Source organism: Fonsecaea monophora, assembly GCF_001642475.1.
Source record: "Fonsecaea monophora strain CBS 269.37 chromosome Unknown Scaff102, whole genome shotgun sequence".
NCBI lineage: Eukaryota > Fungi > Ascomycota > Eurotiomycetes > Chaetothyriales > Herpotrichiellaceae > Fonsecaea > Fonsecaea monophora.
This window is the reverse complement of record NW_019174033.1, coordinates 1-65,561: the sequence shown is the minus strand read 5'-3', so window position 1 is coordinate 65,561 and position 65,561 is coordinate 1. Positions and strand designations below refer to the sequence as shown.

The following is a 65,561-nucleotide window of genomic DNA, read 5'->3' as shown; positions in this document are numbered from 1 at the left end:
TGGATCTCCACCCTGCAATTCTCCCCCGCGAAGGGCATTGTGTCATAGTCCTCGAAATCCTGGTGGTGGACGACGGAATCGAAGAATAAGCGTGGTGGTGTTAGCAACGACGAGCCCGACGAATCCGACGAGGATGATGATTCTGAGGACGACCATTGCGTATTACAGCTCTTGAAAATCTCCCCAAACCCAATAAAATCATAGGCCGCGGACTCGGCACTCTGCCTCTGCACGAAGCGCAAGAGGTCCATCGCCGTCCACCCCGCCTCGAACGGGACTCGCACCGGTGTGAACTGGTAGCATGGACCCATGACCTTGTCCACATCGGGCATGTCCATGTTGCGGCCAGAGGTGATGGAGCCGAATGTCACGTCGTGTTGCCGCAGACGGCGGGCCAGGACCACCGCCCATGCCCCGGTCAGTAGGCTCGCTGTTGTGATCTCTGTGGGACGGCGGAAAGTTTCGACCGGTTTGGTCAGGAATATCGAACTTGTCGTCGCGTGCTGTGCTGACGTTCCCTCCAATATCGATAATTTGGAGTTGTCCAGAAGATTGCGCCAGTAACTCAGGGCTGGTTTCTTGATGCGTTCATCGCTAAGCCGGGCCATGTAGGCGGAGAACGGCCGGAAACCATCCATGGTTCCTCTTGCATATAGGGTTTCCAGGTCTCGAAGCAGCCTGGGCAAGGAGATACCATCGTATTGAGCATGGGATAGTCTTACAACGAGGCAGCTTTTGCCATCTGTACCCTGAACATGGAAAATATTGAGAAAAGGCGATCCTAGGGGGAAATCCGATTCTATGTCTGTCTTGCAGAGTGCGACGACGTATTTTTCAAGATCTCCTTCGGATTGGTGCATGCTCAGGGGAGAGTCCAGCTTCTCCAGGACAATTTGAAAGAGCGACGACTCGTGCTCGATAAAGACTGTGCGGAGAATGTCGTGAATCGTGACCAGTTCGTTGCAGGCACGGATGAGGTTGTCGAGATTGATGCCCTGTTCAAAGTACAACATGGTGTATTGTATGGATGTTCGCGGGGCCTGGATTGTTGCCCTGACATCAATCGCTTGAGACTCGGTCACTGGCATTGCATCTTGAATGGACCACCGTGGATTAGCTAGCTTTGGTCGCACAACGTCGGACAAGAACTGGCCTAAGTCGTCCACTCCGTCTAATATCGAGAAGGGTTTGTAATCCTGCGCCTTCTCCATGGACACTTGGTTCACTTTCAACGCTCTGGCGGCGTCGCGGAGCTTCATGTTTTGGAAGATGTCGGCCACCGTCAAAGTATGTCCCTGGACCCGAAGACTCGATGCCAATTTCATGGCCAGCACAGAGTCCCCTCCGAGCCGGAAGAAGTTGTCGTCCAAGTCAATCTTGTCTGGGCTCATTCTAAGTATCTTCGCCCAGGCAGACCGCACGATGTTCTCTGGGGTGGTCAAGCTTGCTTGGGTGGTGGTTTTCTTCCATACCTCCTTCAAGTTTTCCTGTAGGGTTGTGAGGACAGACCTAGGAATTCTGGATGCTATCTGGTTTAATTGGGTATGATCGACTCGTCCCGTCTCGGTCGGTATTTTGTCGACCACAATGTACGCAGAGGGAAGCATGTATGGTGGCAGGGAGTCGTGGATGAATTTGTCAAGCTTTTTTAGGGCAATAGCAACGCTGGGGTGAATCGTATCATGGATCGTTAGGTGTGATCTGGATGGCCCGGGTGCATCGTAGGGTATGTCATGTTTCGCTGCCATGAGCGGAACATGCTCCTCCTGAGAGGGGTGTTGCTCGACGAAAACAACCAATTCGATCTCGGCCGAGTGCTGATCCCCGTCCAGTGGCGATTGGTATACAGCTGCCGCGGTGCGGGTTGTTGATGGAAGATGCTTGGCGACATGAGCTTCGAGGTCTGCAATGTCTACCACGTGGCCTTGGATGGTCGAGCGATTCTCCTTTCGACCGATGAAAACGAGGCTGCCGTCGTCTTGTAACTGGACCAAGTCACCGGTCGATTGCACTGTTCCGGATCGGCCAGCGCAAGTGGAGCTTCCAGCCAGAAGCCAGGTGGGAGACGAAGTTGTATCAGCTGTAAAGAAAGATCCTTCCAGCCAAAGCTCGCCAATACTTCCAATGGGCGACAAGAGGGAGGGATTTTTTGGGTTACATACCCAAGGTACCACCGCAGGAGGATATATTGATCCTTGGTTGATACTTGCATCTGCTCGAAGCCTTCCTGATGAATTATCCAAAGACAAGGGAGGAATTTTGTTCCAACGCCAGATCTGATCGAGTTCGGTTTCCGGTAGACAGGAAATTTCGTTTAGCTTTCGAAAGGGATCCTTCATCAGCTGCAAGCAAGCCGTCTCTAGCTGGGCGAGTACTCGCTTCATTTGTGCGACGTCAACTAGGCTGGTGTCGAAGCTCGCACAGATCCTCAAACTACCTTTTTGTGTTCCAAAGGCCAACATAAGTGGATAAGGGTTAAAATGCAGTGCTTCATGGACGACATCCGTCTGCCCAAAACCAAGTTCGGCGCCCACGTACTCTGGTTCTGGTTGGATGACCAGACCCGTACCGGCTTCGCATGCGTGTTGAGCATCCCTGCTAACCTTTCTGATGTTTTGCATTCCGACATGTTGGTACTTTGTACGCACAAGTACGGCTTCTTGCACAGTTTGTAGGTAAGATTGCACAGAGCTCGTCCGGTTGATATGTATGCGCATTGGTACAGTCGCGATCAATGGGCCTTCGATGTTTTCGACCCTCGCCAAAGAAATATCTCGACCTGTGAGCGTCTCGCCGAAAACGATGTCGTCGCTGCCTGTATACTGTGACATCACGAGCGACCATGCACCGCGGATCAGTGTAGCTATTGTGAAAGTCGATCCAAGGGTTGTCTCCAGAGCAAATTGATGTTCAAGCATGCCGTCGGGGGTCGGCAAATAATCTCTAGAAGGCAGACGCGGGAATTGAGGTCCAACAGCTCCTTCCAATTCTCGCCGCCAGAATTCTTGAGCCTCGACTTCGTTCACGTCTCGCACATATCTGACAAAGTCCTTCATTTCAGCTTGTGGCTCGATTTGCTCATCCCGCAGGGCTTTGCTGACTTTCTGGAGTATCAGAGGCTCAGACCACCCATCGTAGACGACGTGATGGATAGTCCAGACCATATATCGTTTGTCATCCTTTGAGTTGTCGACGATGGCATATCGAGCTAGATTTTGACCAAGTTCCATCTTCTCACTCTGGTCATCATCAAGATATTGCGCTAAATCAGTCGAATATCTCCAGAAGATGCTTTCCCTTAACACAACTTGCTGCAAACCGGGATCTTGGAGTTGCACTAAGCGAGTACGCAGCATAGGGCTCGCCGCGACAACCTCCTCCCAAGCCCTTTTCCAGGCATCAAGGCTGATTTGCGACGGTATACAAGTGACTCTCTGCGCGATATACGCTCGTGTTGATTTGAGGGAGAAGGTAAAAAGCGATTCTTGTGATGGTGTGCAGGGGTAGATGTCTTCGACGGAGGCTGGATCAGTACCACACCATTGTGAAGCTTCGAGGCGGGCACTCTCGGCATCTTGGGAGATCATTGAAAAGGCTGGGGTTTCTGTCCGCGCTTGAGAGCTGCAAATTTGGACAGTGTCGGCCATCTCTAAGAGAGAAGGGCAGCGAAAAATGTTCGCCACTGTGATATCGAGACCTTGAGCTCTACAAACAGAGACAAGCTTCATTGCCATCAACGAGTCGCCACCCAGTGCAAAGAAATTGTCGTCAGGCCGAATGGTTTCGGGGTCAAGTTGCAATGTCTGACTCCAGGCCAGCCGCACAAGTTGTTCAAGATCGCTCAGCTGTCGAGGAGCGCTTTTAGTCGTACCTTGGTCTAGCTGTCGAAGGTCGACTGTGGCACCGAACTGCCTCAGTCTTTTGCGATCGGTCTTGCCTGATATCATCACAGGAATGTAGTTGACCGGTATATATGAGGTTGGCACCATATATCGTGGCAGGACCTTGGCCAACTCCTCATTGGCCGCTGACAGTATTTCCTGTAGATCCTTGTGGAGAGGTACCCGCTGTAGATCGGTAGGCTCTTGTCCTTTCAAAGACTGAAATGCAATGAACGCCATCAACGTAGGTTGACCTCCAGAGCCTGAAGGCACAATCACCTCAGCAACGACGTTGGTGCCCGGAGGGAGTCTAGCTTTGAGCTGGTACTCGATTTCTCCTAGCTCGACGCGTTGTCCGCGCAATTTGACCTGAGTATCCTTCCGCCCAATGAAGATAATACCACCAGAGCCGTCGGGATCATATTTTCCAAGATCTCCAGTCTTGTATAGGCGACCTCGGCGACCTTCATAGCCATTATGGCCTGCGACGAGCCACGACGGGTCACTGATAAAAGCCGCTGCGGTTTTGTCGGGATCATTCAAGTAGCCTTGTCCCACAATAGGACCTTCGACAAGTAGTTCGCCCACAGCACCCACCGGCATGAGCAATTCGTGATCAGTGGGATCGACAATCCACATGGCTGCGCCATTGCCTCTCCCGAGGGATACATAGTCTCTGCCGGTGGCAGCGCTGCTGTTGACCATACATCCGATCGTGCATTCGGATGGACCGTAGCCTATGACGATCCTAGTGACTTGGCCCCAGCGCGTCACCTCTTTTGCAGTAGCTGCCTCCCCTCCGAGGCCCAGGGCACTGAGCGATGCCACAACATCCGGGTCCAATATTCTGGCCACCGAAGGGGTCAGGCCGGCATAGGTGACTTGCATTCTTCGCATTGCTCCATTCAAGTCGTTCATTCGATCTTCGTCAGAGGGAATGCAGAGACATCCGCCCCTCGAAAGAGTGCAAAGCATGCTGTCGATGCTGACATCAAAAGCATACGACGCAAAATCGAGAACCCTAGAGTGCTCCGTATAACCGACTGCCTCTGCCCGAGGAATGGCACTGCTTGTGTAGGTTTCATGAGAAATCAAGACTCCCTTCGGGACGCCGGTGCTGCCAGAGGTGAAAATAATGTACATTAGAGTAGATGGGGGAACGACTGTCAGTTTTGGCGTGACTTGCGAACATGAGGCGTGTTTGAACGATTCCTCTTCCACAACCATGAGGTTTCCATCGGGCAAGATTGCAGCCGAATAGTCATGTTGCTTCCGAGATGTCAGCATCGTCTTTGCTCCGACCTGTTTCGCCATGGTTTGCAGACGAGCAAGCGGAAGGGTTGGATCCATCAGCACAAATGTCGCCCCTGCTTTCATCACCGCCAGCACGGCAATGATGGTCCATCTTGACTTCTCAAAGCACACTGGCAGGACGTCGTGCAACTCGACACCCATCTCTTTCAACGAGTGGGCAATGGATGTAGAATATTGGTCAACTTCGGCATACGTCAGGTTGCCATCCCAGGATAAGATCGCTAGCTTGTCTTTGAAATTTTGGGCTTGCTCGGAAATTACTTCGTGCATGCAAAAGTTGTAGGATGGTGGTAGTGGGTGATTCCACTTCCATATTTCATCCAGATCAGCTGCCGTCGGCCGAATACCACTTTCAATGGGGTCGCTCGGATTTGAAATGCACATTTTGACAGCATCGACCAGTGCTATTACGTGTCGTGTCATCGTGTATGGCAGCATGTTTGCTGTCTGCCATACTGGACGAATTTTGAGACGACCCTCGTCAAATTTTACTTGGAGGTGCAGTATACACTTCGCTCGACAGGTCAGCAATAGGACGCTCGAGTTCATCATATACTCACTTGGTCATTCGCTTCCTCAGGCGTCTGGGCCAAGGAACTGGTGCTCAACAGAAGCGAAACAGGGCCCGTGCCTTCAGGTAGCTGAGTTTCGATACATGCCGTGATGTGGCGAGCAATTTTAGAACCAACTTGCCCGATACTGTCTTGCAAACCTGTCACGAATTCATCCATCAACAAGCGTCTTTTGGCCGGACCGTGAAGAGCACCATTTCCTCGACCTTCGTAAGCCCAATCAAACCAGATGTGGCCTTCATCTTGTGTTCGTAGGAGAACGAGGAGCCATGCGAGAAGCAGGATTTCCTCTCCCAGGCCCGTCGGAGTGACTTTTGTTTCAGATTCAAGGCCGGCTATCTTGAAAGACCAGAAGCCCTCAGCGTCAGCCTCCCTGGCAGACAATATATTGGCAGAGTCGCCGTTTGCCGGCCTTCGATCATCGCTCTCGTCGACTTGTATAGAGCCCATTCTGCGAACAGTTCAGCTTTCGCGATTGCTGGCTGAGCTCAAGATCGAGAAAGTGAGCTGGACTTGAAGCTGTGCTCCATTCGATTGAGATTCAGACGAGTCACTGAACCATCCCAGCGCAAAGGTTTGATTGGCATTTTGGTGAGGAGCTAGAGGCGATGCTCCACGCAGGGACCTGGCGTAGCCGACCAGGTGGCATTTCTCATGTCTATGGACTTGGCCTGATGCCCACATCGGGTTGAAGGCAAGCAGGCATTTGGAGAGGAGTACATGCTCCATGCGAGAGACAGAGACCGTCCGGTTATTTCCATGACAGACCTGGTAAAAAAAAAGAGTTTCGTATTGAAATACAGCTTGTCTCAAGACGCCGGTATTGTAGCACGGTATTCATTACGGTTCGCTCTGCACGATGTATGAGAGGCGAAGGATCGGTTGTGAGCAATATGGACAAAATGACGAAATGTGGGCGTTAGCTCAATACCAAGCCTCTAGCGTGGGTGTCGGCCAATACAAATGATAATCTAATCTGATAAAGATTTTTCACAGTCCTCCCCTGTGATTTGGCCACGTCGATACCTTCGGGAAAACATGGGCATGGCATTTGCACCATCAAACGCGAGACGACATCCGAGCGTGAGTGGACACGCCCATTGCAACATCTCTACCTAGGTAAGAGTACTCACTACCCTACTCGTACAGGATGACCCCCGCCGGGCACCCCATACGACCATCCCCGTAAACCCCTCCCACTTTAACTTACTCTGCTTCTGCTTTTCACAACGAGCTTTAACTGAACGATCCACTGAACGGAGTTCATAGTTCCTAAGCCTGCAGGGTTTCCATGGAAAGAAAAGAACATGCATTGTCTGTGACAAGACACCGGCGATGCCGGAGCCTGAAGAGAAGTGACGGTGCATTGAGACGCCGCAGTCTGTGGACAAGGATCTAGCTGGACGCTCTGCAGTGTCATTGTGCCAGAAATCCTCAACATGGAAGGACTGCATCCAATGGGATTGACCAGATCACCATACCGGATGGACAAATGTGACGCTGTAGATATCTGGCGGCCTTCTCTTCCTCATTGCCATTGACTCTGAGGCTACATGTCTCTCCAGCAACTGGCCGAAAGACCACCATGTTATGATGGTCCCCGGGGACAAGGAGTCGCAATTGGACTTTGCATCCTGCGTTTGACGACCTCGACTTCGTGGAGAGATTGGTTGTCGATTTCGCCACGCGAGGGGTCCGTTTTGACAAAGGGTACCAATAGGTGTTGAAGAGCCCTTCTTTCATCCCACTACACATCCTGAATCCCTTGGCGTTTTACTGTATTTTGACTTTACAAAACTACTCGTTTTACATCCCGTTACGCTTGCCCTCTGTATGTTACCAAATTGGTGTTCTGTATTCCCTGTTGCTCAGACCCACCTCGATGGCCACCTCGCCGACCATTAACCCACAAGGAGCAATCCTCTCTGTGCGGCATCGGAGTGGAGGGATTCACTTTCAGACGCTGAAACAATTCCTACGGCAATGCAAATTTCCAGCGTCGTGCACAATGAGAACGACGAGCTGAGTAGTTCTCAAGGGATACCTCGGCCAGGGAAGCAGTCTTTGCAGGTTCAGCACACGGACACGACACTCACGAGGCTGCAAGCAGCCTCGCCAGCTTTGTGTTAACATGAATCTCTTCCAGAAGCTCGTGGGCTACCCTCGCCTGCTTTTGGCTGGTAGCCCTTCCAAAATCGATGCGGGCATGTTATTGTTGGCCATACTATCTGCGATAGCGTCTGGCATCCCATTCCCACTGATCGGTATCCTTTTTGGTCAGCTCATTGACGACTTTAACTCGGCAACTTGCGACTCGCCCGATACTTCAAGTGCTCGGTCACAGCACCAACACAGCATCAACGACAAAATCCTGCTGATTTTGTACTTGGCCATCGCCCAGTTCGTCACCATCTACATGCACCTCTCGTGCTGGACTTTGAACGGGGCTCGGCTCGCACAAAGACTACGAGAGAGTTACTTACATAACCTGCTCCGACAAGAGCCATCGTATTTCGACAATCTGCCTCCCGGAGAAGTCGCCTCTCGACTTAATGGCGACATCCAAGCAATCCGGTCAGGGACATCTGAGAAGGTGGGAATCTGTCTCTCAAGTCTATCCTTTTTCATCACGGCATATATAGTCGCCTTTATCAAGGACTATAAGCTCGCGGCGATGCTAGTCTCGTTGATACCAGCCTACTTCTTGATGTCATTTGTGGGAAGTCATTACGTCGAAAAGTACTCTGGAATGATGTCGGACTACGCTGCTACCGCTGCTTCGATTGCTTCGGAAGCACTTTCCAATGTCGTTGTTGTCCACGCATTCGGCGCAAACACCCGGCTGGAGGATAAATTCGCCAAGGCGCTCAAGGCTTCAGAGCACGAAGGTCTAAAGAAGGCGTTGGCGGTTGGTGTACAATCCGGGGTCCTGTATTTCATCGCCTATTCTGCGAACGGTCTAGCATTCTGGCAGGCAAGTCAACGGATTGCCGATGCAGTCCGTCATGATGCTACGGCCGCCTCCGTGGGCGTTACGTTTACAGTAGTCTTCATCTTGATTGAAGGTCAGTTCGAATCGAACTTCATCTCAGAACTTTACTAATATGTTGACAGCTACGTTGGTCTTGAGTCAGGTTGCGCCTTTTCTGCACCTCTTCGGGGCGGCTGTAGCATCATTTCAAAAACTGCGTGAGGATATGGATCGCGAGCCGTTGATTAATGGAACAGCTGCTTCGGGGTTTCCCTTCTCACAGGCGGAAGGCGGCTTCGAGTTCCAGGGTGTCTCATTCAATTATCCATCCAGACCTGAAGTCACAGTCCTGGACCAGATCAATCTTCGAATTCCTCCCAGGAAACACACTGCCATAGTTGGGTTTTCTGGAAGTGGAAAATCCACCATTGCGGGACTACTTACAAGATTGTATGATCCTACTCAGGGTCAAGTCTTGTTCGACGGTCATAATCTCCGGGATCTGAATCTCCACGACCTCAGAAGCTTCCTCAGCCTCGTGCAGCAAGACCCCTCGCTCCTTGACCGTTCCATATTGGAGAACATTGCCCATGGCTTGATCAATTCGAGCCATCCCAGTCACACACATCTGAAGGCAACACTCCTTGGCCCAGACCTTGCAAATCTCGCCCGCCAAGTCAGGGAGGGCCAGGACTTGAACGCTGCAGCAGAGAAACTGGGTTCAAATGTCGTCGAGATTATTTCCTTAGTCCGAAAGGCCGCAGAACTCGCCGACGCGGATTCTTTCATCGTTGCGTTGCAACACGGATACGGCACCGTGGTGGGATCGAGTGGGCGGCTGATTAGTGGTGGCCAGAAGCAACGGGTTGCTCTTGCCAGGGCTCTTGTTAAAGATCCCGCGGTTCTTATCTTGGATGAGGCCACGGCCTCCCTGGACTCAAGAAGCGAGCAGCGCATCCAGCGGGCCATATCTGGCATTGCCAGTGGCAGGACTATGATCACGATTGCTCACCGACTTTCGACTATCACTGGTGCCGACAATATAATAGTCATGCAGAAGGGGCGCATCCTTGAAGAAGGGTCTCATTCAACACTGATGGCAAAGAACGGCGCGTACGCCGACCTAGTGAGATTGCAGACTCTCGGATCCACATCTGAGAAGAACGTGACAGCAGATAGCACCCGCCAATCAGACCATGGCTCCTCAAAAAAGGGTGCTACCGGAGAAAGTACATTGTCGATTGACGGGATCGGCACCGTTGAGAAGACTGAAATTTCGGCAAGCCAAGATGAAGTAAATGAATCGGTGGAAGAGCAGGAAGAGCCCGAGACCCCATCAAAATCGCTGTGGTCTTTGTTGCGAGGGTTTGCACCAGTCTTGAGACCACATCTGCTAATCATCATTATCTCGCTTTTCGCCTCGAGCGTTGTTGGCGGATCATTCTCTGCGGAGGCCGTGATCTTTGGAAACACTGTCGGCAGCTTGAGTCCTTGCCAAAGCGAGTCCTACATTCGTTCTCGGGGCAGCTTCCTCGGTCTGATGTTTTTCATTCTCGCAATCATCGAGTTCTTTGCGAATGTGACCAGTTGGACGGGGTTCGGCTGGGTTGCTGAGAAAACGGTCAGGAGCGTGAGAGTCTTATCCTTCCGATCATTATTTGGGCAAGATCTTCAGTGGCATCAGTCTGAAGGGCGGACCCCCGCCTTACTGCTCTCTTACATTACCAGAGACGGTAATGCGCTCAGTGGCTTGAGCGGCTCCGTCATCGGCACGTTGTTCTCAATCACTGTCAACCTCATTGTCGCAATTGTTTTGACTCATATTATTGCTTGGAGAATAGCACTGGTCTGCCTCTCTCTGGTGCCGCTCCTTCTTGGAGCTGGTCTTATGGAGCTCCGAGTACTCGCGAGATTTGAAGAACGGCACGAAAACGCATATACCAAATCGGTAGACATTGGCGTGGAGGCAATCACATCCATCAAGACGATCGCGTCCCTTTCACTTGAAGAAGAGACGCTGGGGACTTACCGACGATCACTAAAAGGTCCCCGCAAGGAGACGCTCAAAGTGAGCCTACACGCAAGTCTCTGGCAGGCAATGACCTATCTGCTCGGTAACCTGGTGAATGCGTTAGCTTATTGGTGGGGCTCCAAACAGATTATTGCGGGCAATTACACCCAGACACAGTTCATGATTGTGGTATTCTCCCTCCTAGTCAGCGCACTGCTCTGGAGCCAGATGTTTGCGCTCGCCCCAGAGCTCACGAGCGCGCGAGCTGCGGTGGCAAGGCTCTTGGGTCTCATTGAGATAGGGCCGGATAGGATGCAAGGGCGTGTGAAGGGAAAACCATCTCTGAATCTATGTTTCGAGGATAAAGACCTGGAGAAAACGGCCGAAGCAAAACCGACTCTTCCGCCCAGCAACCAGGGCTCGAGCGTCCAGCTCTGCGACGTCCACTTCGCATACCCAAGTCGACCGGAGGTTGAAGTCTTGAAGGGACTGAACGTCGACATTCGACCGGGAACACTCTGTGCCCTAGTCGGTCCCAGTGGCGCTGGTAAATCGACCATCATCTCGCTCGTCGAAAGACTGTATACCCCTCGATCCGGATCCGTCATCGTCGACGGGCTTGACGTGACAAAGACTCGCGACGTCTCCTTCCGCGACACTATCGCTCTGGTGCCACAAGAAAGTGTCCTCTTCGAGGGAACCATTGAATTCAACATCGGCCTTGGTGCTCGTCCGGACCATGAAGCCAGCATGGACGAGATTCAAGAGGCCTGCAAGCTAGCCAACATCCACGACACCATCCAATCTCTGCCCAACGGCTACCAAACGCTATGTGGACCGAACGGCAATCAATTCTCGGGAGGGCAGAAGCAAAGGCTGTCGATCGCGCGAGCACTGGTGCGCAAGCCCAAGTTGCTGATCCTGGACGAACCCACCAGTGCTTTAGACGCCGAGTCGGAGAAGCTTCTACAAGATGGGCTTGAGAAGGCCTCGAGGGGTATCACGGTGATTGCTATTGCGCACCGACTGCACACGATAAGGAAGGCGGATGTGATCTTCTTGATTGAAGGAGGCCAATGCGTTGATCGTGGAACGCATGAGGAATTGCTTCAGAGGTCGGAGAGTTATAGGTTGAACGTTATGCATCAGACGCTGGCTGAGTAGCAAGAAGATGAAGCCTAGGAGGGAAGACTGGTAAAAATGACTAGAAATTTTCATTTACAATACGTTTGTCAATTTCTTTTTGGAAAATATCTCGACTATGTTCCTCACAGTGGGGGGCGGAAGAGTCCAGGATATGTCACATTGCCAGAATCACAGGGACTAGAAAACAAAAGAATGCTTTTTGCATAAACGATCAGTGACTATTCTCAATTTTTGACCCTCCTCTCCCACAAAAGGCTATAGCTTAGCATTCCAAGCTGCTCGGTCTGCCGATTCCAACGGCTTCTCCCGCCCGTCCCAGAAGAGCGGACACAACTGGAACCATTTCTCCCGGCTCGCAATCGAATGCACCGAGCGCTTGTGGCCCAGGTCGACGTACTTGCCAATGACCAGACCTTGGGAGTTCTCGTAGGATAGGATCGTCGCGCCCGTGGCCTTGGGCTCGCCCACGGCGTTGGCGGTGCGCGGGTCGTCCAGAAAAACGTAGTGGATACAGCTGGAGTACCAGGCGTTGACGCGGTGGGAGCCACGGAACGATGCGTCGCCTACGAGTGAGTGCCGGCCACGGTCGTAGTCGCCGGCGTCGTAATGGGCGCCATAGTGATCTTCCTGTTTGGTTGAGAAGGAACATATTAGAAACTGGACGATAAAATGAAGGAGTGGAAGGAGTCTCGACACCCTACGAAGAGATGAGGGGACCTACCTTTGCCCAGTACAGCTCGAAGTAAGCGAAGCGTGCGTTGTTGAAGCGCCCGAACAGGCAAAGAACGTGCGGATCAACCCACAGTTTGCGCAGGTATTCGCGATGCTGCTCCAAAGTCCCTGTCTCGTTCCACCCTGCCGCAACACGAGGGTCGTTCTGCCATGTGTTGAAGAGTTTCAGGTGCTCCGGATCTTGCCAGTCGACCACTTCCAGGGAAAAGTGCTCGTCCAGCTCCGGAATGTAGCGACTGTAGGCGATTGATCCTGGATGTGGCTTTGGGCGACGGATCGGATGACGCGTGTAGATGGGCTCCTCGGGGAACTTCATGGTGAAGTGGTAATTCTCAGGCATGATGGGGTACTGGGCCAGAGGCTCGCGTGAAGGACCATCCGTGCCGTCTCCTACGACCCAGATTGGACGAGGCCCCAAAGGAGAAGCTGCCCCTTGCCAGAACGAGCTTCGAAGGATCAGCAGCTCGTCAGTCCGTGCGTTCAAATCGTCATTGGGGCGCCATGGCTTGGGATGTTCGATGCCTAAGCCCGTGGAAAGCAGTTCGTGGCGAATGACATCCTTTCCTGCACCAGACAGGCTGAGTCTGAAGTACTCGTAGGTGGGATGGGCGAGATATATCGCATGAACAACATTCCAGATCTGACCAAGGGTGGGTGGGCTACCTCCCACCCACTCGAATGTTGTGTGAGGACTCCGAACTGCTCGTGCCCAAGCGCTGTTGTTGGAAATGGGCGGAACCTCCTCCTTGGGTTTGAACAACAGTTCCTGCCACGAGAGCGAGTCGCTATGTAACGGCTTGGGCAATGGCCGTCCCTCCGGGGGCTGACCCTTGTGTGTTAAGATGAATCTCGCCGGCTTTGTTTCCGCAACAGCGCGCACTTGATATGTGGTCAGAAACGGGTGTGGCAGCTTGACCAGAGGCCACTTGTATGAAGGGGTTGGATTATGAGCCATTCTGAAAGAATTTGAAAGTCCGAGTTCCAAATGAGATAAATGTCACAGCGACATAAAAATCATCCCCCAACAATCGTTCTCTAGTGTTAGAATCTAGAGAGAGGAGCTTGCTGGGAGAAGAAGGGATTGAAATGGCAGAGTAGGACGAAGACTCCGAGGAAGGGGAATGAACGGCATACAGCCCCCACCATCCCCAACCTGGTCCTCCATTCGTAGGCTTTTGTCGAATATGGAGCGCAGTTTGCGACTTGCTGAACGCTCTCCTTAGGCCGAGGATCGGATACCTTGGCAGACAGCGTTTCAGTGGCTACATCAACGTCCCAGAATTCGGCGGCACGTGAAGTTCTTATATACACGAGGCGAAAAGACACAACCTTCTTCCGAGAGAAGGAATCTGGTGAAGCTAAATCGACGATACTTCCTTTGAATTGCGCTTGCAGAGAAACCTGTCAACCCAGACGCAAACCCCGGAACACAAATGTCTCTCAGATCAAGGCCATTGAATTTCCAGCATTTTCAAGTCTCTTTCCCGCATGACAAAATCGTTCAGGTCACTTTGAACAGACCAGAGAAACTGAACAGCATCAACAAAGCCACGAGCCGCGAAATACAAGGGATATGGGAGCTCTTCGACCAAGATGAAAGTTTATGGGTCGGAATCATCACAGGCGTTGGCAGAGCTTTCTGTACTGGAGCAGATTTACAAGGTATGTTCGGATGCCCGGTAAGGCTCTACAACAACAAACTTTACCTGAGACTGCAACTGACAAGAATATGTCCTTGGTCAGAATGGAACGAGATGAACAAAGCTGGTGTGGTCAACGACATGTCTGCTCCTGGTCTCGCTGGGCTGCCCCGTCGAGTTGGTAAAAAGCCGATCATCGCGGCAGTGAACGGTCTGTGCATGGGAGGCGGCTTTGAGATGGTGGCCAACTGCGACCTCGTCATAGCTTGCTCCTCGGCCATTTTTTCCCTGCCAGAAGTGAAGCGTGGGATCGTCCCTGTGGCAGGCTGTCTACCACGACTGGCACGTACACTGGGGCTGCAGCGTACAACCGATCTCGTTCTGACTGGCAGAAACGTGGAGGCCAAGGAGCTTCATTACTGGGGCCTGGTTAGTCGGCTGGTGGAATCTGCCTCTGAAGTTGTCCCCGTGGCAATTCAAGTCGCCAAGGACATGTGTAGGAACAGTCCGGATGCGTTGATTGTCGGCCGGCTAGGTATTCGGCAGAGCTGGGAAACTGGTAGCGTGGAGGAAGCGGTCTCGATTCTTGCTGATCAATGGTACCCTCGCCTAATGGCTGGACCCAATTTCTCGGAGGGGATTCAGGCGTTTGTGGAAAAACGATCACCGGACTGGGTAGATTCGAAGTTGTGAGAGGGTACAGGTGATGCACGTTCCAAGACAGAAGACTCTGGTCACAGCAAGAGTGTTACCGCCGTGCAGAGTTTCGACCTGGTAGGTGGGGACATGGTCAATCATGTACATAGCAGGAATTTACTTATATCTCCACCCTTACTACCGCTCCAGGCAAATTCCCTAAGAGAAGATCATCACCGAGCTAGGTATGTCGGTAAGGGGAATATTTCACGGAATATCACTTAAGCGGACACGTATTGTAATGTCAGTTCTCTGAAATGACTGAGATACCGCGCTTGTATCAAGAACTCTTTCCCAAATTGGCGTAGCGTATTGAGCGGAGCTTGTCAAGACTGCGATCACCATTAACCCAAGCCATGTTTCCCCTTCTTGTTCCAATGTCGCAGTTTTCACAATATGGGTCGATTGGCGCAAACCTCCACTGCGCCATTAGAGGACACTCAATGGTGTCCTATGACCTTGAATGTGTATTCAAGACCGGCGGCTTCGGTTGTGCCCAACAAGTGGACACGGTGAAAGAAATGACGCATTGAAAAAGTCACAGGGGTTGCAAGACAACAGACCTACCTATCCAAACGTCAGCTGTTACTGGTGTGGCACGGCACAAACCCCCTTATCAATCTTATACATCTTATCTGATCTGATTGTTGATCGAAATTGTCGCAGTGGATAACTTTGCCACCTTCGCAGAAGCTGCCAGGGGGTGTTTACTCGCTTCAATCCACATGTCTCGAACGAGTGAATTTGATTGATCTTTTTATCGTATGGAAACATGTGGAACCGAAATCCTTCTCGGCGGTCCTTCTCGGCGGAATCTGCTCTGCTACCTGCAGGTTTTTCCCGGCCACCCAGTTGGAAGCTTAGTGTCAAATACGTGATGAAGCAAATTCTTCGGTGCAGGTGCATCTTTTCTTGCCCGGCCCGCGAACCGAGACCGGAGATCGCGTAACATTAGTCTCCAGAAGCTGCAAACTGCCTGCCTGATAGACCACGTGAGTGGGGATGATTCTATACACAATGTCAACATAACATTGACAACTGCAGATTGGGCTCTAGGGCACGAAGAGGCCGAATATAGGGACTATTGAGCATTCGTTAGCTTCCTGTTGCGATGTCTCTAGACAGCATCACAGAGACCACGGTTATCCCGCCTCCAACGGTTCCGTCCATCCTTCATGGCAATTCGGAGGTGCCTTTGTTAGATTTTACTCTCGGCGAACTGCTAGATTTCCAGTGCAAGAGGTATGGGAGTAAAGAATGCTTGGTGGTACCGTGGACGGGCTCCAGATGGACCTACAGCCGTCTCAGGGACGAAAGCATTCGACTTGCGAAAGCCCTTGTTGCTCGAGGGCTACGCGCAGGAGATCGAATCGGTATCATGGCCGGAAACTGTGAGCAATATGTCTCGGTCTTCTTCGCCTGTATGAGGCTGGGATGTATATTGGTCATTTTGAACAACACCTACACCGCATCTGAAGCATTGTATGCTCTGAAATTCACCGGTACGTTTTCTTTTTTCTTTTCACAACCTGCTATTGGAGCCACTCCTGACTCGAAGTCATAGAATGCCGAATATTGTTTGCAACCCCCCGGATCGGTCATCACGACAATGGGCAACTTCTCCACCAGCTGAGAGAGAATCCAGGCACGGTCGAGGAGATTATCATTCTACGAGGCCCGCCCGGCCATTTTACCCCCTATGCAACACTCCTAGAGACAGGGGCAATCGAATCCGATGAAATTCTCGAGGCAGCCTCAAAGACATTCAGCTGCCATGACGTTTGCAATCTCCAGTTCACCAGTGGAACGACAGGCAATCCAAAAGCTGCGATGCTGACACATCAGTAAGTAGCCGACTGGCTTCTAGCTCCTCCCGTCAAGAATATCCTACGTGGGCTATAAAGCTAACTGGTACTTCCAGCTCCTTGGTCAACAACAGCCGTTTCATTGGCGACCGCATGGCCTTGACGGATCAAGACGTGCTCTGCTGTCCGCCACCGCTTTTCCATTGCTTTGGCCTTGTCCTCGGCCTACTGGCCATCATAACCCATGGCGGAAAAGTGGTTTATCCCGCAGAGACCTTCGACGCCGTAGCGTGCCTGAGAGCCATCTCGGAGGAACGATGTACTGCCCTTCACGGTGTCCCGGCAATGTTCGATTCAATTTTCAGCCTGCCCCGACCTGAGGACTTCGATTGCTCAGCCTTACGAACCGGTATCATAGCAGGGGCTCCTGTGCCTCGCCACCTGATGGAACTTATGGTCAATGAACTCGGGATGACCGAGTTCACTAGTAGTTACGGTATGGCACGCATGTAACTCAGCCAGAAGGGCCCGTTGACAAGCTAACGCCCGGTACTATCAGGCTTAACAGAAGCTTCGCCGACTTGTTTCAACGCATTCCACAATGACCCCACGAGTCTGAAGCTCACCACCGTTGGCCAAGTCATGCCGCACGCCCATGCAAAGATCGTTGACCGACAGGGAAGAATCGTACCGGTTGGTGAGCGCGGAGAGCTCTGCATCGCCGGCTATCAACTACAGCGAGGCTATTGGAGGAATGCGGAGAAGACGAATGAGGTCATGATCCGTGACGCAGACGGTGTGCTATGGCTGCATACCGGCGACGAAGCTGTCTTTCACAGGGACAAGACGTGCACGATTACGGGTCGGTTTAAGGATATCATCATCAGGGGTAAGCAAGCCTTCTCTGAGCATGCACTCATCATCCACTCAAGAAAGCCGTGCATCTCCTCGAAAGCTCTCACTGACGAATCATCTCCTACCAGGTGGAGAAAACATCTATCCCTTAGAGATTGAGAGTCGCCTGGTCGAGCACGAGGCCATTGACCGCGCTATCGTCGTCGGTGTCAAGCATTCCAGGTACGGCGAAGTGCCGGCTGCTTTTCTCCAACGCACCAGCTCGACTCATTCAACGGCCCAACGGGAACAGAGCGTCAAAGGAGGATATACCAGTCCGATTACTCATCGTCCCAGCGACGAAAACATCCGTGAATGGGTGAGACTGAAGCTTGGCAGGCACAAGGCTCCAGCACATATTTTCTGGCTTGGAGAAGATGGTATTCCGGCCACAATACCACTGACAGGGAGTGGAAAAGTGAGAAAATTCGAGCTCGCGCAGCTGGCAGGGCAGTTGGTGACTAAAGGGAGACCGAAACTGTAGTTACCAGACATTTGCGACGAGAAAGGTTCCGCCGAAGATAGAATGTGTACTCTATGTACAGACCAAAAGAGTTGACTTTTTTAATCTCTCCCTCCCTCTCTCTCGAAATATATATATATATATCTCCCGGTTCCAAAGCCTGATCTATGCGCGCGATTCCATGTGGCCAATGTTACAGCCTTGCCGACCTCTCCTCCTCCTCCCCCTCCGTGGTCTGCTCGGTCCTCCGACGCAGGACCGACTCTGCCAGACGTCTACTTCTCTCTGCAAGAACCTGGAGCAGGCTGTCGTCATTCTGCAATTCCAGACATTAGTAGTGATGATGCAGACAGATGGGAGTCCGTCACTTACCTGGTCTCCATCATCGGCAAGAGATCCTTGAAGCCAGATCCCGCACCCTGGCGCGAGGACGCCCTTTCTAAAGTTGATGTGGTAATCGCGATCAACTGTGACACTGGGACCATCGAGCAGCGCTTTTAAAGGTTGGAGGGTTCTATGGTGGGCGTTTTGTTCGAAGCCGGTCGCGGAAATGACGGCGTCGAATGTTGTTGACTCGTTGGGATTCTCGAGACTTTGCACGAAAAGTCGCACGCGTCCGTCAACAGTTTTCTCCGCATTTATGACCTCATGCTGGAGTCTGATTTGGAATCTCCACTTGTTGCAGTCCGGCTCTTTAACACTGAAATCGTACTGGGTATCATATATCTGTCTCAAGAGGCGAGGTTCAATTGGCGGACTAGAGGTCATGGGCGAGGCTCCATTGACTTCTCTTCTCCTGATCTCGGGTGGCATATTTTGTTGTTTTGCTGAATGCGGGTGCATGATACTTTGCAATAGGCTAGATTTCGCTAGAGCATTAGAAAGCGAAACCGGTGGTGGACACCCAAGAAGCCAACTTACAATGGCGTCTCGTCATCTCCTCGAAGGACGGCGTCTTTGGTGAACCAAATGACTTCATGTTCTCCACGGATCCCATGAAGCTGATCAAATGCCTCTGCTGCGCTTTGGCCATTTCCTAGGACTGCGATACGTGCTCTCGGTTTGTCGCGTAGAAGTGTTGAGATGGCTTCCGGATACTCTGAAGAGTGCAGGACGAGATTTCGAAGGGCAGGAGTGCGGAGTACTTCTGGGACATAGGGATGCTGCGATGCAGCATAGACGACCTGCCTGGCAGTGACGGCTTTTTGTTCTCCTGTCACAGCATCCACAAAGACCACCTCCCACGCAGTGACGCTCCCCCTGCCGTCTTTCAATGGTTGCACACTGGTGACCATCTTGCCGTACTGGACTTGGGCTTGAAGGCGGGTAGCACACCATCTTAAGTAGTCGCTGAACATCTGCCTACTCGGGCGCAGCTGAGCGCTGTTCGCATATAAGACGAGTCTATTAGTTGCATGGAGGTAGTTGAGAAAGGTGAATCGAGAACGCGGATTCTCTGAGGTGATCAGGTCGTGGAGAAATGAGATCCTCAGTCTGGAGGCAGGTGTGCACCGGAGTGGCTTCCAGAATGCTTCCAATTGAGATTCCAGGAACAAGGTATCCTTGCTGAGTGCATGTCTTTCGTCCAATGCGACAGCGTTTGCGATGCCAGTGAGGTCAAAACCGACACACACCAAGTCGAGTGGTGGTGAAGCGGTGCCCTTGTTGCCATCCATGAGCGCGTCTGGATGCTGTATCATAGTTGTTGTAGTGGTGGAAGCATTGATGAGGCCTCGATCGATGACATAGGAGGATCGAGGCACTCAGAACGATTTCTTGGTCGGCCAACGACTGGGAGCGCCTGGACCATCCTCCTCTTCGTGTAGAATTGATGCAACCAAATTGTGCCTCTAACAAAAGACTCCGTTCGCCGACAATGGCGTTCCTACTCGCGATGATGGGACCATGACATGGCCCCATGGGAGAATCCGGAAAGCCGTCTCAACCTGAGATCGGTGTCATTTGAAAGATGATACAATACCAAAATTACACCCTGGTTTTACCTGTACTAACGGTCAGGCTCCACTATCCTTCACAGAGTGGAGTTCTGCGAGCGGATCAGATAACTTAATTTCCACTTGCTCAAGCAGGAGAATTTTCATCAGATAACGAATCCCAAGATCCACGTTTCCACTTTTGCAGCTTCTTTACACCTCCTAAAGTTTCATCGGTGCGTGATTCTGCATGCCACATACCAACCAGATACGGCCCTCATCGCGCCGTTCCCGCCGAGCTTACTTTCAGTGGAGCTTCTCCATGGGTTCAGCTCCAGACCCAGAGACCCATGTCAGGTCTTCGTGATCATGAAAAATTTTCATCTGATAAGATCATCGTCGTTTCATTCTGCCTCGCGTGGATCATTGGCATCGTTTTGGTGGGCACTGGATCGTCTTGTTCACTAGGAGAATGGAGTTGGAGCTTGTGCCGAGCACGACGAAAGATTTTTCTCCGACCTCGGACTTTGCATTTCACCCCAATCGGCAATGGACGTGGCGACAAGACAACGACTTGACAACGCCGGTCGATACTCCTCAGCCTCATTCGACAACATGTATATTCCCGTAGACCCCGCTGCGATGCAGACAAAAGATTCACGATCATCTGCTCTGAAGCCGTATCGCCGCAAAGTAATGACGACAGGACACAAGAGAGCGTACACGGTGTCCCTGCAGTGAAAATATGCTTCGCATTCTCGATGGAGGACTTGGCGCAATCCACCCCATCCTTGGCTTGTCTGGGAGCTCCATTTTATGGTTGCCAGCTTCCCTTCGCTTACTTCCAGAGTATCGAAGCGATATTCCACTTCCGGATAATCAAATCTTCTGTATCAGGACGTGATTAGATTTGACAGCGAAAATCCGATCATCAGTCACATAACTACAGAGCCAAGCCCCTGCCAACTCCCACGTTCCACTCTCTCAGCGTTTTTGCAATATTGGCTTCCGAATGACAAGCCCGGTGCTTCGCCTTGGATCACTGTTTCCCCTGTGTCCTGGGCGCCGAGCCGCTTGCCAGGCCGCAAGTCACGGATGAGGGTAGAAGCCCACGCCAAATGCTTGCAGTCTGGACCCTGGGCATATGTTGCCAGAGCTATGACAATTGAGCTTTTCCAGTCACGGTCTGCGCCGTGGCTCAGGCGCCTACGCGTGGTTTGACCATACGGTATCAGCCGATGCAAATGCTCACTTGAAGCCCGTGAAAATCTCAAGACAGAAAAAGCTTTTCACTCTTGGCTATCCAGGGTCATGATCATTCGAGCGTACAAGCCAAGTCAAATGAGCAAATTGACCTCAACGAAGATCTTGCTGTTGATTGGCATGTCGGAATGAATCCGACATCGGGACTCAACTTGGGCTCTGGCCATACTCGTTGTTCTCGATGTCCTGCTTGGATAAAGGGGGCTAGGCTTGATGGCATGGCATGTTGTGGGCTTATACCTAAGCCATCTGAGTGAATCCATCCATCCACGTTGAAAATCCTCGTCCACTTCAAATTCCTATTCGCATCAACACCTGGTCGTTAGAGACGCTTTCACCATGTCTGCTGCTGGAAGATTCAAGCTCAACTCGCTAAGACAGTTTCTGCGCTCAGATGGGAACAATATCGCGGAACAGAGCCAGGAAAACACAGTGTTGGAGAGTGTCGATGACAAGAATGCCGCAACTCACGCACACGAACCCGTTAACAGTGGTAATGGAAGCGATGGAATCCAACCAGAGTTCCCAGCCCAAGATGCTCAGGAAGGCGTGAGAAGAGTTGAGGCAATCACGCTGGCATGGAGTAAGAAGTCCCTCATCATCTCCTACATGTGGTACGTCCTCGTCATCGAGATGTCCGGCGACGCCCTACATCCCATCTTGCTAACTCATCGGCTGAATAGCTTCTATCTGCTGTACTTTGTCAACGCTTTTCAATTTTCCATCACGGCCAACCTTACACCATACGTGACCAGTGGATTCGAATACCACTCGCTCATCCCAGTCATCTACATCGTCTCCAGCGTGATGACGGGAGCTGCCTATCTGCCGATTGCGAAAATGTTGGATATTTGGGGTCGGCCAGAAGCATTCCTATTCATGGTCAGCCTAGGTACACTGGGCCTCATCCTGCAAGCCGCCTGTACAAACATTCAAACATTCTGCGCAGCCCAGGTATGTTAGCCGTCGAGCGGACGCCAAATTTTGGTCATGTCAGATCACTAAGATGGCTATGTAGGTCTTTACTAGCATTGGGTTCACCGGGATGATCTACTCGGTGGATGTCATGACAGCTGACACCAGCAAGTTGAAGAACCGGGGCCTTGCTTTCGCATTTACCTCTTCCCCATACATGGTCACCGCTTTTGCAGGCCCTAGTGCCTCAGAGGGCTTCTACGAAGACATCAACTGGCGTTGGGCATTTGGGACCTTTGCGATCGTCACCCCCTTCGTGGCTGCGCCGTTGTACCTCGTCATGCAGTATAACTTGCGCAAAGCGAAGAAGCAGGGATTGTTGGACAGGCCCAAGAGCGGTCGAACACTCTTTCAGAGTATCTGGTTCTACATTATTGAGTTTGACGGTAAGTAATTGTGCCAAACAACCCCCCCCCCCCCCCAACCCCCTCTCTCTGCGAGAACGGAACTCAACTTATTGACGAATTATACTACAGCTTTTGGTGTCATTCTCCTCGCGACGGGGCTGGTTCTCTTCCTCTTACCCTTTTCCCTCGCCCAATCGACAGCGGATGACTGGGGATCCGGCTCCATCATCGCAATGTTAGTCGTGGGCTTCGTGCTGCTGCTCGTATTCGCTGCCTTCGAGCGATACCTCGCACCAAAGCCTTTCATTCCTTACCAACTCCTCGTCTCGCGGACCATTCTCGGCGCTCTTCTCCTCGACGCTGTGTACCAGATCGCGTATTACTGCTGGGGCAGCTACTTCAGCTCTTTCCTGCAGGTCGTCAACAACCTGACGATCGCGCAGGCGGGCTACGTGAGCAGTACCTTCGACATCATCTCCGGGCTGTGGTTGCTGTTCGTGGGCTTTCTCATGCGCGTTACTGGTCGCTTCAAGTGGCTTCTGTTGTGTGCCGTCCCGCTGTACATTCTTGGCGTAGGTCTGATGATTCACTTCCGCCGGCCGCACACCAATATCGGGTACATCATCATGTGTCAGATCCTGATCGCCTTCGCGGGCAGCACCATGATCCTGTGCCAACAAGTCGCCGTCATGGCGGCCGCGGAGCACGGCCAGATCGCCGCCGTGCTGGCAATGCTCGGTCTTTTCGGGTACATGGGCGGAGCCGTGGGGAACAGCATCTGCGGCGCCATCTGGACGCATTCTCTGCCCGGCGCACTCCAAAGACTCCTGCCCGAGAACCTCAAGCCCGAGTGGGAGACCATCTACGGCGACTTGACCGTGCAGCTGAGCTATCCGATGGACAGCCCGGCGCGCGAGGCCATCATGGAGGCATATGGAATTGCGCAACGCAGGATGTTGATCGCCGGAACCAGTGTCATGGGCCTGGCACTTTTCTTCGTCCTGATGATCCGTAACATCAACATCTCCAAGAACGCGCAGGTCAAGGGTGTCTTATTCTAGAACGGGAAGCACACAGCGTGATGTGGTGGAGCTGTCTGGACTTGAGTGTGCGCCACCTCCGCCGCCTGCGAGGTATTATTGGTTGCGCTCGGCATTCCGTGGGACAGGCGTCTCACAAAGGGTGGATTCGTCGGCTGATGTCGTAGCCCTCTACTCACTCGTAGGCTCTATAGACAATTAAGCGCCTCTTTACGATGGTAGGGATCGATGGTAATGGCAACAATTGGCCCGGTCAATCTAGAGGTCTATTTTCTTATGACGCCGTCCGGAGCTCCCACAACCCATTCATGAGGAATTGTTGCCAAGTCTACATTTTTTAAGCTGGCCAGTCCGAATTCTCCCACGTTAGGACGTGAAGAACAGCACATATCGTGAAGCAACCCTCCTTACTCCTGCGATCTCTGTCCATGGGCGAACAAGCTGTATTGAGCGGATGACAAAGATCGGGCACGATTTAGGCGACCGAGACGAACCGCTTTGACACATGTCAGTCTCCTAAATTGTGCCAATCTTGCTCATCCATTCAAGATCCAGACTCCTATATCAACAATGGGTTTTCTTTCTATCAGTGACTCCTTGCCTTTACATGTGTCTTCTCAAGCAGTCTCCACCTTCAAAAAAATACGTAAGTGATAGGATTAAGAAACTCAATCGCTCAAAGCCGGCCTTTCGGCTCTTCCACTTCCTGCTTCAGGTACGAGTCGTGGGCGAATCTTTCGAAGAATTTCAGGCTTTCGGGGTTCATCACGGCCCCTGATGGCGTGATGACTTGGCCAGAGACGATTTGCTTGACTGCAAGCTCAATCTTCTTGCCATTGATGGTGTAAGGGATCTCCGGAACCTCGAAAATGAACTTTGGCACGTGGCGAGGACTCAACGAAGTCGAGATGGCCGAGCAGACGGAGACGATCAGGGCTTTTGTCAAATGTTTTGAGTCTTTCATCTTAACGAACAGAATCACAGCCTCGTCGTTATCTTGGGGACGACGCTGACCGACACATATGGTTTCTTCGAACTCTGTGAATTTCTCAATCGCCTGGTAGATTTCCGCCGAGCCAAATCGTACACCGGAGGGATTGAGGACACCATCGCTGGATTGTATTTCCTCGGTCAGCATATGTACCAACGATCCACTTGAGCCTGGGAAAGTTGACGAAGGAAACGGTTTCCCTCCCTCTGAAAGACTGACCTTCTGCCCAACATGGTGAAACCGCCTGTTATGGGCGACGACGAAACAAAGTCGCCTTGGGTCCAGATATTGTTTCCGAATCGCTCGAAATATGCCTTCTGATACTTAGTCTTCCCATCTCTGCCCCAGAACTCGACAGGCTCGGACGGAAATGGCTGACGGCAAACCAACTCGCCAGGCACTCCAGTATTCATAAGAGAGATGGGGTGATCTTTGGCGCTATCGAGTATGTCTATCGCCATCCCCAGGGCGGGGGCTTGAATCTCTCCCGAGTAGGCAGGACTGGTGGGATCTCCAGAGACGACTGGAGAAGAGCAAAATTAGACCTTAGAAGCATCGATTAGGATGTCATGGTGGCCCTTACGAGAACATGCCAAATCTGTGCCACCACTACCAGACACAAGATGCACTGTGTCAGGAAACCCGGCATCGTAGAACCATTCGCATACCCTTGCTGGAAGGACGGAGCCCGTCGAAGATACAGTTCGCAAGCTGCTAAGATCATTGGTTTGCTCTAAGGTGAGAGTGTCAATGTATGAAGGCCACCTTTGGGAAGCAACAGACGTACTAGGGCAAATGTTTCTCTCCTGTAGATCGGTCAAGAATCTGGCAGATGTGCCAAACAAGGATATTCTGGGGGCGATATCAGCGACTGTGGTCTGTACCGATCTCTAGGTCTTCTGCTTCATACGTACTTCAGCTTCTCCACCAGGCGAAGGGTGACTAACGGGTCCGGATACAGCGGAGAGCCATCATATACGACCACACTGCCTCCGTAGCACAGGCCGCACAGAACCATTGCCCACATGATCCATCCAGTCTGTTCTGCTGTTAGTGTTATCACTTCCGGCACGACAGAAATGTCCCTCACCGTGGTATATTGGTACACTGTATCGCCTGGGCGCACATCCAAATGAAGAAGGTAGTCTTTTTTGACTTGCATCAGGAGTCCCTTATATCACGCGTCAGTCTCCAGAGCTCTCGCGTGATGCTTTCTGATTGACTTACACACGCACTGTGAACTATACATTTGGGGGCGCCGGTCTGTGATGCTCTCAGTCAAAAGTCCATGACGTACTCGATGAAAAAGCATAAGATGTGAACTCACCGTTCCAGAAGAATATACAATAAATCCAGGGTGACTGAAAGGCAGTTGTTCAAAAGTCAGTGGACGGCCCTTTGCTGTGCTCAAGAAGCGATCCCAGGTTGTGCTGTCGGGTTGTTCCTTGGAATAGGGCTCATCGCGAATGATCAGCACCGCGCGTTTGAAATCAGCCACCTTTCGAAGCCGGCCTAGGCATTGTTCGTATTTCTCGGTCAGGGAGCGCAGCTTTCCGTTGTAATGCACAGAACTTTCGAAGAAGACAATCTTGGGCTCGATCTGCTCGAGCCGCTGCATGATGCCCTCTGTACCCATGTCTGGTGATGAAGTTGACCACAGTGCCCCAATGCTCAAGGTGGCTAGACAAGCCACAATGGTCTCGAAGCAGTTGGAAATGACGGCCGCCACACGGTCTCCCTTTTTCACACCAGCCTGCCTCAGAGCGTCCGCTATCACCGTGACCTGTTCACGTAGCTCTTGCCGCGTGATAGCTCGTACGGTCTTTGCTCCTTCAGGCACGGCGTATATAGCAATGGGATTCAAGGACTCCACATTCAACAAATGCTGCGCGAAGTTCATGCGGACTTGGGGAAAGAAATGCGACGGCGGAAACATAGCTGCGCCCTAGAATAAGGTCAGTTTATCGACACCGAGGCTTGTGGAGCATGCTTACCTGCGGCAGCACCGAGCCTTTGATGGGCAGCGCATGTTTCGCGAGGCCTTCGAATTCAAAGAGATCGGCCCAAAAGTCGGATGCTGTACGAGGGTCTATCGACCATGCATGGAGTTCTGCATAGTCCTTCAGCGCAAGTCGTCGCTTCGAGTTAACCTGGCGACGGAACTTGTCCATGTTTGTTTGCGTCGGATCAGCATTCTGCCATAGCTTGCGTGGTGCAGCAACGATGGCCATTTCGTGCTCGAGGAAATGTTATTCAAGCTCAAAGCAGTCGTCGTAGTGCTAACGCCTTCCTGAAATTACCCCTGGTAGCCCTGATAGCAGATTTATGAGCGACGAGTCGACAGAAGTCGCTCTGCAGCTACATAGTTCTGGTTGGTGGAGGTGAAATGTGTCTTGGGATCCAGTTTCCTTCTCCGGGGATATTCGGCTCGTGGATCGCACTTCATGTTGCTCCTTAAGGCGGCGGCGGGTAAGTAAGGGAGCCATCTAGTAGCTGCGGTGTCAGAGGCCGGCTTGATTTAGTCGTATGTTGTTGAGTATGGAAAGCTTTCCGGAGCATTAGAGCGAGCATTTCTGCTAGCGTCAATTTACCGTGCGAGACTACATAAGGAGCCTGTAGCCGTGTTGCTCTAGGAAGCTCTCTCTTCTTCCGAAAACTTCCAAGACAACAATGCATGTATGCACAACTCGGGGTGGGGACGTACTCGGGGCAAAAGGGCTTCTCTCCGAGCCAATCGGAGTGGGTAAGACAGTCTTCCGCTCCACGTTGGCGCCACTCCTCCGAAGCCCGAAGTCTGGGGAAGAGATTCTTGCAGAGAGGCGCATCCGGAGAAGGAAGACACCAAGGAGACTTTATCCCCAGGCCACATGAAACCATTCTAGGCCTTTTGTCATTCCCAGGATCTGATTCAAATCCTTCTGTCGCAATTCTGATGTCAATTCCATTCGATCTCAGATTCTCAGAATGACAGTGTTACGCACATTGACCTTTGTCGAGCATGAGCACATCGGGTTTGTCGCCGTGGCGTTGGGGTTTGTACGTTCAGGGTTCCCTGCACTGATGGCATTCGATGCGATATCTAACCTGGAGCTAGTTGGCTCATGTCTTCTACAAGAGATTTGAACCTACTGCCATTGGTTTCCTGCTCCAGTCCGCAGTGTTGGGCGTGCTCTTCTTCGTCTGGAGTAATTTCTCCACCAACTTTGCGGTCTTCCACATCAGGGTCTGGGCTCCGGTGAAAGCGGTTCTTTTGTATTTCTGCACGCTTGGGTAGGAACTGGGAGCCAGAGTACGCCGGGACTGTAGCATGCTAACCTGACTTAGTGTCTCGATTGCATTCTATCGGCTCTATCTCAGTCCTCTCAGCAAATTTCCGGGTGAAAAGCTGCGGGCCCTCACGAAATGGAGACACTACATCGATGCTAACCGTGGGACCACTCTTCACGTTATGATGAAGCAACATCGAGAGCTGGGCGATTTCGTCCGCATAGGTCCCAATGAAATCTCCATCGCAGATCCGAGCTTCATCCCAATCATTCATGGCAACAAGTCAAGATTTCCCAAGGGTCCGTGGTACCAGGACTTGAACTCGGACGTGGTCCAATCGCTCATCGAGATTCGCGACTTTGACAAGCATAAATCTCAGCGCAAAATCTGGGATGAGGTTTTCACACCCAGAGCTCTGAGAGTGTACGAAGGCCGTATATTGAACATCCTGGAACAGCTGATAACGCAATTCAAAGGGGCCGCGAAATCAAGAGAGCGAGTTGATCTCGCCTTGTGGTCTGAGCGTCTTTTGGTCGACACCACTGGCAAGATTGCCTTTGTAAGTCCTTCTGCATCCCCGCGAAATCATCATGACCGAGTCCAGCAGGAAGGACTCTGTGATCCTGTTCTCTGACAAGGCCAGAATGTCGACTTCCACGCGGTTCAAAATGCAAAGGGCCATTTCTATGTCGAGTTCATCCATGCAACGTTGCAGCATGTTGCTTCCCTAGCTGAAGTATCTTGGGTGAAACCGCTTTTCGCATACTTGCCACTCAAAAAGAGTCAACTTGCTCAGATCGAGCAATTCAAAACCTTTAGCGAAGAAAAGTTGTCGGAACGGATGCAAACCCAGGGCTCTGCTGAGATTGATGTCCTCGGTTTCTTGATGTCGGCCGGGGAAAGAAATCCAGCCTACAAGTTGAGCACCCATGGCCTGGCTTCCGAAACTCGGTTGGTCATCGCCGCTGGAAGCGATACCACGAGTATTGCTATCACGTACAGTCCTCCCCAGATTTGTCCTCCCCCTGCGATAAATTATACTGGAAACTGAGATTCTTTTTCATAGTTCTGCTATGTATTGGTTGCTCCTCGACAAGAAAGCATATCTAAAACTGCGACAGGAGTGTCGCACGATTTTCTCCCCAGACGAACCATTCGAGGCTGCAAGGCTTGGAGACTGGAAGCGAGCTCCGTATTTGAACGCTTGCATCAACGAAGCCCTACGACTGTTACCCTCTGGTCCGAATGGCATGCAGAGGGTAGTTAATACACCAGGTGGAATAATGACTCCTAACGGAATCAATATCCCCGAGGGCACCAAAGTCAGTGTGCCGACCTGGACAGTACACCACGATCCGCGCAACTTCGAAAAGCCATGGGATTTCATCCCGGAGCGGTGGATTGAAGGCTCCGGGTTCGAGGGTGCTCATAACACGACAGCCTTCATGCCGTTTTCATTGGGCACATATTCTTGCATCGGGAAACCGCTGGCACTACTACAGATCCGGCTGTTCTTGTATAAGTATGTTGGATATTGTCCCCAAACCCCCCTTTCAGGTCATGACGCCGGACTTCAGAAACTTTGACTAACGCTGCATCGTGCAGACTTATACCAGCGTTTGACTTCGAGCTTGCGCCGGGCTTTGACAAGAGAGCCTTCATCGAAGACACAAGAGCGTTCTTCGGATTAACAAAATTGCCATTAGTGGTGTCCGTAGCCACTGCTTCCGACTGAAAGATTCTTATTGCATAGAGAAATCAAGCATTTTAATATCTAAACTCTTGCTCATTGGCTCCCTTCAGCCTTTCCTTTGAGTGGTTCGATTCTATCCTGTCTGATAGTCACCGCTGGCCATTTCATTTGAATCATTTCCATGTAATAGCCGCATCGTACCAAGTCGACTTCTGTTCCTGCAGACGATACCAATGAAGTCAAACCAGCAGAAGGTAGTTCCCCCTGGATTTCGGAGACCCAGTCCCGGGCATTTAGGTGTCTGGATATGTGAGGAATACTCCACCTTTTCGGCACAGTAGGATCTCCCGGTTGGTCAGATTCGGTCTTGGGTTCGACGTCTTTATGTTTGCTCCGTTTCGTTCACTTCTTCCCAATGTCTGAAGTTTCTTTACCCTAATGACCAGGGATTAGAATACAGCGTGCGTCAAAGCGCCTCGTCCATACTGCCTCTGGTCCTGAAGAGGTCACAGAGCCAATAAAACATTTACAACACGTCCGTGCGAACCCTTTCCAATCCCATGACCGCTACAACTCTGAAAAAAGCCACACCCGAACTATGAATTTCGCGGCATCGAGGACCCAGCTGAAACGGAGTACGGCGGTCGCAGGGTCACTGCTATTTTGGTGGACGAACAGAAAGAGGTTGGATACCGCTTTTGACGAGGTATGTACTTGCACTCGCCTCTCTCGCCCTTCTCTCTCTATACGTAGCCTGGGACAATTGGAAGGACTACTGAAATGATATCTAACAAAATTCGGTTGCAGCGACTCTCGGCTGATCTCCAATACGACGTAGTGGTCTTGGGATCCGGCGCGTCGGGGCTGACCACCGCAGTTACCGCGGCCCAGAATGGCTTGAAGGTCCTGGTGCTCGAGAAGACGAGGTTTTTCGGTGGAACGACGGCCTATTCTGGAGGCGCTCCGTGGATTCCAGTGAACAAGTACCAGCCTACTATAGGAGTTCGAGACACCAAAACTGCCGCCGAGACGTATCTGCGCAGTGTTCTTGGTCCTACGCATTTTGCGAGTGCGGAAAAGAACATCGAAGCATATCTGAATACGGCCCCAAAGATGGTGGAATGGATGGAAGCCAATACCGCCGTCAAATTTCAAGCAACTACGCTGCCTGACTACCGGCCAAATCTTGAAGGCGCGTCCAAAGGTCGTACAATCATACCAGTCGACTTCAATGGCAGACTGCTTGGCCAGGAGTTGCGCAATGTTCGTTATACGTTACAGGGCATGAAGGCGTTTGGGTCGATGCAGGTGAGCCCCTTGGAGACGGAAATTCTGCAAAATCCCTTTGGCTCGGTATCCAACTTGGTCCACACGGCAAAGAAAGGTGCCAACTGGGTTCTTGACCTGCTCGTTTACGGAAAAGGGTCCTTCATGGTCGGTGGTAACGCTCTAGTTGGTCGTTTGCTCCTCACTGCCATCGAATCAGGAGTGACGCTGGAAACTGAAGCTGAAGTGACGGGGCCACTGATGGAAGACGACCGCGTTGTGGGGGTGCTTCTCTCCGTTGCCAATGGAGAAAAGCAGATTCCCATCAAGGCTTCCAAAGGCGTTGTCCTTGCTACTGGAGGTTTCGGCAGGTCTGAAGAAGGTAAGGAGTTTGTGCCTCAAGACTGGAGTGCTGTGCCAAAGACAAACCTGGGAGACGGGATCCGATTGGGCCTCAAGGCCGGAGGATATCTCCCACCACCCAACGAAGACAATGCCATCTACGCACCGATCTCTGTGCTTCAGTATGACGACAACCGCACGCGCTGTCTCCCGCACTTTGCGGGCGATCGGACGAAGCCGGGATCACTCATCGTGGACGAGAATGGGAAGCGTTTCGAGAACGAGTCGCGAAATTACCAGGACTTTGTCAAGAAAATGCACTCCCTCCAGATCAACAAAGCTTACTACATCGCCGACGCGGACCACCTGCGCAACTACGGGATGGGCATGGCGCTGCCATGGCCCTACTGGAACCGCAACGTCCTGCGCAAGGGCTATCTGATGAAGGCGCAAACGATCCCCGAGCTGGCCGAGACCCTCAAGATCCCAGTGGCAAACCTACAACAATCAGTGGAGGACATGAATACGTACGCAAAGACGGGCAGGGATGTTCAGTTCCATCGTGGCGAAGACGCCTACGATCAATTCTACGGCGACCCCGCCGTCAAACCGAACTCCAGCTTGGGGCCGATTCGCAAGCCGCCCTTTTATGCTCTTCCTCTGTACCCAGGGAACGTGAGCGTCATGTATGGTTTGGCCACCAACCAGAACGCTCAAGTACTGTCCAAGGAAGGCAGCGTCGTCAAGGGTCTTTACGCCGTGGGTTGCGATAATAATAGTATCATGCGAGGCCAATACCCCGGTGGAGGAAGTAGTATCGGCCCAGCCATGACCTTTGGGTATATCGCGGCACTGCATCTAGCCGGTCGGCTGGGTCAGGATTGAGTCATTGATCTTGTTGCGGTTAGAAGGTATGGACTATATAGGGCAAGTGTGAGCGAAGTCGGAATGGCGATTGTTTCCATTGGTTCTAAGTAGCGATGAATAGAACCTTTCGGTGTTCCGGGAATGGCACCTGAGGTCCATTGAAAAAGCTGAAAAACATGTGTTCTGTACCAAGGCTCAAGGCAGCTATAGCCGATCAAAAAGTATAGGTATAGACCCATTTGGAATGGCTCGCTGTCGTTGAAATCTTGAAAAGCGCGTAACGGAAACAGAGCCGCAAACCGCGGGCAAAGTATTCCCCAACTTCTCCTATAGACTTGTTCCTGTCTTTATAAAACAAAATGTCACACGATACTGTGTTTGTTTCAGAGCATGCCAGTTGCTGCCAGTGAGGCACAAGAGAAATGCCTTATATACCATGTTTTTGGGGTCCCCCCCCCCCCCCCCCCAAAAAACCCTGGCGGGCGGAGGAACCCTCTGACATGTCCACGAAGTCCACGTCACTAGTAGCTGATACGTGTTCTCGATCTCGCTTTGCACTCCTATTTCCTATCACTCATGCGCCTTGCCATGGCATACGCAGTCCTATGATGAGCAATGTTAGTAATAGTAATGCTTGGATCCATCCACTCGAGCCTTGTGCATGCACACATACCTGCATCTAGTCTCAACGTCGTACCGTTGATATAAACATTCTCGAAAATGTGCTTGACGAGCGCCGCAAAGTCCTTGCCAGGCTCTCCTGCACGTTTCGGGAAGACCACAGCGCCCTCATTTTGCGCTTGAATAGGCTGCGGAAGCCGCGCATACAGTGGTGTCTGAAACACACCGGGGGCTATGGACACCACGCGGATGCCGTACTCGGCCAAATCCCTTGCCAGTGGAAGCACGGCGCCGATGATGGCACCCTTTGAGGCGGCGTATGCGCTCATGCCCGACGTACCTTCGAACGCTACAATTGACGACACAAAGATGATTGCGCCCCGGTCATGGTCAGGGTCGGGGTCCGTGCCGTCTTGCTGCTCGCCAGATCCTGGAGCATTTGATCCCTTCTCGGTTTTTGTAGTGGTCATGGGTTTGGCCCAGCCGACCAACAGCTGTGTAGCTAGGTCTATGCTGCCGCGAACGTTGACTTGGAAGACTTTGTCCCAATTCTGAATGTTCAGCGGCGTCTGCCCGCTTTGGTCAACTGCAGGGGTCGGGATGCCAATGCCGGCTGCTGTCACCACGCCGCCGAGTGGACGCCCACTGGCTTTGGTCCATTCTTTGACAGCAGAAACAGCGGCCGCAATACTGTCGGTTGATGACACGTCTGTTTGATAGAATCGGCAACACTCTGCCGTGAGGTCCTTGACGATCTGGTCCCCAGCAGATACGTTTTGGTCCAGGATAGCGACCGAGCCACCTGACTTGATTATCCCATGCACAGCCCCGAGACCCAGGCCGGACGCACTGAGAGAGACTTGTGTCAGATACAACTGGACATACTGTATCCAAAATGAAACACAGGAAGCTGGAATATTTTTGACTCACCCACCCGAGACCACGAAGGTTCGACCTTCAATTCTTACCATCGTGCATGTATTAGCCTAGAGCACTCTATATCTAGCTGGTGAAAAGATGTATAATATATAACGTAGCGCAACAGACGTGTCGACTGTAACAATATCAATGAAGACACAACCCCTTCCTTGCATTAAACTTCGGTTGAAACTGACTCCAGCTTCGGGCCGGATACTAGCTGTAGTTCCGGGCTTCACCCAACACGGCCAACCAGAAGGCAAACCACCACGCTCGACTGTCCGAATTTCGCCAGATGTTTTTTCATATTGTACAAAGAACCTTTGTGTATATATCCTCTTCCCCTACCATGGCCTATTCCTCGCCTGCATAACTAGTGAGACCAAAATTGTGTGTTTCTCCGTCACCATTTCATGAACCGCGGACCGTGGAGGAAACAACCTTTTCATCGCCTTTTTGGTGGACGCCCGGAATTGTGGGTCAACAACCACTTCAAACGTCGGCCTCGTTAACAACATCAAGAAACGTTTCATGCGCTCTAGACTTGTTCCTTGAGCTGCCAGTAATCGAGCTGGTGATATCTCTCCTAAATTCCGAGCATGGCTACTGGACCGATTGTCTTAGTAACCGGTGCTGCCGGCGGCATCGGCTTCGAAATTGTTCGCACCTTGCTCACAGAACTTGACGGCTGCGTAGTGGCCAGCGACATCGCCACGGGGAATCTGGAGAGGTTGTGCTCAGCACATGCTGATCGGCTTGAAGTGGTTGTGGGGGATATCACTCAGGTAAGTAAGGTGCTCTAGTCTGGCAGAACCCCCAAAATAACAACTCTGTCCAAAGGAGAAAACGTCAATCGAAGCAGTAAGCCGGGCGGTCGACCGGTTTGGTGGATTGACAGGAGTCTGCCTCAATGCAGGAGTATTTGGACCGTGTCACCGATTGCATAATTCGGACCCGGAGAAATGGACGAAAGCCATCCAGGTCAACCTCATGTCGCACCTCTACACGGTAAGTTGGTACTATACAATGTACAACAAAATCAACTCCCCCTTCTCCTGACCTGGTTGGCTTGAGTTTGCTGTCTCGCTCCAACTAAACAATTCTCGACTTTTCAGTTGAAACACGCACTTCCACATCTCCGCCAGACTCACGGCAAAGTCATCTTCACCACTTCCGCCGCCGGGCAGCAGGCTCTTTTCGCGGGCTGGGGGTTCTACGGTGTGTCCAAAGCCTCCGTGGCCTTCGAAGCCAAGCAGCTCCACCTGGAAGAGCCCTCGCTGACCGTGCTGGGATTATCACCGGGCCTATGCGATACTAAAATGGTGCAAGACCTGATGAACGGGGCACGTAAGTCAAACCCTCTCCCCCCTCCCCTAAAAATCTCCGTCTCGCTCTAGTGTATCCCTGGTTGCCTGTAGGCTCTATATCACACACAAAACACCAAACACTTACCGGGTTTCCTCTGCAGACGAGGGTTGGTCGCAGGAGGATGCGGCAAATTACAGAAAGGCTTTTGCAGGGTACGAGCTGTCCAAGCCTGAAGTTGTTGGTCGGGCTTATGCATACGCCGTCACCAAGGCATCAAGGGAGGTTTCCGGGTCAGTGTTGGAATACACAGCGCCCGAGATACAAGGCCTTATTTCCAGTACATAAATATCAAGTATTCGATGTAAAACGACGAAAACAAAGGAGTCGAGACTCAGTAATTGATATCTTACAATGTGATCATCTCACTTCACGGAAGAAAAATCATTATATCAGTGACCTCCCTCACTCCCTTCTCTGCCGGAGGCCTGTCCTAATAAGAGGACTTAGTTAAGTGGTTAAATGGTTCAACCCAAACTCCTCGCACCAATCTCCACTCGCTTTTTAATCACTCTATGATCCTCTTTGCTCTCGAGTCGTCGACAAAGATCCTCCGGGTCAAAGTCTGTCCCAATAGGATTCCGCGCAAACTCCGGACTGGCCATGAACGCACTAGCTTCGGCCGCCGAGTCAAAATTATCGACCTGCGTTTCGATCCTGTTACCATCCGGGTCGGTGTAGTACATGCTTGTCGTGGGCCCGTGGTTGATGCAGACAGACGGTAGAATACCGAGAGCCTTGCGCTGCCGATACGCGAGGGCGAGATCGTCCAAGGTGTCAAATGCAAAGGCGATGTGGTCCATGCCGATCGAGCCGGGGGCCTTGTCGGGCGCGTCGGGCGTGTTGATGATGGCGATCCGGTGGTGTTCGTCGTCGTATCGGAGGAACGAGAGCGTGTCGTTCTCATAACTGGCATGTGCGCCGAGGAAGTCCTTGTAGTATTGCACCATCGTCTTGTATTTGTTGGTCCGGAACACGACGTGAACTAAGTGAGCGGGCGGTTTGGTCTGAGCCTGAGCTGGAGCTTTTTGCGCGAGAGACATGGTGTAGCTATTAACACAGCAGCTGGATGAGAGTGAAGACTGGTTTTCTTTTTTTTTTTTTTTTTCTTCCCTCGAATAGAATAACACAGAGGAAATCTTGCTTCGGGTTTCTCAGGGTAGAAGTAAGCTTTAGATATAGTAAATTAAAATCCACGGTATAGTTGAGGTATCTATATCTACCGATTTCAAAGCCCGCCTTCCGAACTTAGGTAAAGGACGAGGACTAGGCGCGGCCGAGAAATCATGTGAGTCCATATGGTCTCGTGATTCTTGGTACCAACTGAGGTTCAGTTCCGAAGAAGTGTATATACATCTCCGTTGCCCGAGCTGCAGCCAAGGTCTCCGGGTGGAAGTTGGCGGACAAAACATTCAAAGCCAGTAGTCATCCGACCCGGTCTAAGTTTGGGTCGGAGCACCTTCCCCTAAGTTTGCTGGCTACGTTATGAAAGTTCGATACTACCTTCTTCATGATACTGCCATTTAGAGAGATATTGGGAGAAAAAAAAAGAAAAGAAAAGAAAACTTCACTATTGTTAACTTGTATTCTTTGTACATAACTGGTGCGACTATAGCCGAACATGCGGAGTCTGTCTTCTTGGTCATGTTGGCCGCATGGTACAGGGTATTCTGCCATAGCCATAGAACTGCAAGCACGTTCCACAACTCCAACTACAGTCCTCCTTTCCCACCTCGTGCATCTTCAATGTTCTAGGTTCTCATTCTCTTCATCAGTGATTGAGAGTCGCAACAATTCGGTTAGTCATGTACGGCACGATGTCGCCCAAAAAGAAGGCGGCGACGATTGCCAAAACGCCGAACGGGATGCTGGTGTAAAAGATGTACTTCAGCGAATCTGCAAAGGCCCATTGGCTGCCTAGAGCCCCGGCAGCGATGATGGTCGAGTTGACCCCGTTGACACTGGTCAAACTGGCGGGATTGGTCAGGAGGGCAGTGACGAACTCCGTCGCTGAGTCGACAGGGAGTCCGGCCTGAATCGCATATGTGGCAATCTCTGCTGGAAGTTTGGCGTCAAGCTTGTTAACAAAGATGTTGTAGTAGATGGTGAATCCAATCGATCCGCCAATCGCACGGATGGCCAGTGTCAGCGCAGCGGTGGTGGCTATCATGTCGTCTGGACAAGCAATGGTCGCGATGGTTGCCGCCGGCACAATCAATCCACCAACTGCAAATCCAGCGACGACGGTTGCCGCCGTTACAAAACCTGGATTCGTTGGATTGCCAGCCGCTATACTCCCAATAAAGGCAGCTTTTTGTAACACCGTTAGCTTACTCTGATTGTGGAGATCAATGAGGGTAGAAGCGAGACTGATCATCAACTAGCAATAAAGGTCCAAGGTCAACTTACTCATTGTGATGCAAGACGCGGCTATCGACCATCTCGCATACTTGGGGAACCGCGAAATGAACCAGTTCCCAAACACAGCACCGAAAATATTAGCTGTTGGCATACCTGCACCTCTACCTCCGACCAGAATCGGGTCTGCCGGATAGACACTGCTGAAATACGTCGGGGCAAAGTTGGTAAGGGAATAGAAGTTCATGCCGGCGATGAAGGAGATGATAAAGGCCATCCGGATAACGCGACGCCGGAAGAGCTCGGGCGGCGCGATTGGGACCTTTGCGAATCGCATTTCCCATACCACGAATGCCACGAGGGCGAAGATACCGGTGATCAGGGGGGCGAGGACCGCAGCACTCTTCCACGGGTGGAGGTAGCCGCCATTCTGCAAGGCCACAAGCCTAGGAAGACACCACAGGGTTAGTCGCCGATCTATGAAGGGCATACACACGGCAAAAACTTACAATAGGGTCAAGCCTGCCAATGACAAGAGCCCGCCAATGTAATCGATGTCTCTGATGATGTCCCGTCGACGCAAACCGACCAGTCTCGAATGCTTGGACGGAAAGTATAGCAATGCGACTCCGACAAGTGCGATACCTTGGTATATGCTGGCCTCTAGTTGTTAGCATAGAAGGAAGTGGTGGAAGAGTACGCTGTTATTGCATACCAGACAATCCAGAATCCCCATCTCCAGGTAGCCCTTGTAGCTAGGAGCTGACAGTATAGAACATATGGCCCGAGGGGGGTTGCTATGGCGGTCATAATTGCCACACTGTAGCCCCTTGCTCGAATGGGAACAACTTCGGTGATACTGGATGATGAATGTCAGCTTTCTTTGTCTCTTGCATTTCGGCATTGGCTCGTCCTGACCCTGCAAGAGCTGACAGTTCGGCGATACCTGCGCCAATGCCACAAAGTGTCATGGCTACCACGGCTTGGCCAAAGCTGTGGGCGGTGCCCATGATGATCGAGCCAACTATGACCAACACCGTCGAAGCCAAAGCAATGGGGCGCCGGCCGAAGATATCTTGAAGATAGCCGGTGAAGGGGATGGGAATTGCTGCTGAAAGGGTGTATGCCACAGGTAACCAGGAACTCGTGGTTGAGCCTCCGATGTCCTCGATAATGTAACTGGTACCCCCAGCACAGAAGTAGAGCGGCATCTGCGAGCCTGGCAGAATCGTTAGCATGATGTTTTCGTCACTAACTGATGCGGGACATGATACATACCAGTGTAGACGAAACAGAGCGAGAGGTAGGCCACAAAGGCACGAACCGACCAGTCGAGTTTCCCATCCGAGTCGTCGCCTTTGATGACCACGTTGTGCTCATGCTCGCCGTCTTTGTCCTTGGTCGTCGTTTCAAGCTGTTGTTCCATTGTTCCCACCTCACTTGCTTGCTTTGACAGCTTTTCTTCCATCATGGAGTTGCTTGAGTGCTATGTTTGAAAGTTGAGGGGAGTGTTTGCCAGGGATAGTTTCCACAGAGATGCATGCATGAGGATAGGCATCACCTGAAGAGATATTGGACCGTCAATAAAGACGTAGACCTGCGCTAGAGGGACCCGGGCCCCGAACCATATCAAATTATGCTCGAGGCTTTCGAAGGTCCAGTCTCGGAGAAGACACCTCCTCCGGCTGCTGTCTACTTTGGGGCCACGGGGCACCGAGCCAGTCAGCGATTCGAGCTGGTAGAGAAATTTTGACCAGGTGGGGCGAGTTCCAGCCGAGGCCATCCAGCCGAGCTCCGAAGAGGTCTTCTTTTTATACATTGGCAGAGATGAAGTCGATGTGCATCCAGGAACATTCCGGATTTAAGTACGAAGGTGTAAGTACTAAGGGGGCGGTGCCTTTTGGCGTGTGTTGGCTTCGCAAGTCCATGCTGTGTTTTGGCGGTGCAGTACGTGCGCTCCAGGGTAATTCCAGGGTCATCTAGGTGTAGATGTCCAGCTACACTTAGTCTAGTCAGCAGTCCTCGGGTGCCTTACCCCAGACTAACAGGTAAAGACCCGTGCAGGTGCCCCAGGGCTTAGTGAATCCCAGGGAGCCTTACGCCTAGGTCATGATTACTACTCGTTGCCACTCCCACTGGGTGCCCACCACCTGGGTGGGTGCCACTACCAGCACCTGATGAGTCTAGGCCACTTGCCCCTCCATCCCCCATCATCCGCTAGTTAAGTGGCAAGTTGCAACCTCACAATCTTTCTTCCATCTGCCAATGTGCCAAACAATTCCAAAATCATTCCACTATATCTGTAAAGCGTTATTTTACAGGTAGTTAGCTCTACCAAACAACATATCGCTCCCCCTTCCCCCTCTCAACTCTTCCAACGTGGACGGTATCATACAACCGTCGCTGGATCTTCCTCTGTAAAGCGCCAAAGGCATAGCCTCGGCACAATGCCAGTTGCCAAAGAAGCAGTCCCCAAGTCTACGCTGGCATGCGATTACTGTCGGCTGAAGAAGGTCAGATGTACTGGTATCTCTACCCGGCTTCTGGTTATTCTGTCACCTGGACTAACAGGTATAGGACAAGCACCGTGTCGAAATTGTGAGGTAAGAAACATCCTCATCACTCCAGAATGGGATTCAGACGGGTAAATAGAACGGCTCATGATTTCCCAAGTCTCATGGCGAGGTGTGCCATTTTACTCCCTCCAACAGGAAGATCCAAAGGAAGCCACGAGAAGCGAAAGAAGTCCAACGGCTTCTCCAGGATCGACTCGAGAAGGCAGAAGACCTTTTACGCCAGGCTGGCATCGTTGTGCCTGCCACGCAACCCTCCTCCTCTTCCTCAACGGAGGCTCAGAGTGGCAGTACTTGGACGGCAAATGTGTTCTCGGAGCCTCGAACCCTGGATGCAGAGTATGAGCGCTCACAACTACCGGGCAGCGAGACATGTATGGGCACTGATCGACCGTCTGGCGTGGGATCCATATCGACTCAGACCCAGACCCAGACCCGGAATCAATTCGCTAGCAATCTTGCATCACCTTTCCAGCACTCACAGATACCATTTGGTAACTCAACTTCCGACGACAGAGGCACGAGAGATGCGACGCTGACTCCACATGGTCATATCGCTGTTGCTTCGAGCTATACAAACACATATCAACCTTCAGCCACCCCGCCCGATACGCGGCAGGGGAATCCGACCCTCCGTCCCCTCGAATTCCAAGGGACGCCCAGTAGCACAGAGGCACTTCAAGTTCATGGTGCCACAACGTCAGTACACGACGGAAACGAGCCAGCGGTTAGTGATCTCGGAGTGGGTGGATATATGCCACACAAGCTAACACTGCTACTAGAGCCCAGTGGAAGAACTTCACGGTCTCTTGCCTCCCCCTTCCATACCAGCGATTGCCCACTAACATCCACAGGACCTGGATCCTATCTGTCGATATGCAGCAATCCTGCGGCAGAATGGGTGTCCAAGCAGATTGGCGTCTCGGGCTTCACAGACAGTGCCGCATCGCTCACGAGTACGGTATATCGCGACTTGAAGATGCAAACGTCCATGCAACGTGGGAGAGTCCCGGAACCGGACCTCGCATGTGCCAGAGATTATGCCGCAGGTGCGTGGGAACTTTTCCCTCGTTATTGTCTTTAGTTGGCTCACTGCTAATGAAGGCTTCCTCAGCATATTTCGACCATGCCTTCGAATCGGCCTTTGATATCGTTGATCGAGCGTCTTTCGAAGCGCGCCTAACCGCTCAAATTCTGGGTTCTGCGTCTGGGGACGATCCAGCATGGTACGCTCTGCGCAATGTCGTCTATGCATTTGGCTGCAGAGCGTCCACCTATAGAGAGACAGTGCCAGAGTCATGGGCGGAGGCGCAAAGGAAATCCTGGCAGTACTTTGAAAATGCTCTCTCAGTTCACACCGAGCTGGTTTACTTTCGATCGAATCTTTCCGCGGTGCAAGCGCTCTTAGCCATGGTAGGTTGTGCATGTCGCCCACAAGGCTGCAAGGATGAAAACCATTGACTCTGTCGTTGCAGTCCCTCTTTGTTGAAGGAATGGGCAATCCGAAATTGGAATATATGCTCATCAGTACCACAGTACGCCTGGCTCAGTCCAAGGGGCTCCATCTACAGCCGCCCGCGACGACCAAACTCTCAGCGGCTGAGATAGCACTTCGAAGCCGGCTGTTCTGGACCATGTACTTCTATGAGAAACATATTGCATACCGAGCTTGCCGCCCATCAGTATGTTTTGCGCCTTGGCTATCTGCCCCTCCCCTCCTTTGTCTCTCCCCTCCTGGTCGAGGTTTGAGTATACGGCTCACAAATTCCATCAGATGATCAACGACGATCACATTGACTGCCAGTTTCCTGAACCCGTTGATGGACAGGCTTCGATTAAAACAGAATTCTTCCACCATGTTATCCGCCATGCACAAATCTCATCTTCCATCATTGATCAACTGACCGCGGCAAAAGCTCGTCGACGGAAACCCAGCAAAACAATCGAGACCGTCAACGAAATTCACCAAAGACTCAAGTCCTGGTACGACACAGTGCCAGCGACTTTACGATTCCGACGCTCGCAGCCAGTCCTAGCTTCTCCAGACCTACAGATGAGTCACATCACTTATCTACACCTGGCATACCACGGAAGTTTGGCAGCAATACATTCAGTGTTCGCCTACCCCTGGGAATTGACACGGCTGGAGGCTGGCTCAGATGTCGACCTGAATCCACAGATCGATGCAAGCACACAAATCCTTGCCGAAGCCGCCCGAAACATCATACTGACCACGAAATATCTGCATCTTTCCGCGGCAGCTCCAGCGTGGTGAGTGGCGTTTTACCAGTTCCTTTCCCCCCTCTCCCTTTTTCTTGCGCTTCCTATTTTTTTTTCTAACAATGTACTACTATGAAGGGAACTCTTCTTGTATCCTATTGTAGGCATGATCAACCTGTTCGTCTACATTCTCAAATATCCCACTCGGTCCTCTGTCCCTTCCGATCTGGGTCTACTGCAAATGGCTGCCGGGTACTTCGGATACTTAGACTACGCTACGACATCGACTAAGCGGTTCCCCTTCACAAAGGACATTGTAAAACTTGCTCAGAATGCTACGGAAAGAGCGCAGGGCTCACACAGAGGCGGCAGTGAAGTCCTGCCTGCATTGACAGCCGGACTCGAAACCAACGGCAACGACGGGATGGATCTATGTTCATGGGACGAGGTAAGCTTCTTTCTTTCTTTTTACAGAGCACATACATCAGTCGCCGTTTTCTTGGTCATGGTTTCAATGCTAACCGTTTTCTATTCTTGCTTACAGGAATTTGGAGATTTTGATGTCAACGAAATAGGCCTGGAAAATTTGGTCTGCTTCCTGCCTTCCCTGACTCAAGTCTCGTCAATGGCAATGGACACTTTGCCGGATGGCTCGATCGACTTTTCCATCAGCAAGTAGTAGGTAGACCATTCAATTCTGGTGTTCGATATTCCACCCACAGAAAGTTCAATCTTGTAATAGTTGTCATATGACTATCTAGGATGGTCGAATAAGCCTCAAATTTCGAGAGGGCATAGGCGAATCATCCTTGCGTTCTGGCCTCGTGGTCCGCGTTGTCAATGTCCGATATTTGCTGCGGAAGATTTCCAGTGGTCTGGTCTGCAGTCAATTAAGGACCAACATCCTTCCACTGCCACTTGATGACTTTGCCAATATACATATACCCACTCCTACTCGGAACTGCACGTACCCGTGGGCACTAGGTAGGCTGTTGCTTGCCTTCCTGCACGGTTCAGTTGCCAGAGACCCGCACTCGAATGAATTCGGTTGTCTCAACCGACTTGGACCCGTGCATGTTTCTGTGAATCTGGAGAGGATCTCGGGGCTCGGAGGGCTCGGAAGAGTCGGAGGTCAGCCACTCCGGCTTCCGGGAGCTTGTGGGCCGGAGTGGCTGAGGACCCCCCCTTCTTTGTGTTTTTTTCATTTTTTGCAGATTGATTCGAGGGTGCTCGAGGAGGTCATTCACTGTAGGAGACTTTTTGTCACTTGGTTCTTTCAGGTGTAAACTGAATGTCTACTCGTGACTAGCCGAACCCTCACTAAGCTCCCGGATTCTACTGATGAGGTGATGGTCCCAATCCAACAGGGGCCGTTACAAACACAAAACTTGCCATTTTTACTTTTTACTTTGTAGCTCTAGCTTGCTCTCGGTACTCAGTGATCTTGTCGAGCGTCTTGAGAACAGAAGCGCCGAGCCATTCGGGTCTCGTGCGAGTCAGTCCCTCCTCGATGTCCCAGGCTTTCCCTCCTTCGACGTACAGGATCTTACCATTCCACTCCTGACCAATACACAATCCAGCCAGGACCTTTGCCACGTCGTGTGATGAGTTGACAGGGAGCTGAAGAGACTCAAAGACAGGGAGAACGTGCAGCGCGGACAAAGGGGTGGCGGTGACAGATGGACACATCCCATTGACACGGATCCCGTGTGTAGTCGCGAGAGAGCCCGCTAGGCTGCGTGACAGCCCCAACACACCGGACTTTGTGGTCTAATTTTAAGGGGTCAACACAAAATCCCTTGTATGTATGTATTGGGCGGGCAAACGTACGTTGTACAAAGGCGTTTCAGCTGGACATAAGATTCCAGCCGTCGACGAAACCAAGGTCAATGACTTGTTTCGATGCGCAGAATCGCCTTGTCGCAGGTAGACTGCTGCGATGTGGCCAAAGAATAACACACCGCGCAAGTTCACGTCCACGATGCTAGTCGGTGGCTCCTGTGCCGTTTGTGAGCCCAGCAAATACGGGGGAAGAGAGAGAGGCTTGAGTTCGCGTCGAGGACGAACCAACGAACCTGGTCGAGGCTCTGCAGATCTGTTGACGGGTCGAACAGGCCCTTGGGCTCATATATGCCCGCATTGGCAATGGCATGATCCACCGCTCCATGCTTCTTGTATGCTGCGTCAAACAATCGCAGCAGCTCCTTGTATTTGGAAACATCGGTCTTGACGAATGTCGCCCCAGTTTCCAGAGCTACCTTGCCGCCCAGCTCGTCTTGTAGGTCTCCAAAGACGACGTGTGCTCCGTTCTCACAGGCAAGTCGAACAAAGGCTTCTCCAATTCCACTTGCTCCGCCTATAATTTTGCGTTAGCAGATGGCCGAAAGGCTCATATGTGTAGGTATTTTATGTGTCAGATGGAATATCTCCCGCAAGGAATGGTCCTTCCTACCTGTAATGACGACGGTTTGATCTCGCAAAGAGTGGAAATTCTCCGAAAATTGAATTAGAGACATTTCACAGAAGTTTGCAGGTATAACGACCGTAAGAGTCCCTCTTGTGTTCTAGTGATCATATTCTATTATCATACCACAAAACACAGGGGCCCGCGGATTCTATATTGGCCCCCCCTCTCGGGAGGCATGTGCTGTCTGGAGCGGCGCAGGAGTCGAGGGGTCTCGGCCCGGTAGCAACACCCTTGGAACCGGACTAGATTGATGCGATCGCCCTTCAAGTCGAAGCCTTATCTTTTACCGGGCGAAAAAAATTTAATGGAACGAATATGCAGCAATCTTACATCTATTCCCTTTTGTCGGTGTACTCAGTCCACCGGTATTGGGAAAGGGCGATCTAGCTGCAAATCATGGCGATCTCGTCTGCCACTGGCATCGATGCCTCTGATTCCCAAGACCATGCAGCAGAACCTTATCAGAACGGGCACGTGAATGGCAATCAACTTGAAGCACGTACGGAAGCGCTCGAGGATGACCGTGTCCTTATCGCTGGAGGCGGACCCGTGGGATTGGTGTTGGCGAAAGTACTGAGCTTCTATGGCATAAAATCCCTCGTCCTGGAACGCAACGCAACGACCACAAGGTGAGCCGGCAATAGTCCCATGCATGATCTTTGTGCTTCTACTTCTTTTGCTAAAATAAAATGCTACTCAAGATGGCCGAAAATGGATTTGACCAACGCGAGATCGATGGAACTGTTTCGCAAAATCGGGCTCGCAAACCAACTGCGCAAACAAGGTGCGAAAACTGGCAACTTCCAACTCGAAACACCCATTAAGGCGTTTCTCACTAAACTTGAGTTTTCACAAGGTGTACCGCCCGAGTTCCCAAGCAGCGTCAAGATATCCAAATCGTTGCACGAGCCAGAACCGATCTCCGAATGGCCTCATCCCAGCGTCAACGAGTATCGCAAGATCATTGCCGCCTCGAACGACGGCAGTCTGCCATTGGAACCCTACCAACGCCTTTCTCAAGCAGTGTTTGAAGCTTGGCTCAAGGGTGTGTGCGACAAGGATCCGTTAATCGAAATGAGGTTTGGCTGGAAGGTGGAGGCGACCGAGGAGAGCGATGACGGTGTCGTGACCACTGCAACCAACCTCGCAGAAGGCCGGACATCGTATATCTCATCCAAGTTTGTGGCAGCGTGCGATGGTGCATCCAGCAGAATTCGACGTGGTCTTCAAATCCCCCTAGATGGCGGACCAGTGTATGCTCTCGTCCCCCCCACCCCCCCTTCTCCCAAATCCTCTCCCCAGGTTCATCCATTCATCGATTGTTGATTGTCTCTCATTTGCTGACTGCTATTACTGACAGGCCGACGTACACCCTTTTGATCCATTTCAAGTCTCGTGATCTGACCCGGCTCCATCGCCAGGGTCTGTTCTGGCACATCTTTTTCCTCGACGAGGGTCGCTTTCGTGGGGCCATCATCGCGCAAGACGAGAAAGACACGTGGACAACCCACCTTCACATCCCCATCGGACAGGACCACGAGACGATTGATTCGCATGACGCCGTGTACCAGGTCCTTGGCGGATGGAACGCGCCGTATCCCATCACCATCGATGAGGTCCTAGTCAGGTCGACCTACAGACCGAGCATTGCAATTGCTCGCTCATTTAGAAGCCCCAAGGGACGGATCTTCCTGGCTGGCGACGCGGCTCATCAGAACATTCCGACCGGGGGCTACGGCATGAACATGGGACTGGGAGACGCCCTCGACCTGGGCTGGAAGTTGGCAGCGACAATCAAACAGTGGGGCGGGCCAGCGCTGCTATCCTCATACGAGGAAGAGCGTCGACCAATTGCCCTGACTTCGATTGAGCGCTCTGGAGTCCACAATGCGGTGCATGGTAAAGCTGCTGAGCTGCTGGGAGCACGCGGGTGTCTGTCTGGGCTGGACGCAGAATCGAATCGAGCCGTGCGCGACGCTGTTCATCAGCACTATCAAGAGCACGACGGGGAGAATAAGGACCTCGGCATCGAAATGGGCCAGGTTTACAAATCAGGGATTCTGATCGTCGACGCACGAGAGCCGCTGCCGGAGTGGGTTCCCTCGAGGTACATTCCGAACACATATCCGGGTAGTCGTGCTCCTCACGTGTTCCTCAAGGACGGCACTACACCGATATACGACCTCTACGGCACGTGGTTCACTCTGGTCGACTTTTCAAGCCCCTCTTCATCCCCGTCTGGCGAACAAAACACAGGCAACGCCTTTGTTGACGCAGCCGCCGCCATCGGATTACCGTTGAAACGTGTGCAGCTCCAAGGAGAAGACCATGCCAGGGTGCTGTGGGAGCGGGATTTCGTCCTTGTAAGACCAGATGGACACGTGGCGTGGAGAGGGGACACGACTCCCAGTCAGGAGGATGCCACCAAGATCCTACGGACGATCACTGGCCATGTCGAGCCCAAGACTAAGGCTGGGACTGGTGACGACGGATCAAACGGTGTACATGTTGCAATGGCACCGAAGACGTTTTCGAGCATTGGCACGTTGTCCACCCAGAGCACCAACTACGAGTATGAGAATATGGGGGAGTTCCAGCGGTAGTTGGTGTAGTAGCATTTGAGATGACAGGGTTAGAGATACAGGGGTAACAGTTGAGCAAAGTTGAAGCAGTAGTAGCGCCGAATCCAGGATAATCGGGAATTCGCATAAGAGATCAAGGTCTGTCTGATACACAGAAAGAGAGAGACTGGTCTGGGTTTGTATTCATGGACATAGAAAGAGTATATAGTTTCTCTATGCTACACCCAAAATTTGCAGACACACGCAGACACACGCAGACATACCCACATTACGGTCCGTTTCGGTCCAGTACACTATGGCGACTTGACCTTGACGTGCGCGACCTTTATAGCCTTGGGCAACCGACTCAACCGGTTTGCCTGGTAGATCTCCGACTTGGTCGCATCGACGTGCGCTTGCACACTGTCCCAGCCAATATACGCCACGAAGACCTTACTCGGGGTACTCTCGTAATCGACCTCTTCGAGCGACCAGCCCGAGGAGATTTCGCCCGAGAAGCCGGGCACGCCGTGTGCGCGCAGGGCGCCCAATAATCTGAGTAGGTCGGCCTCGAATGCCACGCCCTCCGTGCTCACCTGGTCGACGGGGTAATAGGCGCGAACGATCTCTGTGACGGGTGCCTGCAGAGCCGGGGTCGGTGGATGGGGAGTAAACGATACGTGGAACGCCTCCGACGTGGACTCAGGGTTCACCATCGACCGCGCGGCCGCCAGGAACTCAGGGTACTCTGGGCGCGCTTGGTAGGCTTTGTGGGCTTCGAGAGAGTCCCAATCTAATCACCATCACCACCACCACCACCGGCAATCCAATCGTCAGTTCAGCCAATCTGGGAAGGATATCGATAGGGTAGGGAGGCAGTGAATTCGCAACGCAACGCAAGTATGTTGTCGACAGGCAGGCCTGGGGCCCGGGTGCTTAAATTACTTACCTAGCATTAAGTGAACGTGCGCCGGATTCTCCTCCTCTATGCCCCAATAGTTCTTCTGGACACCGGGCGCGTGCTTGCCGACCTCGACCATGTTTGCCATGACTTTGCCTTCAGACGTGGAGGTGTCGTTGATGTCGACCCCTGGCCGAAGGGGGAGGAAAGCCACTTCCGTCACGGGAGCCATCTTGTCGTATCTGTCAGGGTCGCGTTGGCGATTCTCGTTCTGAAGCTTCCTCAGCCGGGTGTCACATCGTGTATTGAGCCCAATTATATCAATTTCCCCTTATCCTCGGCTGTCGTGGTGTGTTGGTCACGGTGGAATCGGAAAGACACAATTTGTGCAGCCCCGAGGATGTCGACGTCCGACCACCCAATCGGAGGCCCGGGATTTCAACCTCATGGAGCTCGGCGCCCGCGCAGCCTCGCTAACCGGCACCAAGCAAACCCAACCCCAATCTTTGGTGCTGGCTCCTTAGCACTCCATAGCCTCCTCGATGCTTTCTCTGGGGCCCCATCCCATCCGCTACATCATGAGACAGTCGAAGCGAGGATTAACCGACGTTCATTCGCCGTGCGGCTGAAGTCATTGGCCTCCTCGCGCTATGTTACGAAGCTTACTCTTACCCTCTTTCAAGAACTTGAGTTGTATGATAAAGCCGTCATCATCGCTAATCTCCTGCGCCTCTACCTCTTTTCTCGGCGACGTTTGGCTCAGAATCGTCCCCCGCTTGTTGAAACCACCATGTCGAACCGCTTGGGCCTGATTCCAACCTCGGACCTCACCGAGGATCAAAGATCACTGCACGACGACTTCACCCAATCCATCCAAGCGCGTTACCACTCCCCGTCGCGGTCGCCGCGGCTGATTCTCGACGACGGCACCCTGATTGGACCATACGGAATCCTGCTCCATCATCCTGAAGTGGCGCGGCCGTTCCAGGCCATCGTTAGAGCCCTGCAGACGATCCCCGGCCTGTCTCTGTATGGCCGCGAAGTTGCGATTGCGGTGGTGGGGTCGCGCACGCAGGCCGCCTATGAAAATTACGCGCACCATATCATCGCCACTCAACGGGCCGGGATCACCGAGGCCGAATTACAAGAGATCAACACAGGCAGATGTCCCGGCACGTTGACAGATGAAGGGAAAACCGTTTTCGAGCTGGCGACCGCTCTGGGCAAGCCGGGGCCTCTCGACCAAACGATTTACGACAAGGCGGTGCAGGTGTTGGGCAAGGACGGCGCAGCAGCCGTCATCCATTATACGGGATTTTATAGCTATGTCAGCGTGATCCTCAACGGGTTCGATGCCAAGGTACCTGAGGATGCTCGAGGCTGAAGGTAGAGGCATGCCATTGATGGTACGTAGTGTCTGGTGCTATTTCCTAGAAGGTCTTCTCGACCCATTCAATACTCTAAGCTCTTGCAGTTCTCACAAGAGGAGAAGAATTTGTCGGGCACCAGTGGGCATATGGGAGTCTATGGACGTACTATTGTCGGTGAAAATCTCACCTGCCCCTTTTATCTCTTTCTACAGACCGTTATCTATGCGAACGAGCCCAAGGAGCTTGATCCGTGGACTTGTTTCGATACTCTCATTCCACTCCTAGCGGAGTTTCTTCTCGCACGCTTCAGTGTCGGGAACTGCTGACACATACACTATAAAGCTGCGAAGACGCTAGCCAGCTAAGAGTGTCACGTGTTGAAATAGGTTTGTCACTAGGCGGGTGCTGTAGCCGGTGGGTGGCTAGTGCGTGGCTAGTAATTACATAAGCCTCCGTCGGCACGTGGTGGGGTCTGTCCCGCGGAGCCGTTACCTAGGTGATGCAGCTGGTCACAAAACCACAGTGCAAACACTTGTCGCAGCAGGAGTCATAAACAGCTCGTCGGAGATGAGATACACCCATGCTAATGAGGGGTGATCTTTCATTGCAGGACGACAAGAGGTATTGCTATGTCAGTCTCATCATCACAACGAATCACTGAGTGGCTCAATAATGTCAACCAATCATCGAAATCCGAGATGGTCCACGAGCCTGCGTCTCTTCAGCCTGCGTCTTGCGGCACCTCTGGCCTGAAGCGAAAATCACTACAGATGGAGAATGAGGATACTCCTCGAGCTAAGAGAACGCGGCTAGGTGGCTTGCAGAGCCCACTACTAACTGGCAGCGTCAGTGGGCTTGACCTGGAGGCTGCGCCCGATCTCACTGCACAGTCCTCACATTCATCACAAGCGACAAGCTCTCGCAGCTCAAGCCCTTCGAAACGTCGTCGCACGCTCGCCATACAATTCTCGGGCCCCATTCTTCGAGTTCTCGATGTTGACGAGGTCGCAAGGTGGAGGGTTACCGGAAGATCCACTGAGGTGCCTTTGCTCGAGAACCTGTTCACAGCCATTGCTAAAACCGACGATGCCTGGCAAAAATCACTGAAAGAGGAAGACTTAAGAAATATTCATGCTGAACTGAAAAGATGTCTTCGCAGAAATGCCAATGAAGATTCGTGGAGCGATTGGGTGGTACTGCCAATATTAAAATTGGCCAGAAAGTTGTCAAACTGGCGGGAATACGTTGATATTGTCAATGTGTATGTATAACATGTTTAGCTAAATTGATCGCTAACATTCTGTAGCAAATCGATCGATGTTACCCCTACCACCCTTCTCAGTGGCCCATACAAGAAACGGGTAGATTATTCCCTGGGCCTGGAAGTCGCAGACACCGATACATTCCTTGAGATCCAACAGTCACTTGAGCACTATACCGTGTCGCAAAGTGATCACTGGATGCTCAACGACCGGGCCCTCTTCTGTCACGTCGAGATCAAGGCAGAGTCGGACCCAGCCACCGCAGAATCTCAGCTTAAGGTTTGGTGTGCTGCCGGCTTTCGGAAGCAGGAGAGGATGTATAGACAAGCAAGACGCAATGAAACAATCACACCGAAACTGGCACCGCAGCCTCTGTGGATTTGGGAAAAAGACAAAGTGCATCTGTCCGTTGCGGTTATGGACTCGACAGAGAACAGGATCTACTTCCTCAATCAAAAGACCTTCTTCGTCGACAGGGATGAACCGAAGTCCCTGCGACCGGTACTAGGCATGATAGTAACGATTATGGACTGGGGCTACACCCATTACCTGCCTTGGTTCCGAGACTTCATCGGACGAGGGGGCTTGAATGACTAGATTTTATGACTTCATGTGAATGGGCTCAATACGAGTAGGCCAAACAACAAACGCGATTTCTATTACTGCCGCTAAGCGTTCTCGACGATGCAAATATCTCCCTCTCCAAGTTTCCCATGAATTGTTTCTCGATTACTGAACGATGCTGGCCAAATCGCTGGAACATTTTCGCTTACCAATAAGATGACGGGCGGATTTCAATTCGCGTAGCCGGTCGCTTCACTAGACTAGCACCCCAGGATTCCCCAGACTTATCCGCCTCGAGAATATTGTGAACCTCGCTCAAAACGCAACTACGACAGTCTCCCATTATGGTTCAAAACAAGAGCTTGATCTTCAGAAGTGTGCCAACCCATGCACCGATTCCAAATGTGCACCTGGGTATTGAGGATCGGGAATTCGATCTCACAACCGATCCGCCTCGGGGAGGGGTAACCGGCAAGACACTCTATGTCAGCCTCGACCCTTACATGAGAGGGCGGATGCGCCCTGCAGAGACGACATCATATTCTGCTGCGTACACCATTGGAGAGCCCATGATTGCCTACGCGCTGATCCAGGTCATCAAATCCAACAACGACAAGTACGTCAAGGGAGACATCGTATACGGTCAATTCCCAGTTGCCGAGTATAGTGTCATTACCGAGGAACTCCTCTCGCGCGACCTTGTCCGCAAAGCTCACCCGATTCCCAACGCGCCACTATCCAACTGGCTCAGTCTACTAGGCTCGACCGGTCTCACGGCGTACTCGAGTCTCTATGAGCTCGGGGCCCCGAAACGGGGGGAGACCATCTTCGTCTCCTCCGCTGCTGGCGCTGTCGGTTTGTTCGTCGGTCAGATTGCAAAGATAGAGGGCTTGGCTGTTATTGGTAGTGTCGGCGACGATGCAAAGCTAAGTCTGATCAAGGAGGTAGGCTTCGATGACGGCTTCAATTACAAGAAGGAGAGTACGGCCGATGCTCTGCGAAGGCTGGCACCCCAGGGCATCGACATTTACTACGACAATGTCGGAGGCGAGCAGCTAGAAGCAGCTCTTGGCGCCATGAACAATTTTGGGAGAATCAGTGGGTATCGCCATTGTCCTACTGGCCCTTTTCCGACTAATTGTCGTTTTCTAGTTGAATGTGGCATGATCTCTCAGTATAACAAACCTCTTGCCGAGCAGCATGGTGTGAAGGGCCTTATGAACGTCATCGCGAAGCGACTTAGGATGGAAGGCTTTGTCGTCACAGATCCACGGTTCGGGCCCAAGTGGCGGCAGCAAAGGGACGAGAAGATGCTCCAGGTAAGAAGCCGAGTGGTTGCCCCGAATAAATTGAGGACATTGACAGAAACCTGACATGTGCTTTTTGTAGTGGCTGAGCGAGGGCAAGCTGCGAAGCATAGAACATATCACCGAAGGGATCGAAAATGCCGCACAGGCCTTTGTTGATATGCTCGAGAGTAACAGGGCGGTAGGAAAGGCGATCTTGAAAGTAGCGGATCCGGAGTGAAAAACAAAGTCCCCCTATCATACAGTCTTGAAATTGTTTGATTTCGTGTTTGAATTAACATCTCCTTATCCACTGCATTCCCATCACTACCCACTTCCTCTGTCTGTGCTCATTTACAAGTGACCAAATTCGCCTCGTATGCAAAGGATGATTGATCTTGCTCTCAACATTTTAGAAGATGTTCCTGAGGAAAGCCAAAACCCAGTCCTTGACACCTCTCTTCTTCTTTTCCTCTTGCAGCTCCATGATGCTGGCGCGTCTCTGTTCATCTGGGACATTTGGACCACTGATATCGACTTGAGTGTCGCGCATACCCGTGTAGATATCAATGTCCTTCGCTCTGATGAACAATGGACGGTCTTGTGGTCGGGCAAACCAGCTATACACCTTCCAGCACAGGTACAAAAAGATGAGTAGAGGGCCGGCGAGGTAGAGCTGGAAAAAAGTGTCGGCGTCCAGGTAAGGACCACCGATGGGATAGAGCGCAACATAAAACTGGGCAATAAGGCTGATAACGTTGATGAACAAGCACACCCACGAACCCCAGACTCCGAAGGCGGCTCGGAATGGCAGTTCGTCCAAGGAATGTCCCTGTGCTTTCCTGCAAACGGTCAGTGACTCAGGCACGGGCCAGAACTGGGTCCGGGTGCTTACCATGCCGCACGGAAGCGAATATGAGCCAGGGCAATACCGCCGTAGATGAAGAGAATTGACAAACCCGACAATGACAGAAGCCAATTGAAGATGGTGCCGCCGTTGTCTGCCAGATTAATGAATGCCAGACAGCCGAAGAGTAGCTGCAGAATGACAACGGCCACGGGTCGGCCCTTCTTGTCCACGTAGGCCAGAATCTTCGGTCCCATTCCTGTATATAGATTTAGCGTGATAGAGAAAGTACAAGAGTGCCCACCTACCATTAGCAGCAAGTGCCTGAATTGTTCGAGTCGAGCCGAACGTGCAAGAGTTGGCAACGCTCATGACTGCAATCAAGATGACAGCGTTGAAGATGGACGGGAGGACTTTGATGCCAGCCAGCTGAATTGCAATGACAAAAGGCGAATGTCGCGAAGTGGAGCCTTCACCACTATACAAGGGGCTGTTCTCCGGTACGATCAAACCAACGAGGAAGAGGTTGACGATGTAGAAGATGAAGATTCGCCACACAACCTGTTTGGAGGCCCGTGGAATCTCCTTTTTGGGGTTGGCCGTTTCCGCAGCAGCCAGTCCAGTTAGCTCAGTGCCAGTGTAGGCGAAAGCTGCGGTGACAAAGACACTGCAGAAGCCATGGAAGCCATTGAGAAATGCCTCATAAGGGTGATGCCTGTTTCAAATATCAGCCTCGCTACCGAGAGCCATTACAAAGTGGCAACTTACCAGTATCTTGCACCAATGTAGCCTCTGTCATCTGTTGGGACACCGCCGCAGTCGATTATTATTCCAAGAATCATAAACCCTATGCAAGCAATGATCTTGAGAATACTGAGGGCAAATTCGACCTTGGTTCGATCAGCACTACGTCGCACGACTTTGGAATGAGCGTACCTCGCCATATCCCCTCACGCCAAAGAATTGGATAGCAACCAAGGCCACGAGCAATGGAACGATCCAAGCGCTGTTGTTGATACCCTCTGATCCAGGCCAGTAGTGGATAATATTACAGGCGGCAGATACTTCGAAGGGAAGAACAGTCAACCAACTGATGGCGTACTCCCAGCCGCACGCAAACCCAAATGAGGGATCAACGAAGCGGCAGATGTACATTGTGAAAGCGCCGTTGATCGGATACATAACGGACATCTCGGCAAGAGCTTGCATCATAAGGTAGCTAAAACGGACAGTGTGAGCCAGAGATCAATACCGAAAATGGCGTCGGAGACACATACACCATGAAACCTAAGAGCTTGTTAGCCACAACTTTGCATTTCCTGTTGTAGTGGACGACTTACCGATGATCATGAAACCGAGAAGTACAGAAGCAGGTCCACCAGTCTGAAAGGCACCACCAGAACCAATGAAGAGACCGGCACCAATAGCACCACCACTATAAGAAAGGCGAGTCAGTATCTGCATTTGAAGCACTCGGGTCCTATACTTACATGGCGATCATTTGCATGTGTCGGCCCTTGAGATCACGGTGCAGCGCGTACTGGTCGCCCTGCACCATAGTCTGATCTTCTGGGTCGACGCTGAATTGTCGACCCCTGACATGAGCCGCGAGGCTACCCGGCTCATGGGCTCCATTGTCAGTGGCATATTTCTCGTTGAGAGTATGGGATTTGTTATCGGAACTCATCTTGGCGATTGTCCAGAGAGCAGAATGAGAGGAAACAAGAACACGATCAGAGGACGACCGCGGTGACCCTGGTTTTAAAGCAACCAAGCTTCACAGGTATCAGGCAAGCACCACAAGCACGCTTAAGCTCTAAAACCATTAGCGACAAGCAGGTACGGCAAATCATAGATAGGAGTCCTACGGTGGTCGCATTCAGAGTGGTTCGGGTGGGTTGGATCCTTGCACTGTCCACACAGACCATTGGTGATCGCCACGATAAGGTGACATCGTTCCGGCGCGCCCTCATTTAACGAACCCTGCCTCGGCTTTGCGGAGAGTAGGGCATTCCTGGGTGGGGGAAGACGACAGAAGCAATCGCTTGCATCAACCGATGTGGCGTATCTCTCATGTGAGCTTCGATGAACCTTTCTATGACACCACGAGACCTAATTGAGGTTTTTTCCCGCAGGTCTAGATATGCAGTTTCGTGATGGCGACCAACCGCTGGCACCCATACACACCGCCAACCACCAATGGCCCAGGCGCAACGAAATGGCCAGTCACCCACCGTGTTGCAGGATTCGACGTCGATCCCTTGCCCGGGCATGATCCGTATGACCAGTCGGTCTTCCCTCGAAGCCATCGACGCCTGCTCGTGTGTTATGCGCACTGTGATTGGCCGGACGGAGCGAGTTCTGGGATTGCTGGCAAAATTGCCCCAGGTGGCACAAAGTAGCTCGGAGTGGCTCGCAGTGGCTCAAAGTGGATTGTCAAAAGATAAGGATGTTGCAGTGGCGGGGGGGTGCCAAGCCTCTGTCAAGAGCTTCCATGCCTTCTATGCGGTCCGCGTGGTTTAAATTGAGCGAGGGCCCACAAAGAGGAACTTTGATCAATAATGCACCGTGAGGGGTTGGTTGACCAACCTCGTCCCGTCAAACGAACAACACCAACGCATTCATCGGAGTCGGAATGGGTCCGGCCGAAGTTGGTGGTAGTTCTCCAAAACGGTACCATGAGGAACAAGATGATGACGATCCTACCGTCCGATGAAGCTTACGCTGCACAGAAACTCTGACCGCAGATCGACCCTCACAGTATCGTCATAGCCTCTCCTAGAAATTGATCAAGGGCAACGATGATGTCCGAGAAGGGAAAGACATTCTGAGGGCGACTAATGATAGGTGCGATCACCAAGAAATCAATGCAGTGACTGGTAACCAGCCATCGGATACGCTTGCCTGACTAGCGAACAGGTGGACTGACACTTTCAGATGTGCAATCTTGTAACTCTTGCAACAGCTTCTTCATGACGCAAGTTGCCGATCTGTGATACAGAGCAGAACGCAGAGATAACGGGAACGACGTCAAAAAAGCTTGATATGGTGAAGAAAACGACAAGACAACGACAAGACAGATAAGCAAAATGACAAGAAGCTAAGATTTAGGGCATCGCAGGCGCACCACAACAGTTCCCTCACCACCCCTTCAGGATCGCAACAAGCGCACCTAAGATGCTTAATCACCCCCCAGCACTCGTGAACAGTTTCCTGAGCCTCAATTCTGTGGGCGCCTCTACCGTGGACGACTATAGCCGGTCCACGACCAGACGGAAGGCATTTGACAGTCGAAAGATGTTGGAAAAGACATAAACCAACCCAAAAGGTTATCTGCACATACATCCGGTGGTGAGCGAGAGTGGAGAATCAGGCCGGTTCTACCTTTGCATTTGACACGACAAGGCGACATTCTTCCGAGCGATATCAGGGAGTCATTCCGTCAAGATACATAAATCGGGTAAACAGTGTTCCCCAGTTGCGCCCATCGAGGTGCATCGAGACGAGTGTGACTCTTCGCTTCACCTGGGACAGCCTTGGAATCCTTCATCAGTTGACAACAAAGACTCCGCTGCCTCGGCCGCAGCAGTGACAATACATGTGGGTGAGTGGTCACCTTCTTTATCCACCGCCATGGTGTAGATGCACTGTTAGCAACTTATACAAGTACCTGTAGACCTACTTGGAGGCGTGGAGATGGGGGGAAGAGCACCCTCCTTGACCATCTCCAATAGGACAGATCCCCACGATCAGCTACAGTATGGTTGTCAGCAATGCAACCATCAAGAACTCCCATGCAGGCCAAACGAGGTTTTTTGTAACAGTTATGCACAGCTTACACGATACACCACTTGCCAAGCGTCGCACCTTGTACCTCATCTGGCATGTTCAACCGTGAAGCGAGTTTCCTGGCCTATTCAGGTTTATTAGCCCGGCACGATTAGGCACCTTGGCACTTTTCAAGCGAACCTGCCTTGGAAGGACCATGGCGGCGCACGGCATGCCCCGATTGACGACTACAACTAAGCGCCATCACAGCAACCAGCACGAGTACATACAAGCAAAATGGGCCGCTAACAGATCCAGAACCGGCATCTTCACGCGTGACCCGGGGAAAGCGATCTACTTGTACAAGTATGGATATCACTCGGCCCTCACACCACCCCAAGTGGGGGCAAATCTTCCAGCGGGGGCGATTGTGACCGTCTCTTACCCAGGTCTCGACCACCTCCTCACCCATGCTAGCCCTTAGCTTCGGGCGTCCAGTGGGCCGGTTACATTGCAAAAATGACGGCGAGACAATCCCAGACCCAACAGGGACCACCTCTGACAATCACAATATACTTGTCCTACTTGTACATTTTCCGAGTACGAGGTCTAAGTACGTCCCATCAGAAGATCCACAAGCACTCTTGACCATTGAGCAACCCATGTGCGAGGCTGTCAGACGGGACTGTCAGGGACATAAGCTCAGCCTTACTGGCAACAGTGCGGAGTTGATATGGTGGGCGGTACCCACGGACGGGGCGAGCTCCAAAGCTTCCCGATCGACCAGATGACCAGTGCCTATCAGGACAACTCCGAATGAGATGGCGCGATGCTTTTCACTCTCAGTGACGGTAACCTCGCTGAGGGTCCACCCGCCTGCGAAACTCACGGTATGGCATACAAGTATGTGCTGGCTACATTTGCCGTCAACAACGACTTCTCGATCAGTGTCTAACCTGAAAAGGCGTTCAACTAGGCAGCCCAGAAACGAATTCAATTTGTCAGGACCAGACGATGAAGAGTCTCTCTAACAGCATAGGAGACAGACGTTGCGAGGGACCAACATTCAAGAATGGGCTGATCAGGCTGATCGTGCCCGCTAGATCTTTTAGGGCCTCCCCATGATATTGTCTGTTGCAGAAACCAACCCAACAAGGTTGACCCACTCGAAATCTTCCTCCTTTCTTCTGCCCGGCCCACCATACTGACCCGTACCGCTTCGAAGCTTACTTGTACATGCCATGATATCTGGAAATCTGCTTGATTTGTGATCCACTACTACACATTCAGCTATGCCGCAGGCTTGGCCACGGTGGTCAAGGTGGTGATACATCGATCATCTGGTGAGAATCATTCGGGAACTAAATGCTGGAGCAACCATACCGCTCCATAATCAACTTCGTCTTTGAGGAGTCTTCGGGGAGGAGCCAGCCTTTCTTCTGGAAAAGTTCCAGAATCTTGGCTCGTCCCTCCAGAGCTTTTTGGACATCAGGCGTCTTGAAAGACACCTCGACAATTGGTTCAAGTGTCGCGTCCGTTTCGCTCTTTCGAATTGGCCATACTTCAATGAAGAGCTTGGATCCGTCCCATCTGCCTTTGAACCTCTTTGCGTGTACCGGGCCATAAATGATGGATTTCTGGACATGATCCGTACCCCAACTGTCTCTCACCCAGTTCCTGAATTTGCTGGGCGCGTTGGTGCTGAGGAATATGCGCGAGTCGTCCACACGTGGCAGCTCCATTCCGTCGAAATCCTTGGCGGAAACCTTCACGTCGGAGCTGACGGAGAGAGTCTGCTTCTGGTATCCTACTTCAACCTGGGCTTTGTACACTGTTGTGGTGTCGAACCCTTCCTGCAGAGCCGTCTCCAGTGCCATGTCGATGCTACCTCCCGCGATTCTCGCATCTCCCTCGTCAATTGCATAGCGCTTCTTGTACGTCAACTCAAAGTCCTCTTCTCCTTCTTCTTTTCGAATGCGAAGATTCCAGCCACTGGTATAGAGGTCTCGTTCCTTTGTGTCGAGAAATTGGATGTTCATCTTCTTGGCGCTCGACTCGACATGAAACTCTGTTACGATGGCGCTGTCGAGCTTGTTATTTGAGGTCAGCACTTCCGAGGGCTTGATCAGAATCTTGACCTCGTAGTCAGGGACAAGCTTAGGCGCCATGATACTGCATTTGTTCAAGCTGTTGTGGAGGATTATGAGGCTGCGCATTATTCGACGGCACTCGAGAGTGACCGGGAAAGAGTTGATATATACAACAGGCTCTCATCTCCTGTGGGAAGGGGTCCAATGGCCACTTTTGATCCTGATGAGGTTTGGATACTTCGTATCGACTGCTTGGCCGGTGAAGTGGTTGTTCAGCTTGCTCTAGAATCGCCACTCACGAGACACGGCTACCGTGGAATCGTTACCTTTCACGATCAGGCCCGGATATGTGCGTGTTTGCTACATTCGAGTCCGCCATCGCCGTCTCAGCTGTACAAGTACACACTTTATTCAAAGCAATAGATTATCTCGCAGTCCCTTGTGTTGTGCGAATTTCCATGGACGGGGACATTACCCATGTCAGGCACATATGAGCTCAGCTCCATCCAGTTTGTACCCCCCATCGCCATCCTTCGCCCCTTGCACCACTTTTTACAGCCCTGGTTCGGTTTGCTTCCTTGGCTGACCCCATCGATGGATACAAGCAGGCGAATCTCAGCTCAAAAGCTGCCAAGGGAGCTGAGGCGTCGAGCGAACCCGTATCCTTCAGCCCGGCTCATAACCATCACATTCTGGGTCTTGAGCCGATATGTACGAGTCTAGGTGATATCTCAGGGGGAGCTCAATGTCTACTCCTTGACACAAACCAATTGGCAACAATTCGACGCGGGGCTAATCATCCAAGTCAAGACGCTTGTTTCACCACGGCGATATTCAGGCGGAGAGCAGCCGAACTGATGGAATTTATATCCTTCTACATGCTCTTGCTATGATTGATTCGGTTATCCTAGTGTGAACAGCGCTCAATGAAAGCAAACTATCGGTGGCCACCCATTCCAACATCCTTTGGTTCTTCAGCCACAAACCTCACAAGAATCAACTTCTGTTCCTCTTGTCATGAACGTGCCTGGTCAAACCTCCTACCAACTTGAACAGTGAGTCTGGCCAATTGTGCGTCCTAATCACCTCCGCCCAATAAGCTCAGTCTGCATTTCGGATACTGACCTTGGCCGCCTGATATCTTCGAGCCTTGTCGTCGCACGACAGCCAGGATAAGCCAGGTAATGTGGGTGGCCCTAGTATCGCTTGGTCTCAACTTGCGAGTATCTTCCTCATCGTCTCTCTTTCCTCGCCTTCCTTGTCGCCAAGGGTATTCTCGTGTCTCATACGAGACTCCCGTGGAGATAATTGGTGGGCAAGAGACTCCCTAGCCCTCTTGGTCCAAGCGAAATGGTGTGCTACAGAAACTACTTATAGCAACGAGATGACTTAGTAACCCACCACTCCGGGGCGCAATGGGGCTCTATCCTTCGCTGACCACCCTTGGCTGCCCCATGATGTGCACTTCGGGTAAATCTGATTCTCGATTACCCTCACCTTCGTTCTCGTATTGTCCTTTACACATTTTCCAATAGTGGCAAGGCGCTCGATATGAAAAGCTTGGGCGCCGCGGCTCGATTAGCTGTTTCACGGAGACATGCCGTTTTTAGCTTGAAATCCTCATTCCTGGCTCGGTTCTTTGGTGATCGATGAAGCAAGTATCATGTCCCTTCGACAACATGGGACGGATCGGGACATCTCAACGGAGAAGACAAAAAGTCTTTATACGACGCCGAGAACAATAATGCAAAGATGCTCTGGTTGCTGATCGACATAAAGAATTCCAGAAGCAGGTTGGTTTCGCACTGAAGCTGTACTCTGATTGATTCCTCAAAACCATTCGACCTTGGCTACCCCCAATCGGGAAATTCTAAATTTGGTGTTGTCCTTGGTGGCTTCTAGCGGTTCAATAGGACTGGATTTATTGGTGCACAAGACGAGTGTTTGTCAACACTCTTCCCTGTGGTCAGCCGCGCCAAAGATGATGAGAATTCTCCAAGGACCCAGAAGAATAAGTCGCGGGGTGGCCGGACGCAACGACGGCACGGGCGGGAACAAGCCTATTGGTTTCTCTGGACGAAGTAAGAGTTGTGGATCACGAAACTCGAGTTCTGGCCATCTGGCAGGATGACTCTCATGCATGCTCAGTGATCTGCTATATCGCAAGGATTCCGTGATAGTTCGGCTCATGCAGCAGTGAGATTGTGCGAGGAGTTGTTGGGGTGATGAGTGGCTGAAGCATGGCGTTGGCATGTTCTATATATCCCTCGAGGTCTCGTCTCAAGGAGACTGCCGGCTGTTGGCCTGGTTGGGAGCATATCCAAGATGGCATTGTCAGACACTAACCTCTCAGAACTTGAAGCCGTCGCTGCCGCGTGTCTGGTGAAGGCAGGCTTGCTCAACCGCAATCTCGAAGCCTCCAAGCTTGTTAACGGACACTCGAAGTCTCTGTACCAAAATGGAACGGAATTACGAGATATGCGGCTGTCGTTGTTTGAATCAGTCCAAAATCTTCTTCTGATGGTCACTCCGCCCGAATATATTTTGACCCAAGGACTCTCCGCAAGCGTGGGTGCTCATCTGCTCATGTACTGGGGTGACAGCTGAACCCATTCCAGATCATGGACCTTACCGCGCTGCGGTATATCAACCGCTTTTCTGTTGCTAAGGGGGTCCCGGCCGACGAGAAGATATCTTACGAGGCGCTGGCTCAAAAGGTCGGCACCGACGAGTCGCAAATGAAACGAGTCCTGCGCTATGCCATGACGAAGGGTATCTTTGTCGAGGTCGATGGTGGAGTGGCGCATTCCGAGACATCGCTGCTGCTCCTCCAGGATGGCATTGCCACTTTGAGCCGTTATTCCAGCGATCGAGGATGGCCGATCGCAAGCCGTTTCAACGATGCGATCGAAAAATGGGGCCACGGCTCACCAGAGCCAAACGAGACGGCGTTCAATCTTTTCAAGAACACCGATCTGCCCATGTTCGAGTACCATGAGCAGCATCCTGAGTTTGGTGCCGATTTTCACGCCGTCATGAATCAGTTCACAAAGTCGCCGCCACTGTCGCATCAACACATCAAGTCGGCCTATGAATGGAGCAGCCTATCCCATACAACAATCGCCGATGTGGGCGGTAGCCTCGGCCATGCGAGCATTGCCATTCTCGAGACCAACCCGTCACTCACCTGCATTGTCCAGGATCTCCCCAAGACTGTCGCCCAGGCCACAAATCCCTCGACCTCGATCGTCCCTGCGCATATGAAGAGCCGGATTAGCTTTCAAGAGCACAGTTTCTGGGATCCTCAGCCTGTAGTCGCCGATATTTATTTCCTCCGCATGATCTTCCACGACTGGGCAGATAAGTATGCCAAGAAGATCCTACAAGCTCTTCTCGTAGCCATGAAACCTGGCTCGAAGCTACTGATCATGGACTATGTCACCCTGCCGTACGGCAATCTCAAGATCGGAGATGAGCGAAGAATGCGCATTCGGGACATGCAAATGATGGTGATGCACAATGCGCTGGAAAGGGACGAGGGCGAATGGCGACGTTTATTTGCTGAGACGGATTCTCGACTGAAACTGATCAAGATACGCAAGCCCACCGGAAGCGCACTGTCGCTGCTCGAAGTGGTTTTGGAGGAGCGCAGGGATTCTGTGCTTCAGTCTTGAGTCTCTCCTGACACCAGAGAGGTACGACGGAGCTGGCTGCAAGGATATTGTGGACATGCAGCAATCCCTGGGTTGGACTGCAACGACGACTTAGGTCAGAGATGCTTTGATGCTTAGACAGGGTCAGATTGAAGACACCCCTTCATCGACGCATGCTGCCGTGCTCGTTTTTGTTTTGTAAAATATCTAACCTCGATTCACCGGACTGAATAAACGTGTAAAGTTGGCAATATCCGCGACATTGTCAAGGCTCCAGGATGCTTCAATCGCCTTTTGCGCAGTCTGTTTTCCAAGAATCAGTACTGCTTGGTCCAAAAACTTGTCCTCCAGTCCCTGTTTTGTCATGGGTTTAGCCAAGGAGCCCGTTGCATGTTTGACATGGATCTTCTTCTCTTGGGAGCCGTTCGAAAGATACCTCAATTTCAAATGCGCTTCATCGTCACGAATAGCTTCGTTAGTTACCACCTTAACCTTGTCTCTCACGGACGCGACCGCATCATCATGGCATGCCTGATCCGAAAACTGGATAGGCCCAGCACGCCCATGGACTAGTGCGACCGCACATCCGTGATACAACGAGAAGATGGTTTCGAGGCCGGCTTTTGGATGCTTGATCGAGCACAGCCGCACGCATTGGGGATTTACCACCACCTCAACGGCCTCCAGCTTCCCAGAGATAAACTTGTCTTCCGCAAATGCTTCCAAACAGCCATCAATGAGTGGGTGAATGACGATTCCACAGGGATAGGGCTTGAAAGTGTTCTCGAGGATCTGCCATTTCCGATCTTGTGCAATTATCGAGATCAGTTGTTCGTTGACTGTCGACGATACCAGCTTTGCCCATGATTCAAGAGACCTTTCACAGCTCTGAAATTCACGGAATGCAAGATTCGCTGCAAGAATACCATTTTGCGCGGCTCTCCCCATGTGTAAGGTCTTCGTATCAGTCCCGAACATGGCCCTGATCCCTCCGGCCATACTGCAGGCATGCCCGAGCGCCGCGGCAAATCGGCTCGGATCAAGTTTTAGTGCCTTTGCAATCGCTGCCGCTGCACCAAAGGATCCGGTTGTGCCAGTGATATGCCTGCAACACTTAGCTTCCGTATTTCAGGGCTGGCATTGTGCTTACCATCCATCGCGATAATGCCCTGGAGATATTGCATTTCCTACAGCGCATTGCGCTTCAACCCCACAAATGAAGGCAAGTAAGAACTCCCTGCCTGATAGGTGATGGTGTTCCGCCCAGGAGAAAAGCGCTGCCAGTGGTGTTCCAGAAGGGTGAATCACCGTTCGCAGGTGCGTATCGTCATAGTCAGCTGCTGTGAGGGCAATTCCGTTGAGCAGTACAGCATCTTCAACGCTCGCACGCTCAGCTCTGCCCAAGAGACTGGCTTGATCAGTCTGTGTGATCAAGCCGAATACTTTCTGCGTGGATGAGGCTTGGGAAGAGCCCACTCCGCATCCTAGGCTATTGAGAATCCCACGTTTTGCCTGCTCAACAACCTGTTCTGGGAGATCATCATATTCAAGTTGGGAGAGAAAGTGTGCAAGCTGGGCGGTGTGGTCGACCACGGCCATTTTCGATGGATTATCGAGGCGAAATTCGACTCCAGTGGGGGGGCAAAAGTGTAATTTCTCCTGGTTTTTTGGATCATGGGGTTCTCCTGGTGGTTGATGATTCCTCTCCAAATAAGTCCGTGAGTGGATTTGGGGTCGCTGTTCCCCAAGATCATTGATGGGCGATACCACATTGCATCCCACTTGGTGTCGAATTTCCACAAAAGCAACAATCCGATGACCAAGCCTGGGGAAAGCCATATCGATCCCATGATGCAAAGCAGGGAGGAATAGCCCATTTACAGTTGGCATTCGTTCAACCGGGACACCAGCCTCCTTGGAGAAGACGAGCATTGCCGACGAAACAGCTCACACATTATCAGTCGAGCCTGCGAAGAGCCAGTCCACGGCCGATAGCAAGATCAAGGAAAGAAGTCTTGAGATAATAGAGCCCTGGTGTGTGCGAAAGAGCAGCAGTCCTAGAATATGGCGAGTTGCGGTGAGGTCGAGAAGAAACTGAATGTCCACATCTTGTGTTGGTCCTGTCGTTCCCCTCTCTTTCTATCTTCGCCATTGCGACGATTAGGTGGTGGGCAAATGTGCTTTGACTTGGCCGCAATTCCCAGAGTATCCCCTGTAGATGCGGTTTATGGCACAGTGATGCTAGTCGGAAAGAGGTTGCTTCTGAGAGGATTCGATGTGATCTTTGGTTGTTGGCACCGACACGTTGAAAGAGGGTCTTTTGACAGGCTTAAGTTCATGATGAGCTACTCTCGTGCTTTTGATGCTCTGGTGCGTAATTTTCAAGCTATTCTGGACTTACAAACGGAGAGCAGCCCGAACTGGGACTACCAATGGCAAATTGTTGAATGAAAGTGTGCAAAGAGCGTTGTGTTTTCTGCTCGCTACGACGACACGTGCCGCCTGCGTCTCCCACCTGTGACTGGCAGGAATGCCAAGGACGTGTAATGACCGTCACGCTAGTCCTCGGCCGAAGGCCTTCGGACTAGCGCCGGTAGGGCCTGTAAATTACTCGAAGGTATATAGTC

General features: G+C 51.8%; 26 protein-coding genes across 26 annotated transcripts in view; 14 read left to right on the top strand and 12 right to left on the bottom strand.

Annotated features, from left to right (window-relative positions):
• Window positions 1–6,217, bottom strand: part of AYO21_09809 (hypothetical protein) — a gene marked incomplete at both ends in the record, with an annotated part of 6,431 nt that extends 214 nt beyond the window's left edge. The window contains 2 exons of the mRNA XM_022659738.1: window positions 1–5,705; window positions 5,756–6,217. The exon at window positions 1–5,705 is cut by the window's left edge and continues 214 nt beyond it. Coding sequence (XP_022507968.1) covers window positions 1–5,705; window positions 5,756–6,217 — 6,167 coding nt within the window. The remainder of the gene's footprint in view (window positions 5,706–5,755) is intronic.
• Window positions 6,218–7,898: 1,681 nt separating this feature from the next.
• On the top strand, window positions 7,899–11,913 carry AYO21_09808 (hypothetical protein; the record flags this gene model as incomplete). The annotated part of the gene is made up of 2 exons (XM_022659737.1): window positions 7,899–8,832; window positions 8,882–11,913. 2 exons carry the CDS (start codon window positions 7,899–7,901, stop codon window positions 11,911–11,913), a joined length of 3,966 nt encoding a protein of 1,321 aa, XP_022507967.1.
• Window positions 11,914–12,150: 237 nt separating this feature from the next.
• On the bottom strand, window positions 12,151–13,582 carry AYO21_09807 (hypothetical protein; the record flags this gene model as incomplete). Its single annotated transcript, XM_022659736.1, has 2 exons — window positions 12,151–12,522; window positions 12,617–13,582. 2 exons carry the CDS (start codon window positions 13,580–13,582, stop codon window positions 12,151–12,153), a joined length of 1,338 nt encoding a protein of 445 aa, XP_022507966.1.
• A 478-nt stretch (window positions 13,583–14,060) lies between these two features.
• AYO21_09806 (hypothetical protein) lies at window positions 14,061–14,960 on the top strand (the record flags this gene model as incomplete). The annotated part of the gene is made up of 1 exon (XM_022659735.1): window positions 14,061–14,960. The coding sequence occupies one exon, from the start codon at window positions 14,061–14,063 to the stop codon at window positions 14,958–14,960; it is 900 nt and encodes a 299-aa protein (XP_022507965.1).
• Window positions 14,961–16,074: 1,114 nt separating this feature from the next.
• Window positions 16,075–18,084, top strand: AYO21_09805 (hypothetical protein; the record flags this gene model as incomplete). Its single annotated transcript, XM_022659734.1, has 7 exons — window positions 16,075–16,205; window positions 16,272–16,465; window positions 16,528–16,807; window positions 16,885–17,264; window positions 17,328–17,657; window positions 17,752–17,981; window positions 18,070–18,084. 7 exons carry the CDS (start codon window positions 16,075–16,077, stop codon window positions 18,082–18,084), a joined length of 1,560 nt encoding a protein of 519 aa, XP_022507964.1.
• Window positions 18,085–18,318: 234 nt separating this feature from the next.
• Window positions 18,319–19,825, bottom strand: AYO21_09804 (hypothetical protein; the record flags this gene model as incomplete). Its single annotated transcript, XM_022659733.1, has 3 exons — window positions 18,319–18,441; window positions 18,498–18,984; window positions 19,047–19,825. 3 exons carry the CDS (start codon window positions 19,823–19,825, stop codon window positions 18,319–18,321), a joined length of 1,389 nt encoding a protein of 462 aa, XP_022507963.1.
• A 1,836-nt stretch (window positions 19,826–21,661) lies between these two features.
• On the top strand, window positions 21,662–23,705 carry AYO21_09803 (hypothetical protein; the record flags this gene model as incomplete). Its single annotated transcript, XM_022659732.1, has 3 exons — window positions 21,662–22,276; window positions 22,341–22,683; window positions 22,774–23,705. The coding sequence occupies 3 exons, from the start codon at window positions 21,662–21,664 to the stop codon at window positions 23,703–23,705; spliced, it is 1,890 nt and encodes a 629-aa protein (XP_022507962.1).
• Window positions 23,706–24,360: 655 nt separating this feature from the next.
• AYO21_09802 (hypothetical protein) lies at window positions 24,361–26,906 on the bottom strand (the record flags this gene model as incomplete). Its single annotated transcript, XM_022659731.1, has 9 exons — window positions 24,361–24,838; window positions 24,895–25,198; window positions 25,259–25,408; window positions 25,463–25,527; window positions 25,590–25,714; window positions 25,766–25,846; window positions 25,903–25,938; window positions 26,003–26,620; window positions 26,670–26,906. The coding sequence occupies 9 exons, from the start codon at window positions 26,904–26,906 to the stop codon at window positions 24,361–24,363; spliced, it is 2,094 nt and encodes a 697-aa protein (XP_022507961.1).
• A 733-nt stretch (window positions 26,907–27,639) lies between these two features.
• AYO21_09801 (hypothetical protein) lies at window positions 27,640–29,677 on the top strand (the record flags this gene model as incomplete). The annotated part of the gene is made up of 6 exons (XM_022659730.1): window positions 27,640–27,711; window positions 27,770–27,945; window positions 28,000–28,501; window positions 28,586–28,938; window positions 29,009–29,464; window positions 29,548–29,677. The coding sequence occupies 6 exons, from the start codon at window positions 27,640–27,642 to the stop codon at window positions 29,675–29,677; spliced, it is 1,689 nt and encodes a 562-aa protein (XP_022507960.1).
• Window positions 29,678–30,233: 556 nt separating this feature from the next.
• AYO21_09800 (hypothetical protein) lies at window positions 30,234–32,128 on the top strand (the record flags this gene model as incomplete). Its single annotated transcript, XM_022659729.1, has 2 exons — window positions 30,234–30,341; window positions 30,443–32,128. The coding sequence occupies 2 exons, from the start codon at window positions 30,234–30,236 to the stop codon at window positions 32,126–32,128; spliced, it is 1,794 nt and encodes a 597-aa protein (XP_022507959.1).
• A 556-nt stretch (window positions 32,129–32,684) lies between these two features.
• On the bottom strand, window positions 32,685–33,702 carry AYO21_09799 (hypothetical protein; the record flags this gene model as incomplete). The annotated part of the gene is made up of 3 exons (XM_022659728.1): window positions 32,685–32,713; window positions 32,784–33,580; window positions 33,662–33,702. 3 exons carry the CDS (start codon window positions 33,700–33,702, stop codon window positions 32,685–32,687), a joined length of 867 nt encoding a protein of 288 aa, XP_022507958.1.
• Window positions 33,703–34,248: 546 nt separating this feature from the next.
• On the top strand, window positions 34,249–35,302 carry AYO21_09798 (hypothetical protein; the record flags this gene model as incomplete). The annotated part of the gene is made up of 4 exons (XM_022659727.1): window positions 34,249–34,434; window positions 34,490–34,657; window positions 34,765–34,996; window positions 35,118–35,302. 4 exons carry the CDS (start codon window positions 34,249–34,251, stop codon window positions 35,300–35,302), a joined length of 771 nt encoding a protein of 256 aa, XP_022507957.1.
• A 179-nt stretch (window positions 35,303–35,481) lies between these two features.
• AYO21_09797 (hypothetical protein) lies at window positions 35,482–36,057 on the bottom strand (the record flags this gene model as incomplete). The annotated part of the gene is made up of 1 exon (XM_022659726.1): window positions 35,482–36,057. One exon carries the CDS (start codon window positions 36,055–36,057, stop codon window positions 35,482–35,484), a length of 576 nt encoding a protein of 191 aa, XP_022507956.1.
• A 728-nt stretch (window positions 36,058–36,785) lies between these two features.
• Window positions 36,786–38,798, bottom strand: AYO21_09796 (hypothetical protein; the record flags this gene model as incomplete). Its single annotated transcript, XM_022659725.1, has 6 exons — window positions 36,786–37,383; window positions 37,465–37,818; window positions 37,882–38,028; window positions 38,088–38,231; window positions 38,291–38,591; window positions 38,651–38,798. 6 exons carry the CDS (start codon window positions 38,796–38,798, stop codon window positions 36,786–36,788), a joined length of 1,692 nt encoding a protein of 563 aa, XP_022507955.1.
• Window positions 38,799–39,819: 1,021 nt separating this feature from the next.
• Window positions 39,820–42,844, top strand: AYO21_09795 (hypothetical protein; the record flags this gene model as incomplete). The annotated part of the gene is made up of 9 exons (XM_022659724.1): window positions 39,820–39,885; window positions 39,950–39,975; window positions 40,084–40,644; window positions 40,828–40,994; window positions 41,060–41,358; window positions 41,421–41,627; window positions 41,720–42,216; window positions 42,304–42,613; window positions 42,710–42,844. 9 exons carry the CDS (start codon window positions 39,820–39,822, stop codon window positions 42,842–42,844), a joined length of 2,268 nt encoding a protein of 755 aa, XP_022507954.1.
• A 725-nt stretch (window positions 42,845–43,569) lies between these two features.
• On the bottom strand, window positions 43,570–44,681 carry AYO21_09794 (hypothetical protein; the record flags this gene model as incomplete). The annotated part of the gene is made up of 4 exons (XM_022659723.1): window positions 43,570–43,935; window positions 43,996–44,163; window positions 44,241–44,521; window positions 44,618–44,681. 4 exons carry the CDS (start codon window positions 44,679–44,681, stop codon window positions 43,570–43,572), a joined length of 879 nt encoding a protein of 292 aa, XP_022507953.1.
• Window positions 44,682–45,028: 347 nt separating this feature from the next.
• On the top strand, window positions 45,029–47,235 carry AYO21_09793 (hypothetical protein; the record flags this gene model as incomplete). The annotated part of the gene is made up of 3 exons (XM_022659722.1): window positions 45,029–45,261; window positions 45,334–45,885; window positions 45,993–47,235. 3 exons carry the CDS (start codon window positions 45,029–45,031, stop codon window positions 47,233–47,235), a joined length of 2,028 nt encoding a protein of 675 aa, XP_022507952.1.
• A 272-nt stretch (window positions 47,236–47,507) lies between these two features.
• On the bottom strand, window positions 47,508–48,326 carry AYO21_09792 (hypothetical protein; the record flags this gene model as incomplete). The annotated part of the gene is made up of 2 exons (XM_022659721.1): window positions 47,508–47,986; window positions 48,143–48,326. 2 exons carry the CDS (start codon window positions 48,324–48,326, stop codon window positions 47,508–47,510), a joined length of 663 nt encoding a protein of 220 aa, XP_022507951.1.
• A 558-nt stretch (window positions 48,327–48,884) lies between these two features.
• AYO21_09791 (hypothetical protein) lies at window positions 48,885–49,478 on the top strand (the record flags this gene model as incomplete). The annotated part of the gene is made up of 1 exon (XM_022659720.1): window positions 48,885–49,478. One exon carries the CDS (start codon window positions 48,885–48,887, stop codon window positions 49,476–49,478), a length of 594 nt encoding a protein of 197 aa, XP_022507950.1.
• Window positions 49,479–50,162: 684 nt separating this feature from the next.
• On the top strand, window positions 50,163–51,323 carry AYO21_09790 (hypothetical protein; the record flags this gene model as incomplete). Its single annotated transcript, XM_022659719.1, has 2 exons — window positions 50,163–50,725; window positions 50,771–51,323. 2 exons carry the CDS (start codon window positions 50,163–50,165, stop codon window positions 51,321–51,323), a joined length of 1,116 nt encoding a protein of 371 aa, XP_022507949.1.
• Window positions 51,324–51,634: 311 nt separating this feature from the next.
• On the top strand, window positions 51,635–52,817 carry AYO21_09789 (hypothetical protein; the record flags this gene model as incomplete). Its single annotated transcript, XM_022659718.1, has 3 exons — window positions 51,635–52,388; window positions 52,443–52,609; window positions 52,680–52,817. The coding sequence occupies 3 exons, from the start codon at window positions 51,635–51,637 to the stop codon at window positions 52,815–52,817; spliced, it is 1,059 nt and encodes a 352-aa protein (XP_022507948.1).
• A 171-nt stretch (window positions 52,818–52,988) lies between these two features.
• On the bottom strand, window positions 52,989–55,110 carry AYO21_09788 (hypothetical protein; the record flags this gene model as incomplete). The annotated part of the gene is made up of 9 exons (XM_022659717.1): window positions 52,989–53,418; window positions 53,472–53,682; window positions 53,732–54,138; window positions 54,192–54,313; window positions 54,360–54,445; window positions 54,515–54,642; window positions 54,701–54,710; window positions 54,764–54,858; window positions 54,914–55,110. 9 exons carry the CDS (start codon window positions 55,108–55,110, stop codon window positions 52,989–52,991), a joined length of 1,686 nt encoding a protein of 561 aa, XP_022507947.1.
• A 512-nt stretch (window positions 55,111–55,622) lies between these two features.
• On the top strand, window positions 55,623–55,946 carry AYO21_09787 (hypothetical protein; the record flags this gene model as incomplete). The annotated part of the gene is made up of 1 exon (XM_022659716.1): window positions 55,623–55,946. The coding sequence occupies one exon, from the start codon at window positions 55,623–55,625 to the stop codon at window positions 55,944–55,946; it is 324 nt and encodes a 107-aa protein (XP_022507946.1).
• A 2,606-nt stretch (window positions 55,947–58,552) lies between these two features.
• On the bottom strand, window positions 58,553–59,359 carry AYO21_09786 (hypothetical protein; the record flags this gene model as incomplete). Its single annotated transcript, XM_022659715.1, has 1 exon — window positions 58,553–59,359. The coding sequence occupies one exon, from the start codon at window positions 59,357–59,359 to the stop codon at window positions 58,553–58,555; it is 807 nt and encodes a 268-aa protein (XP_022507945.1).
• A 2,247-nt stretch (window positions 59,360–61,606) lies between these two features.
• Window positions 61,607–62,955, top strand: AYO21_09785 (hypothetical protein; the record flags this gene model as incomplete). The annotated part of the gene is made up of 2 exons (XM_022659714.1): window positions 61,607–61,849; window positions 61,900–62,955. 2 exons carry the CDS (start codon window positions 61,607–61,609, stop codon window positions 62,953–62,955), a joined length of 1,299 nt encoding a protein of 432 aa, XP_022507944.1.
• A 186-nt stretch (window positions 62,956–63,141) lies between these two features.
• On the bottom strand, window positions 63,142–64,533 carry AYO21_09784 (hypothetical protein; the record flags this gene model as incomplete). Its single annotated transcript, XM_022659713.1, has 2 exons — window positions 63,142–64,039; window positions 64,085–64,533. The coding sequence occupies 2 exons, from the start codon at window positions 64,531–64,533 to the stop codon at window positions 63,142–63,144; spliced, it is 1,347 nt and encodes a 448-aa protein (XP_022507943.1).
• Between the last annotated feature and the right edge of the window lie 1,028 nt (window positions 64,534–65,561).